This window comes from Pinus tabuliformis, chromosome 1_2 (genome assembly GCF_031772625.1).
Source record: "Pinus tabuliformis cultivar Carrire ecotype Pingquan chromosome 1_2, CPIR1, whole genome shotgun sequence".
Taxonomy (NCBI): Eukaryota; Viridiplantae; Streptophyta; class Pinopsida; order Pinales; family Pinaceae; genus Pinus; species Pinus tabuliformis.
In genome coordinates this window covers 1,154,732,020-1,154,804,108 of record NC_142298.1, presented here as the reverse complement: position 1 = coordinate 1,154,804,108, position 72,089 = coordinate 1,154,732,020, and the positions used below count along the sequence as shown (strand labels likewise).

General features: G+C 38.8%; 1 protein-coding gene across 5 annotated transcripts; it reads left to right on the top strand.

Annotated features, from left to right (window-relative positions):
* The first annotated feature begins 17,601 nt into the window (after positions 1-17,601).
* On the top strand, positions 17,602-52,558 carry LOC149210323 (protein STRUBBELIG-RECEPTOR FAMILY 8-like). Of its 5 annotated transcripts, none has more exons than XM_089396685.1 (19): positions 17,602-17,996; positions 18,124-18,205; positions 18,523-18,855; positions 19,075-19,204; positions 19,377-19,448; positions 19,603-19,668; positions 19,837-19,908; positions 19,998-20,069; positions 20,193-20,264; positions 20,382-20,447; positions 20,645-20,710; positions 20,860-21,227; positions 21,485-21,759; positions 48,190-48,461; positions 48,596-48,734; positions 48,851-48,990; positions 50,468-50,624; positions 50,751-50,918; positions 52,155-52,558. In XM_089396685.1, the coding sequence occupies exons 3-18, from the start codon at positions 18,756-18,758 to the stop codon at positions 50,901-50,903; spliced, it is 2,220 nt and encodes a 739-aa protein (XP_089252811.1). In that variant the 5' UTR covers positions 17,602-17,996; positions 18,124-18,205; positions 18,523-18,755; the 3' UTR covers positions 50,904-50,918; positions 52,155-52,558. The 5 variants fall into 5 exon arrangements, with proteins under 5 accessions (XP_089252811.1, XP_089252812.1, XP_089252810.1 ...); XM_089396686.1 differs by having other exon boundaries at positions 52,114-52,558; XM_089396684.1 differs by lacking the exon at positions 52,155-52,558 and having other exon boundaries at positions 18,144-18,205; positions 50,751-51,354.
* Positions 52,559-72,089: the final 19,531 nt, after the last annotated feature.

Here is a 72,089-nt window from a genome sequence, read left to right as displayed (position 1 = left end):
TTGCATGCATTTAAATTCACTAGATCTAAGATCCCCTTGGATCTACTATCACTACTTAGACAAGAACCCTTGGAATTCTTACCAAGTTTACAACCTTTACAAACACCATCGTGCTCTACCCAGAGCACCAAAAGACATGTAACTGTCTTCCTCAATGTTGGCAAGCCCTATAATGTAGGTGAGAAAATCTTCGATGCCATAACTCACATAAACTAATATTGTCATGTACCAATGCTTGGGCTAGTCATCCCATCAGTTTGTATAGTACTCTCTCTTGAACACCAATCACTTTTGCCGAGTCTATTTTCGAGTCCTTAGGCCATACAAGAACTTTACCATCTACAAATGCAACTCTATAACCTCTGTCCTCCAATGATGAGATAGATAACAAGTTCTTATTCAATCTTGGTACAAACAAAACATCTCTCATGTGTATTGAATCTCTCGACTCTAGTTGAAATGATGTTGTCCCAACTCCTTTCACTGCATACTTTGCACTATCTCCAAGGTAACCTACAATGTTGAATCCTTCTATGTCAAATCGGTGAGAGAATATCAAAAACCTATCATGTTCCTAGAAGCACCACTTTCCACCAACCAAATATCACTATTATTGGTAGCAGTACCTGAAAGAGAAGAGACAATGAAATATTCCTTTGACTTCTTTAGTGGTGGATGCTCATCATCATCATCATCAATATCGACTACTAACGCATGTTAATTTCCCTTCCTTTTCTTCTTAATACATTGGGAGGCATAGTGACCCAATTTATGGCAGTCAAAGTACCCGATATTTGACATATCATTCTTCTTAAGATCTTGAACTAGAGCTTGTCTTCAACCTGTATATTTCTTTTCAAACTTTCCAAAACTTATTCTTCCTTTTCCTTTCCTTGCATGAGCTGCAAGGTTTTGAGTTTCTTCATCCTAAGGTCTCTGCAAGTTTTTCTTAGACAACAACCTGGCCTCCTCTTAGACACAATCAGTCCATAACATATCAAACTTGGAAAACTTATCTTGTGCAAAAATTCCCTAAACAAATGGATGCCATAAGGAAAGAAATTCATTAAGAGTCATTGTAACAAGCTCTGCATCATAAATGTTATCTCCAATGGATTTAAGTTCATTTCTCAACTGAGAGACTCTCATAAGATAAGAGACAACAAAATATGATCTAGTCATTATGACACTACGAAGTTGATGCCTCAAGCTTAGTTTCTTGCTAGTGTTGTTACTCTCATACAATCCCACCAAAGCATCATATACTTCTTTGGTAATCTTCAACTCAACAACATGTGGAATCAAGTGGTCCTTTGTGGAATCTATCAAAATTCACTTCACCTTAGCTTCATTCTTCTAATACTTGGCTTTCTCGGATCCCTCTAGCTCTGGAATTACTTCCTTCACATGATCTTGAAGCTCATTTTCTTCCAATACGAGGAGTATTGTGGTCTTCCAAGATCTAAAATTGGTGGCACCATCCAACCTGTGTTCTACTCTAAGACTTGGCACCATTTTGACAAGAGATCTAAAATCTAATCAAGCTATTGAATATTGTCTCATAGGCTAGCTTCAGTGGTTGATCTTTAGACAAAGCTATGATACCATGTTGGAATTCTATGACAAGTGCATTAGAATACAATTTTTTGCCAAATAATTACTTCTTAATAGATTTCAAACAATATTTTATGCCACTATTATCATTGAATAATTATACTTAGAAAATATCAACAGTAAATGTAGCGGAAATAGTAAAGATCATAAAAAGACAGCGATGCACAATAGATAAAATTTTCAACCTGCGAAACTCAATCTTGGGAGAAAACCCAACATTTTTCTAAGATAAATTTGTCTTTTTCAATAAGGTTACAAATCATAAATTTGTCTAGAAATATGTGCCAATGATCCAAGTCAAATACGAGTCAAACAACTCCAAGTCAATGCTAGTCAAATCAGTCAAAATAATCAAAAGTCAACGCTTGTCAAACTGATGCATGCAATAAAATTCGGCCTTACTATCAACCATCACGTGCGGCCCTACAACTGTTCAAATTGAGGTCAAATCTGCATGTGCAAATTGCGGTCGAACCCTTAGTTAATGCTACATGGAATGCGGTTAAATCTGTGGTCAAACAACTCAGTTAATGTAAGTCAAATTTTGGTCAACGCAAGCAACTTCTTTCACACATGCGCCTGGTCAAGATGCCAGTCAAACTTTACCTGTTCTTCTCACATGCGAGGTTGTCCAAGAGAGATAAAATGATGATGAAGATATGAAATATGATCCTCCAAAACAAATTTCTCCTCCACTAGAAAAATCAATGAGCTTGCTATGTTGATTTATTTTCCTCTCACATGTCTGTCAATTTATATAGAGCTCTAATGTGAGTGGACACACATAGAGGTGGCTCTTCACCCCCTTACTTATGGAGCTTACATTACAACTCAACATTAGACTATAATTTTTACCCCATTAAAGGGTAAAACCCCCATTAGATAAAAAAATTCAAACCCACTCTATAAAATAGAACACTCCACCCTGGAGCTAACAATGTGAGTACCGTGGGCCATTTATTCTTAGCCAAATCATCATGGCCATGGGTAAATGTATCAATCTCCCCTTGTCAAATCAACATGACCTCATGGGAGATGTCTGTTGTTGGGCCATTCACCCCTGGCTAAATAAGCATGACTTCTTTTAGTGGATGTATCATTATCCAACTAGTGAAATTGGCATGACCCTGTGGGAGAATGCTTATTTAATCATAAGCAAAAATATCAACAACCACCTCAAATTGTTTAATCATAAAAAATAAAAATAAAATTGCTTTATGTGATATATACATTTTTTTAGCAATATATAATATATACATAGTTGACATTATAATATTTTACATAATATGTGCATTGAAACATTTTATCTATAGACTACATTGTCCACATTAAAAAAATATATATATTATTAATATATTTTTAAATACATGTCAATATTACTTAACCCTACATATTAAAATAATTTATTTATGATCCACATAGATTTTTATTTATTTAATTATTTAATTTTTTTAAATAATTTTAAATGTTACATATAATCTTAATATATATTTTTTACTTTACTTTTTTTCTATATTAATATGACATGAAATTATATTACTTCAATGGATATAAATATTTTATTTACGAGAGTGAGTGAAATAGTTTTACCACGTGGGTTGAAATATTGTAATGATTTTTTTTCCGAAGGTGGTAAAACCTATCAACTCAGGTGTCAAACCAACAGTGAGGACAGCCATCTCTAGCTGCTATCCGCGAATGCTGGGTTGACTCATCACTGTTAAATAGGAAAACCACGCCACCTGGCATAACCCTGCTGGTGGTCCGTAATCGGGAGCAGGCTCTCACTCCTGCCAGATGCCTCTGGGTCTTGGGCCGTTAACCTGTTTCCTTACGTCCGAGGAAGACGAGCTCTTAGCCAAGCAGAAGCAGTTTTACGGCATACTCCAGGCCGATGAAATATTGTAATGATTAAAATTATTTTCATATAGCTATTAAGTTTTATTACTATTATTTTTAAATTGATATTTTGTTTAATGTTTTAGGTTGAAGTTGTTTTGAGATATAATAATCTTATTATTCAGATATATTTACTATCAAGTTATTAATAAATAAGCATTTTCCATTTAAAAAATGAAAATTTGGAGAGGTTTTGTATACAAACATATTAGATATTTAAAATATATATTTTTACTTTATTTTATCTCTATGTAAAGATGATATGAAATTATATTACTTCAATGGACATAGAAATATTTTATTTACGAGAGTGAGTGAAATATTTTTACCACATGGGTTGAAATATTGAAATATTGTAATGATTAAAAGTAATTTCATATGGCCATTAAGTTTTTTTGGATTACAAGTGAGCATCAGTTTGTATGTTAAGTATATATTCTATACAAATTATTTATTTAATATTATTGTTATTACTATTATTTTTAAATTGATATTTTGTTTAATATTTTAGGTTGAAGTTGCTTTGAGATATAATAATATTATTGTTCTTATATGTTGATTATCAAATTATTAATAAATAAGCATTTTCAATTTTAAAAATGAAAATTTGGAGAGGTTTTGTATACAAACATATTAGATATTTAAATTCATGTAAATATTATAGCATGCGTATTTTGATGAGATGCAAACATGTATTAAATAATTTGATGCGTTTCTTGTAAACATTTGTATTCTCTTCCTTGATGTCTTTGTATGTGCTTGATGTCTTTGGGTTTTCCCATTTGTGCATGTGCTTTACATCTACCCTTTGTTGCTTGGCCTAGGAGTTTCGATGAAGGTAGGAAATGAGCTTGGTGGTAACATGTAAGTAAAAGCACAAATGATCATTGTAGTTGGCATTGCATGTGCAAGTATAATGAGTTTCATTGTCATCTACTATAGAATAGCTATGCATCACACATGGAGTATATATTCACCAATGGGGGAGTCCCTCTAATGGAAGAAAGTGGGGGCCTATTTGCGACTAGACACATGCAACACGAAGTCGAGCAAGTAGGGATCCTATTCTTACCTCTATTCCACAAGATGCTTCCAACTCAAGGAATGCATTCAACTCATTCTTAAATGTTGCTTTAATTGCTAAATATGTTGGCTCTTTGCTTGCTTTGACGATTGCTCCCCTACTATTAATGCTACAAATGCTTTTGTAGGTGAGGATGTTGCTTACGCTAGACTTATATATGCTTTTGGATATCTGATTGACACATTCATTGGTTATAAGTAAGCTTGGGAGCGTAGTTGCAACTAGCATATAGAATGGAAGTTATAAATGCATATTCATAATTAGGTATGAATAGATTTTTAGCCTAGATTCAAATAAATTTGGAAATAAATATTTTTCTATAATGCATATATATTACCCACAATATATAATATAATGACTAAGCTAACACATATTATTCATGATTATTCCACTTGGCAACCCAAGATAGAAGAATTAGATAAGTTTCTAGGAATCAAAGATGCATTTGGTAGCTCCTTGAGTTGTAGAGGTAAGCAACACAGATTAAGAGTTGAGGTATATAGAGCTAGAAGTATAAGTAGTTGTATTAATGGACTGTTGTAACTCTAAGTATTGAAAATAACTGATATTTGCAAGACTAATTAAATAATTGTTATTTGTAAGTCAATAAATGGAAGAGCTTGACTAGCAAGGTATAATTATAAGAGAGGGCTTTGAATGTGTAACACCATACTTGCATCTGTGAGACTTGTTACTATTCATAAGTTTGACCATAATTCCATTGAAACCTTTACCTTGATGGAAAAGGCAAGCTTGCTCATGCTTTTATAATAAACAAATGAAGGTGGTGCTTCACAAAAGTGATGATATAGATAGATAGTGACATAGTTGGTTGCTTTGACATGAAGAAATTTCATCCAAACTAATGAATATGAACTTCGATAAGGGATGGCATGAAAAAAATGTAATAAACCAATGCTAATCGATTAGTAACATTAACTTAGCTAAAAAGTTTATAATGACAATGCATGAGAGAAATTATATTAAAAACTTAGAACATTGTGAAAATCTATTCTATTAAAAATATTATAATCTTAAAAAGAAGCCAAATAAAAAATTAAAATTAATGATAGAAAGATATAAAATATATATCTTTGAAAATAAACTTAGAACAAAAACTCAATAACGGACACCAAAAAGTTGTTATATAATATTAAAACAATAATTTTTTTAAACCTGCCATAATTTTTTTTTAAATAAACAAAAATATCTAATTATTTTATTTTTAATCTTATTTTAATTTTAATTGTGATTTTACCCATTTATTGATAAAATAATTAAAATAAGCCCTATTAAACACATAGGGACCTATATCCTATTCACTAAAAATTAACCAATCATTTTTTACATATAGCTCAACAAAAGGCACATTCTAAGCTTAAAGCGTATTTATACATTATTAGTCCCTGCCCAAAGGGCTGGCAGGGACTCTCGTTTATTAATATGATGTGGAATCTAAAGCGCAAAACAAAAACATCAATTCTATTCAAATCTTACTCTAATAAAAACAAAAATAAAAAAATATTTAGATTATAAAACAAAAAACTTGAAAATATGATGGCTCCAACTTATTAGGTACGTCCCTTATTTCGTTTCACGTGGCGAAAAACATGACGCTCGCACTTATCAGTCACCGATAATTGTTTTCATTGCTAAAAAGTTGTTATGAATAATACGGACTTCTCAAATTATATATATATATATATATATATATATATATATTTTTTTTTTAATTTCTCAACATGACTAATTTAGTTTTAATAATATTAAAATTAACATATACATATATTTATTTAATTTCTCAACCTAACTAAACTAATTTAGTTTTAATAATAAAAAAATAACTTATCACAGAAGTAATCTATTCTTAATATATAGACTTTTTAATCTATTCACACCTAATGTCTTTATGCACAAATAATAAAGAGTTTGGACTTAGCTAGGGTCCACTTTTAAAGATTTGGTTACCCTTCATTGTTAAGAAACTTCTATTCACTTTCACAATTTTCAACTCCTTCCTATCTTACACATGTGCCAACCACCACCACCTTCATACAAACTTGGAGAAAAATGGTTTTGATTATTTATTGAGACACACTTGCAGAGAAAGAGTATATATATATGGGCCACATGATTTGATATGATGCTCTTTTTCCTTTGATGTATATATTTATTTTTGGGTTCCTATAGGGCCACATCAGATCATATGGTATGACAAAAATAATGATGGTGGGTACTTGTTTTAAGGTCTAACTTTCTAGGTTTTTTTCTAAGTTATTAGAAGATAGTTTAGACTAGGATGGGAATGATAGGCACACCTTTGGAAGAATTTGACAAAACATATTAAAATATTACCAACAATAGTCAAATAGATGAAGAAGATGATAAGGCAAAAGTTTGAAATTCAAATATAAAATGATTTTATATGAATAAAAGAATATAATAATTTAAAGCATTAATGACAAGTTTGTTTCTCATATTCCGTGGTCTTTAGAAATTAATATGAAATTACATTTTTCTTTCCTGGAATTTGAGATGAACGTGAATATGGAAAATTAATTATGAGATGAAAATTGAAAATTAATGTAATAATAAATTTTAAAATTAATTACATAATAAATGTTGAAAGTAAATTATTAGAAATAATTTTAAAATATTAATATTTAATATTAAGTCTTAATGAGAAGTTGGAGTGGGAAACATGTCATAAATAAGAAATGGAAAACATATATTTTATTTAAAAAAAATAATAAAAACAACATATATTTAAAATTAAAAAACTACACTTTAAAGACTTATATTCATTAATTATTATATATATATAACTTAGTGTAAAAACATCAAATAACAAGTTATTTAAAAGTAAAAATATTGTAGTGAAAAATAGTTTTTTTTTTTTAAATTAAGTGAAAAGAAGTTGAAATGTTTTTCTTTATTATAATTTATCAGTGTGATTTAAAAAACATATCTTTTTTATTTTATAATTTTAAATAAAATGCAATATGTTTAAATAAAAATAAATATTGAAAGCATTGAATTTGATTGGGAGAAATAAAAATGAGCTAAGAAAAGACAAAAAAAAAATATAGAATTAATAATGGAAAATATTTTAGAAATATATAAAAGAAGTATAAAAATGTTTGAAACACAAAAAAGAAATGAGAATATTATAAACAATATTTATAAATAAGAGAATATTAATATTCATAAGTAAGAAAATATTAAAATGCAAAATATGTATTTGCAAAACTAAGAACCAATGCAGATAGGTTGAGATGTTAAATAAAAACACATAAATAAATCATATAATTGTGGGAAGGAAAGGTTATAAGTATGTGGAAATGGTTAGGTAAAAGCTAAATTATATTTTTTCCTACATTGTGTTGCATACTTACAAATTACGTAGAAGTTGGATTTGCGTTTTAAAAATAGTAATCAACATTTTAGGAAGATACAAAAGGTTGGTTGAGAAAATGATACAAACTAGAAGCACAGGTTTGTGAATAAAGTCAATAAGACAATTAAACCTTAATGCTAAGCAAAGATGACTAAATTCAATGGAGTTGTCTATGGGAGGAATTGCCCGAACGGTCAAAAGTGGCTGAAATCTGGGCAAAAAAAATTCAAAAAATATTGTAGAGGTAGTGTTTGAATCATGTTTTTGATGGTAGAAATGGATTCATCACCATCAAAAACATCTAGGGTACCAATTTTGAAGTTTAACAACTCTAACTTAGATTTACAAAAATCCTTGTGGATCTTCTCAAAATATGACCGGAATTTCCATAACTTTTAGCACAAAAAGCAGTCTTGTTAGACTACTACAAGTTCAATTGTGTGCAAGAAGTCTATGATAAAAGTACTTTAATATATTGGTATCACTAACTCTAATTAGCTTAATTTATTGCTCCTAAACCTTAATGCTAAGCAAAGATGACTAAATTCAATTGTGTACAAGAAGTCTATGATAAAAGTTCTTTAATATATTGGTATCACTAACTCTAATTATCATAATTTATTGCTTTAGACTTAAAAAAACATAGTGCATACTTTGTTGTTGTTAAATTAAACGATTACTATACACCAAGCTATGGCACATTTATTACAACAATATACATCATTGATAAATGAATTGATTGAATGTCCAACTATGCATACCCTACCCAAACACAATAATTATGAATGCCTTATAATCCTACATTTATTACAACAATATACATCATTGATAAATGAATTGATTGAATGTCCAACTATGCATACCCTACCCAAACACAATAATCATGAATGCCTTATAACCCTTGCATAAGATTTTCAATTTGCTGTAGTGAAGGCAAATTCAATTTATTTATTTTATATTGTAAATAGTCCAAAGATTTAAAAAAGAAAATTGTTTAATTGCTCTAAGTTTTGATGTTTTTTCTTAGAAGTACAATACAATTTTTCAAAAAATTGTAATTTTCTATTGTTTAAATTCGTTTTTTTAATGTATAGATAGGTTTAATGCTTTGAAAATTTTCAAGACACTCTAATTGTACAAACTATAAAATTCAAATTTGCAATTCCAACAAATTCCTATAAAATTTTAAGTAAAATTAATTAAAACATAACGAGCTATTACAAAATTAAAATATGAAAAATCCATTCAAAAAAATATTTTTTTAAGCAAAATTAATTAAAAAATAATAAACTATTACAAAATTGAAATATGAAAAATCTTCCCAAAAAAATTGAGAAAATGATTAAAAAACCATAAAATTTAAAGAAAATCAATAAGATATTAGCTAAATCCAATAATGTATAACAAAATGATAATTAAAAACTGTTAATTATATTATTATTATTAATTCTCATAATTTTTGTCTTAAGATAAAGAAAAAGAGACTTACACATTAAGATAAAGAAAAAGAGACTTACACATGCACCAAATTATGGTGCATTTACTACACCAATGTGTACAATAATAATAAATATATTATAAGTATTATAGAAAGTTCTTAATTAAAATGTTAATTGAATTTAGTTTTGATATGGAAATTTTAAATATCTCATTCATTAATTTTTCATAATTTAAAAAAATATTAATTTTTATATTTTAAAAATAATTTATTTAATATTTTTTAAACAAAACGGTTATAAATATTTTATTAAAAAAAAGTTAGGATTTGGCTCAAAACCATGATATTTCTTTAGGATTACTAATGATTCTTGTTGAATTGAACGCAGAGGTTCAATCCAGTTTCTCAAACAATTACTCCATAATACAAAATTTTGATTCTTGTTCTAACTTAAAATTTTCCAGACCACTTCCATAATCAAAATGCATTCACATTCCAATTTCATATTCATAACTACATTGTCACATTAAGGATGGCTCCCATGCCCTTTTTTGGTCCCCTATTCACAAGTTAATGCAGATTCTAAAACATCCATGATTTAGGGTTAGCTTCCAAGGTTTTTATTCAATTAAGCCTCTACCTCTCGTTCTTCTTTTCTAGAGTATCTTCCTTGACCCTTCTTGTTGGTTTTTACTTCATGACTGGATGAATCATCTCCCCAACTCAGGTTCTTTTTGGCATTCCTTGTTAAAATTTTGTACCATGTATTTGTCTTTTGACTGTTGCGGGAGTACCTGTTGAACCTTGCCTTATTGATTCTTTAGGGTTTCCTTTTTTAACTAAAACTGGAGGCTCCTACATGATGTCTACCCTCGTTGATGAAGGACCTCCTCCAACATTGACAAAATTGACTCATGTTGTTGGAGACCCTGGGATAGACTACGTACTCGGTTTATCATGGGTGTTTACCAGAGTTTGCTTTGCTTCATTAACTTCCCCTTCCTTATGTTCCATATTTTTTGCTTCTTCAACTGGTGTTCCATGATCTTCATTGTTTGGTCCTTCCTCTTCATCATTTAGTTCCCCTTCTTCGTGCTCCTCGAGAAATGATTCCCCATTTTGAGGTCCTTTGTTCCAATCCAGATTTGGGATTTCTTGTTCACCTTTTGGATGACCCAACAAAGCATTAAACAAGTTTGTGGAGGTAGAAGCTCCATTTTTGTTTTGTAATGTCTGCTTCTTGTGTCCATTGGATTTGTCTTTATTGCCTCCTCTTTTTAAAATTTGGCACTTCTCTCCTTGTTTTGCTTTTGAATTTGGCTCCTTTCCGAAAGGGGATTTCTTAAAATCCCTTGCGAAATGGTTGTACTCATGAAAGAAGTGGCATTTTCTCATAATCTAAACTTTAATAGTGAGTCTGTTGTCACTCATTGCTTCATCAGTCTTCAATTGCTTAAAAAGCCAAATAGCAGTTATGTTTGATGCCAAATTTTGAGCCACAAAAGATATCAGATCTAGATGGAACCCTCTTCATTGCAGAGTGCTCGAAAAGATCTTTCCGGGGGTAGATAGAAGTCCAAAAAGGGGTTCCGAGATCATAAGTTAAGGCCTGTTGAAGAATCCCTTTCTGAAAGCTCAAAAAACCCAAAAAATGGCTAAGTATGAGGGAAAAATCGCATATCTGCATTAGCAGGTATGGGCGCATCGCATATCGGCATCGACGGGTCCAGGCAGGTAAAGAGCATCGACAAAAGTAGATTAGCGATCTGCCGATATCACATATCGACAATCGATAGGGTTTTAAGGCTTAAGACAACACAGACGGGCAGATTGCAATATAGTGTTGTACCGCCGGGAGGGGACAATTTTGATTTACAAAGGAAATGGTTGCACAAACCAAGGGTCTGGCCTCCCCTTCTCTCTCCTCCACGTGGCATCACATATTAGCGATCGGCGGGGTCAAGGGTCTGAAACTATAAAAAATCACCGATATTGTGATATGGACCAAAATCACCGAGGAGGGCCGATTTTTAAATACAAAGGAAAACATGGAAAAGCAGGGCTCAACGGGCCTCTTTCTCTCTCCTCCAGGGGGCCACATGGCAGCCTCTAATTTGTCCACCGCGCTGACATGGCAGTTGACGTTAGCACTGATGTGGCAGGTGGACACGTGTCACTTGTTTGAGCGTTTTTAGGGGTCCTATGGGGCTGTTTCCAGGTGGCACGTGGCACCGCTCATAGGGTGACATGTGGTAGTGATGACGTCAGCATGTTATCGACAATCGACGGCTTTGGGTCTCGAGCTTGTTGGAAATTGCGATGCGATCGAAAAAAAAGCTCATGACGCGATATATTATAAGCTGCGATTTACAAAGATTCTGGGTCCACGAAGTTGGCCGATGAGGGACTTATGCGATATAAAGAAAAAGGCCCTCGCACAACAAGTTAAGGCCTTAAGCACTATAAAGATAAGCCCCCGGTCTCCGTCTATGGTCATATGAATAAATAACAAAGGGGCTATAATAAAAGGGCATAAAGGATAAACGCCTAAGAGTTAATTAAAAATGCCCGCCTATTCCGTCTATTTTGGTGTTAAAAGGCTTGCAATCGATCCACTGTTCGCTACAGTGTAGCACCGAAAGGACTGCGCAGAGATTTTAATGGGCGAATGGGTCAAAAGCTAGGGATTTTAATGAAGGTATGGGGGCATTCGTGGAAGGACTCAACCTGTAACATGCCTCCTTAAGTTGGCGCCAAAAGCAGTCAAATGAGAGTTGACAGAAGCCAACCGATGCAGCAGTAAATCCCCTTAAAAACATAGATAAGCATGACAACAGCAAGGACGTGGCTCCATCCAAGGCCTCCACTGATGCAACAAGGGGACACCTCCTCCTTCCTCTCTTGACTTTCTTTCTTTGAGCATTTATTTCTGTATTTTTCCAAGTAAGGGATTTGATCCTTGTTGTAATCTTAGGTACGTGGTAGCAGAGCCTGATAGACCTGAGACAACTAGTTTAGCGTAACAGCTAAGGCTTATGCTCAGAAGTTTTAATTGTAATTCAAAGCTCTCCCCCTCTTCTTATAAATAGGGGGATGAAACATAATACAAGGGTTCCGAGATTTCTCGCCCGAGAAGGTTGAACTCTATGATACCATTTTGGCTCATAACTCTGTAAGTGAATGGCTATTATCTGAGATTGTATTAGTTTACACGGGGAGATCTTTAGACTATCACAAAAACGGTGGTGATTCCTCCTTCTTAGCATTACAATATGTTTTTACTTCTATTAATTCCATTATGTTCATATTCTTCTCTGCATGTGTGCTACAATAGCTGCTAGAAATTATTTCATGCTTCCTTACATATCCATGTGTGTTGATTTATTAATGCATAATGTCTGTATGAAGGGCCGAAGTATATCTTTAAATTGCTCTATAAGAATCATAGCACCTATCATCTCTTCAGTACATTATTTCTGCTTGTAACTCAAACAACTATAGAATTTCCCATTGCTTGTGGCTCTATGTTTTCAACATAGAATTCTGGATGTTTTGGGCTCTATATGATGAGTTATGCTCTCTCCTAATCCTCTCTCATTTACTCAACAAAGCCTATTAAGCTGTAATCCCCTTTGAAGTAATCAACCTCCGCTGTTCTATGTGATACTACTGGGAACTGTGAGTGTGAGGCAATACCTGAAACACATAACTCATACCTTTGGAGGAACGAACCAACCCCCCTCATACCTTTATTTATTTACGTGACAATTGGAGTGTTGCAACCCCCTCACATATAACCTTACAAGCACTCCTCTATTTAAGATGTCCTAGGCACTGGTCTACAATCAACCCATAGGCTGTCTCTAGGGGGCATTCCTTGCTTCTTGCTGCACTTGTGCTGCAAGTGCAAGATTTAGCAACAGAGTCCAACTTCCCAATGTGAGGTTGATCTCTGAAGGAAAACCCTTATGAAGGTTTACTTCCACACATATATTGCACACGCAAATTGAGAGCCCTTAGGCTCAACCCTATCCATATATCGACCAACTCCGTTTTAATGGCCTTGAGGCAATCATCGCTCCAACATGAAAGAGGAAATCGGGGAAGTTTGACCCACACATGTATCATTGTCTTCATCCAAGTTAAAATCCAAATACCACTGATTCATGTACATACCTATAGATATGAAAAAATAGGGACCATTTCTGAAAATTACATCCCTGCCCTCCTTGACCTAAAAAAGAAATGCAAAAAAGACATTTTCGCATGTGAAGAGCTTGATATCCTTCTTCATCTTTGATCTTTAGGTTTGATCAATCCAAGCTTCCATTGATATAGTGGATGGTTACATCCTCGTAAAATTACCAATGAGTGCTCGTTCAAAAAAACACCAAAGTAGTTCTGCAGACCCTCGTTAGCAAAGCCATTGAGGGAATCGACTCAGGTTTCTTGACAATCTTCGGATTCGCCGCTTTGCTTCAAGGCTTATTTGCAATGGCTGTGACCAGTGCTTGAAATGTTATGATCTCATCGATGAGAGGAGGGGGAGGAGGCCCCTCCTTGGATGCCATGGTCGTGTAGGTTAGGGATGACAATTTTCTTAATAATTTATTTAAATTTTATAAAATAAAAATATTTCCCTTCTTAAAAAATGTATAATATTCTCATAAATTTATATTTTTCATTATTATCAAATATTAAATTTGTCTTTGACCAAAACAGTTTAACATTGAGAAATATTTTTTTGCTATTTTTATTATTATTTTAAATTTATTTTTTTGTAAGGTGATTCCTTGAGGTCTTATTATAGATTGTTTAGTAATTCCCATTTCTATTAGTTACTAATTTTTGTTTTTAGTTATATTCCCCTTTTATTTTATTTTTTCTCCATATTTTCAATTTAAGATGATTTATTATTATATTAAAAACATATTTCAATAAATTTATTATAAAAAATATATACATTAATAAAAAATAAAACACAAATATATATATAAGCGTATCTATATTAATATAAACAATATTAATTAATATAAGCAATATTAGTTAATAACGTTTTTTAATTTTTGGTGGTGAGATTTAACAATAAAGTGTTTAATCAATTGTTTTATTTCTGTTAAGAAATCTTTATGTCTATTATTTTTTAGTTTAATTAAATTATATTTGAGTTAAGTGGTAAGTACTAGCTACTATGTAGCCTTTATTCATTCTGAAAAATGAAATTAGTTCTTTCTTATTCATAATTAATTTTTACAAATTAAATTTTTAATAAATATATTATTATAATAACTTTAAATTTTATATTTACAAAAATTAATTTCACTCTCATTTCTACCATGTTTAAAATCACATATTTTATTTAAAAAAAAGAGGGTTTACTATCAAAATTTATCTCAACATATTTACCTTCCAAAGCAATTCCCCTCAATTAAATTCTTAATAAAAATAATATTATAATAATATGGTTAACTGACAGATTCTACAAAAGAATATCAGGTTGGGAATTTAAATGCTTGTCGCTTGCTGGCAGAATGATCTTAGCTCAGTCAGTCCTTGTGCAAATCTGTGTTTATTGGGCACATCTATTTTTCATCCCATCGGCCATTGTTAATAAGTTGAATAGCTTAATGGCTACCTTCATCTGGGGCGGAAACAAGGACAAAAGAAAATTCCACCTTATCAAACTAGAAAATATCACCCTCCCTAAAAAGAACGGCGGCTGGGGCATCATGAATCTGCGCCTTTTTGGCAAGGCTCTACTATGCAAATCTTTGTGGCGGGTGATTTTTGGAAACTGCTTATGGAGTCAAGCTATCAAAATGAAATACCTTGGCAACAATGATATATTCTATTGGTACAGGAACAACTTCAAATGGCCCTCACAAGGTTCCGGAATCTGGCGAAGTTTTCAAAGGATTCTTCCTTTTTTTCTGCGGAAACTTCATTTGGGCATTTCAAACCGGTTGCAACATCCTGATTGGTGTTGATACCATCATGGGAGTTGATTCAGTACCAATCTCCCCTCAGCTTCTTTCGATCCTCCACAGTAAAGGAATTTTCTTCTGGGCTCAAGTTATCGAGGGATGGAAGAGCGCCATTCCGCAATGGAAGACTTGTAGAAATCTGGGCCTTGATGGAGCTATGGCTTCACAATGGAATAGAGTTATCTGTCATATGAGAAGTGCAGGTTTCCACAGATCCGAGGACAGAGACGACATAGAATGGTAGGCTAAGAAAGGCAGTCCCCTTGTATTGGTTAGAGACATTTATCTTTCTTTGATAGAACTGCAAAGAGGAACCTCCCGGATAATTTTTCCTCCCTCTCTCTGGAAGGTAAATTGCCTGCTTAAAATCATTTTGTTTTCTTGGCTAGTATTTCATAATAAGAACCTCACTTGGACAAACTTACAGAAAAGGAGCTAGCAGGGTCCAGCGATATGCATGATCTATTTTGACAACTCTGATGATAACTTGCATACTTTTTTATACTGCCCTCAATCGCTGTCTTTGTGGGGGCAATTAGCCACATATATTGGCTTTCCTGCGATTTCACATCCTTCCATTATAGAAGCATATAGTTGGTGGGCAGCACAAAAAACTATCTGGCACCCCATCCCATTAATCATTTTTTGGTTCATCTGGAAGTGGAGGAACAACAAAATCTTCCAAAACTGCAAAGAACCTTTCAGTTGTATTTTGGATAAGGTTATTCCATACTACTCCTCCATTTTACAGAACTTGCCCTTACAGAAAAATCACCGGAGGGCAGCCACTGAAGATCAACAACTCACATTTCCAAGGGCACATTTCGACGGGGCGGCAAAGAATGGCTATTGCGCTTGTGGAGTTTTCATTGCTATTTCAAATGACCTCCAATACTCCTTATATTGGAACGGTGGCAAAGGAACAAGTAACAAGGCAGAGGCAATGGCCCTTCATGGTCTACTTTTATTCTGCACTTTCATGGATATAGAGCCTATTAATGTATACGGGGACTCAAAAATTATCATAGAACATGTGAAAGGCAAACATGCAATACAGACCGACAGCCTCACTGGATGGTTAGCAAGGATAGCAGCTCTATGGAAGCCGGCGACTTTCCCTATCACTCATATAAGGCGCAAACATAATGAACAAGCAGATGTTTTGTCAAAGAAAGGATTGCATTCGCCTCTCGGTAAGTGGCACCTGTTTATCACTTCTGTCCCCTGTACATATGACATACAACCTTTCACTATGCCAGGAATATGAAGTCAACAAGTACAGGTATGCAATAACAGCCAAATTTATGAAAATATCTCAATCTGCTGGCTTTTTCTACATATACTGGAAAGTTAAAGAATTTTGCTTTGATGATTCGATAACAAGATCCCCAAAAATTTTGTAATGTATAAGGAAAGATATCTTCTGATGCTCGCTGGAAATTTTGCCTTCTCCCGGGACAGATGCCCGCACTTTTGTATACAAATCTGTTTATATTGAACATAATATAATCAATACTGCTTTTTCTTCTGAAAAAAAAACATTAGATTTATACCAATAAAATTTCAAATTTTAATAAAAAAATTATTTTGTTTAAAAATAGGATGTCAATTTTGTGGGAAAATAAAATAAAATTTATTAAAATCTACCTCAGCATATTTACCTTCCTGTGTGCTTTGTGCATAGTAATTTTAATTTTTTATTTATTTAAATTTGTCGAAAGATAGTAAAAAATGGAAATGAAATGTCAAAATCATGACCCCGACGGAAAAGGAAAATAAAGTCGGGATGACGAGAAACTAACGGAAATAATTTTAATACGTGACGACAAAAGTTATAATAAAAGCCGTTGATGATATAGTAAAAAGCACACTGAATGGAATTTGTAGGAGGGTGTCCGAACGCCCCGTGATTCGATGTGGAAACCGATGCAGTTTTACGAGATTGAAACTCGATTTCAATGAGACAAAAGGATTCATTGATCCGGAGCTCGCGCACACAGTATCATTCCACGGAACCGCTGTCATTCTTATCCATTTCGCGGAGGAAATTAGGGGAAACGGAACTGTAGAGGCATTTTCTGATTTGAACGGTCACGGTCCCTCGCCATTAGTGGCCATTATTTTTAATTTACGGGCAGCAGCACTGCTTTAGCCTTTTTTTCAAGCTCCAGACTGCCTGTTTTCAAGCTCCAGACTGCCTTTTTTCAAGCTCCAGACTGTCGAATTTAGGCCATATTGTTAGGGACGTCGGAAAACCAAAATACAAACAGTGATTCAACCTCTGAGTGTTTTCGTATTATATTTTTTTCGTCCTCTCGCAAAAATTGTGCTTGCCGGCGTTGAATGTGCGGTCGAAAATATAGGAACGCTTTGGACATGTCAGAAACTGTAAAATACGCTTTCCGACCGGCTATGGGCTGGTCAATACCCTGATCGTCTTCCTGTGAAGTTACCAGCATTTACAGGCCTTAATTTTTTGCTTTAAAGTGAAATTAAAGTCCTCCTTTAACCTTTAATGATATTTGCACCAGTGGTCTCGTAAACGGACAATACTGGGGTTTGGCAGCTTGAAAGCTCGAGGTGTGTTTTTAACCATTGCTTTTGTTTATTACTTTTTATTTATGTATGTAAAGAAGAAAGTTCTTTGCTCCTAAGCGTTTAATGTTAGATAGAACAAAAATAAATCGCGTTTTTTCTGACCTTCAAGGCGTTGTATGCCGTTAACAGCGGGAATCTCACGCTGTTTGGTAGCTTAACAGCACTTACAGAGCGTCGTTTTCACTGTTGAGGTAACATTTTCGGCACCGGCAATCATTATTCTTTCACCTTTAAATTTACTACATTTATTAGTACTTCCGTTAAATCCTTGCATTTGGCTGCTCAGCGAAGCTTTCCGACCTTGGTTTTCACTTTAAAGTACAATTTTTAGGACTGGCAGTTTTCCCATTTTTCAGATTTAAGTCTCTTTGAGTGCAGAAAGTCTTTTCCTCTGTAAGCCTAAAATCTTCTGGGTGCATTCATTCGTTTCAATTTTAATAGCTAACTTCTTTCCATTTAAATCACGCCTTCTTCTGCATTGATCTCTAGTAACTTTCTTGTTTTGCAGTTACTCTCTGAAACCCTTACTTGGAAAATTTTATGGGATCTGAACTACTTTCTTGTAGAAGAAGTGGAACTATTGTGGGTCAAGCTTGAGTAAACCTCTTCACTTTATTTTAAGGAAACCACGAGAGTTAATTGTAAAATTTGCGAAATATATGTAAGGACTATTGATGAAGTCCTCAGTAGAAAGAAACTGTGAAATATAGAATAGCGGCAGGGGTTTTGGAACAGTCTGCGATGGACAGGCTACTTGCGAAATACTCTTCATTGATTTTGGCTGGACTGCTTCTTGTTTTGAATCTCTCTTTAACACATGGCTTTACAGACAGCCAAGATGGTAAGCTTTTAGTGATGTTTGTGGTAGCTTTGTTTCTGATATGTATATCTCTCTCAATTATTTGATTCTTGAGAGGAAATGTTCTATGATGACTAATTATTTCATTAGGTTTGTTCAGTTTATACTAGAATAACCTTCAAAACTTTTTGTGTAGCAGACGGTCGAATATTAGAAATTGGAACATGTTTTTTAATGGTTGTAGGTTTGTTTGTTTTGCAGTATTTGCGATAAATGTTCTATATACAAACCTGGGATTACCTCCCCTTGCAGGATGGGTTCAAAGTGCAGGTGATCCTTGCGGTGAGAATTGGTTGGGTGTTCAATGTGTGGGGCCTAACATCACTGGAATGTATGTTCGATGCCAGATCTTATAAAAGCAATATTACTCTGTTTTATTCAACTAGTAATTAGTCATATGTGTCTGGTCTTTTTAACGTCGCATTCTTAAGTAAGGAGTCAGATTTTAATGGTTCTTTATGCTTTTTATGGACTTTGTACTGATATTGACACTGGATAATCAGTGTTCTTCCTGGTTTAAATATTGGAGGACAGTTGGGTTATTCATTGGTAAACTTCACAGCTTTAATAACTCTGTAAGTAGCAAGATGAAACCTTCAAATTAGTCCAATGATTTACTGTGCAATCTTTTCCTTGAAACTAACAGGGAAGGAATGCCTGTTAAAAAAAGCAGCAGATGAGTTTGTACTAGATTGCAAAGTTGACAGCCGCTATTGTGACATAATGCAGGGATCTTACCAATAATCATATTGGAGATGTTGTTCCTTTTCAACTTCCACCTCACTTACAACGCCTGTAAGATTGTAGGCAATTATTAGATGTTTTGGCAATGCTTCGGGAACATGCTTTGTAGAATTTGGGCAATAGGGAGTTCTTTTATTAGATTTTATAGTATATGATGATGCAATATACAATAAAAGGTGGCTAGTGCACAATAAGGCCAATGATTTTTGCAATTGGCAGGTTGCTTTCTGGTAATCAATTGACTGGAAGCCTTCCATATTCTTTATCAACTTTAACATTACTCTCTGATTTGTAAGTAATGGCAAATTGTATTTTGATTTTTTTCATCAAAAGTTGTAGAAATGCAATACAACTAATGCAAATACTTACAATCCTTGCAGGATTGTCAATAATAATCAATTAACGGGTGCAATTCCAGACATTTTTCTGGGTCTTACAGGTTTAGTTAATCTGTAAGTATTTTCATTTGATCTTTTGAGTGTTTCTTAACTTCCGTTTGAAAACTGTATCAGTTCATATTTTGTTATAATTAGTATGAGCTTTAGAATATTTTCAATCGATCTTTGCTTTTGCAGAGATTTCTCTTCTAACAATTTTAGTGGTCCACTCCCTGCCTCCATGAGCGATTTGACAAGTCTTTCTTCTCTGTAAGTTACATACATTATGCTTGGCAGATACAGAGCTTAAAAGACTAATAAGCTTTCTTTTACTTTGATTAGGGGCTGTTCTTGAAACATTCTGAAATATTTTAGGTTTGCTTGCAGGCATTTGCAGAATAATATGTTAAGTGGAACTGTTAATAATCTAGCAGATCTGCATTTGACAGACTTGTAATTCTCTTTTCAACTACTATATCTGTTCATTTCCAGAAATGCAATGCTCAAATTTTTTTAGCTGTGGTAAAATTTTTGGAAGGTGTAGATTAATTTACAGAAACTGATAAAAAGATAGCACTCAAGAAGCATTTCTTTAGGTTTGGTGGCAATGCCAATTTTGTTCATAAAATGTTGTTACTGCATTTCAACAGAAATATAGAGAACAACCTTTTTACTGGATGGATGCCTCCCAAATTGTTGACAATTACAAACTTCAAGTAAGGATATGCAACATTTCAGATAACTCATGCAAATTTCAAAGATGTTTGATCACCTTGCTTGTTATGCATCTTGGATTTTGTCATTTCTGGACTGTGGATAACCTGGGCACAAGGGTTCTTAACTTTCATCATCCCTATATTGGCAGGTATGGTGGCAACCGGTTTGACACATCTCCTGCCCCTCCACCACCTTCTTCTATTTCTCCATCATCCCCAAGAAGCCCTGGGCATAATTCATCATCAGGAAAGAGTTCCCACGATGAAAGAAAAAGCAAATATTTAACTAGTGGGAGGATTGCTGGTATTGCAGTAGCAGGGCTGTTAACTGTCATTGCAGCTGTGCTTATTATTATGTTCTTTGTAACAAGGAAACATGATAGGAATTCAGGTGTGGAAAAGAAATATAAAGGCAGGGATAAATATAAAAATGAGGAGAAGATATTTTATAAAGATGTGGAGAAGGAAATAAAGACAAAGTCTTCTTTGGCTGAATCACCTACTCCAGTTACTAAACGTAAGTAGTCTTCTTTATATTGTAATTTTATACTGATTAAATGTACATTAAAAGCCAGCATCTGTTTCGATGTGTTATTGGGTGAAATTCCTTTGGGATGTAAATTAGAACGAAGAAAGATGACAGGTTTGACTTAGTTATTTAATCTTCTATCTGGACATCTTTATCATTAAAAGGAACTAGGAAGAAATCAACCTAGCACTTTTTCTGATCAACTAGGTTTTTCTTGGTGTTGAGTTGTTTTTATATTGTAACAGCAGTTCAGAATGAGAACCAAGAAGAGGAAGCCAATACTGGATTGGAAGAAGTGAGTATAAAGCTTCCTCCCATCGAAAAATACAAAGCACCGGTTAATGTGCCTCTAGAAAAACCAGCATGGAGACCTCCTGTGAAAGCCCCCAAAGAACCAATAGCTTCAACTGCCTATACTGTAGCAGCTTTGCAGCAGTTTACAAATAGCTTTGGACATGACAATCTAATTGGAGAAGGTAACCTCGGCCGGGTTTATAGGGCAGAGCTTCCTGATGGAAAGGTAGGCCTCCTTTTGTTACATTTGCACTCCTTTTTGAAGTATTGTACTGTTTCATCCCAGAAATTTTGAACATATTGTGATGGCGTTGTTAAAAAATGCATCTATTAATGACTAAGTTGCATGGAAACAGATATGGATTGACCAGATCTTTTAAAATGTCAGGATCTGGAAACAAGGAAATAAGACACACATTAATGTATGGATGTATATTGTTAAAAAATCTATGAACTGAAATATAAAAAATTCAGGTCACCAAATAAATTTTGCTTCAAATTTATCTCATGAACTCGGAAATGCAAACTGCTAAGAAGAACTCAGATTTGTGTGTTTTAAAATTTGGGGAAGAGGCTCTATTATAGGCACAAGTTAGGGTTTTTGGGCACCAGACTTTGCCTTTTTTATTTCATGTTTCTTTTTTAATGCTTTTTTGGGAGGATCTGCTAGCTTGATTTTACCAGCAGGCCAGAAATGAATCCTGAGCAGATCCTCCGGCATTTTCAAATCTGTAATGAGTCCTGTCGGATCTGAATCCATGGAATTGCATATCTTTGATCGTCCACAGGCAGATCAGGTAAGTAACATAGATTGTTGAATTGTTATCGCCCAAATTAACAGGTCTCGTTAAAGTTCTTACGAGGTGCTAAGGTGGTAACATAGAGGACAAGTGCCCATTGCCATCTGGGCATATGTCCTCAATCTTTAGGCCAATTCTTATAAAACAAAGGGAGGATTCCCTACACTAAATACCCTCCAACACAGTTGTGTAGACCATTGCCTAATATTATAATACCTTTTTGGTGATGGAATATAGAAGCTAATTTTAAAATATTGCTGATCTGAAGATAACATTTGACTGCAGAAACTGTAGACCAACAAGAAATAACACTATAATTATGGAAAATAAGCTTTGAAATAGCACAATAATTGAGTGTTAAGAGCCGTTACCAAGTTGAAATGAAATAATTTGTTGTAGGTCTTGGTATATGGCCAAAAATGAATACTTGATTTGCTGTTCTACAACTTCAGACCTGCAAAATTGCACGCAGAAACCAGCAAGCTAAATCCCCTTTTGGGGCCACCACAAATGTATAAATGATCTATTAAGTTTGGGATTAAGAGGTGGAAGTGTTAGGACAATCCAACACTTAAAAATGAACGAGTAAATTGAAAGATATGACAATCTGGAAAATATTACTCAATGAAATGGGTCAAATCCCCAAGGGGTCAAAACCTAGATTTTTATTTATGCAGAAAATCAAGCTAGAAATTGATTTTTCACTTTAAATAATAATAATGAATTAATGCCCAGAAGTGAAGAATATAACAAAAGTTTACAAGTATATACCTTTTTGTTGAAGTTTCTAAGTTTCCTTAGTTTAGAAACCCTTCATGCACTTTTTCTGATTTATTCCTACCTACTTGATATTATCTTTAACACGTTATTTACAAAATAAATACTGAAAATAAACACCAGTGCATGCTCAACATATTACAGATCAGCAACTAAAAGAAACAAGAACAAACACACCACATGCCACCATTATTTTTGGACCTATGTCCCTGGAAAAACCCAATGTGGGAAAACCGGTGCAGCTATCTGAGGGTTTTCTTATTAAGCAATATCATAGTACAATTTGGGTGCCAAAACTGGCCTACCCAACAAAGAATTTCCTTAGCAGCTATACCTCACAGTTTGAGAGAAATCTCCTGGCTGAAACCCCGGAATACCCTTCCGGCAGCTCCTCACCACAAAATTGCTCCTGCGACCCCAACGTCTGCCCAATTTGGACTACGTGAGGCCCTCTCTGTCTCACGCTGGCCCTGCGTCAGCCCCAGGAGGCCTTGTGTCAACTCTGGGAGCCTCTGCGTCAGCTGCGCTGGCCCCTCTGGTGCTTTGCGCAACACTTGGCTGCCTCTACGTGGCCTTGCGTGAGCCCTTGCTGGCTCTGTGTCACCTTCCTTGGCTGCTGCGCTGCTCTCCCGGCACAATCTCTGCCTTCTCTGCTTTTTTGTACTCAATGCCCCTCAGCTGCTCTCCCGATCACTGATTCTATCTCTCTTAGCAAACCCCGCTCTAGAGAATAGAATGACTACTCATCTAGTGTACTTCTCCAAGTGACCCTCAAGCCTCCTATTATACTTTTCCTGTTGACATTTCAACGGCCGATATTTAAGTCCCTAATCAACGGCTAAGATTACATCTGGCTTGATCCATGTCTTTTGGACCACTCTAACATAGATTCATATTAATACACATTAATAATTTATTTTCCCTAAGTTTAGACTTAGGGATTCCATTAAAAATATTAATTATTTTAATATCTCCTTATCTGTTTAGAATCTGCCCAAACCCCTTCTGGGTATTGGAGATCTCATGTTCCCCAACCTCTCCACCAAATTTCGCGGCTATAGCACATCTGGTGCTACCCCAAATCAACACTCCCTCTTAGCGAGGACTGTGCTCTAGCAATACTCCTCACTGAGTATTACTTTGACCATCCAACATTGGTACCTGTGTTGATGCTAAGCCTTCCTGCCCACCATCCTTTGCACTGCTGCCTCCTGTACTACTGCCCATGGCTCTGCCACTGCCACTGCTGCATCTATACGACAACTCCCACTGCATCCGTGCTGCTGCTGGTCCTTTCTCCCAACACTGCATCTGCACAGCACCTCCTCTCATCATGTTGCATCGTGCTGTCCACTACTGCACTGCAACTCAATTACTGAGAAGTAAGTAACTGATCTCCCAATTGACCTCTCTGTTGGGCTAGAAACCACTGATGCTGAAGCTCCCTCTGCTGCTGACATGTGCTCCCTCTCTTTGACCTCTGCGCTGCTGCAACAACTACCTGCATCTCGCAACGTTGCACACCTCGCTGTGCCTTCTTGCACTGGTGCAACACTCCTGTGCCTCTTGCACTGCTGCAGCCTGCTAGCTTTGCACTGTCTCGGGACTTCTACATTGTAGCTCTCTCTGCTGCTCCATCTGAATCTGTTTCTACCCACTCAACCAGTCCTGATACTCCTTGTCGGGGCTCTCGTAGCAAGGTCTAATCCAAGAGGCTGGGTTTCTCAAGGATCTTGCCCCTCATCTCTTGTAGTCCGCCTGACTATAGCTTGATGTCTCCCCACTTTCGCTTAAGTGGTGCACTCATGGCACAATCATTGTCTGTCAAAACTTCTTTCTCTGCCCGCGCTGACGCTGCCTTAGTCTCGGAAGACTCTCCCTTACTCTTCTTCCTTGGGCACTAGGTCACATTGCCCATCTCCCCACAGTGGAAGCACTTGATCTTGGAGAGATCTTTCTTCTTCCGCTTCTCCTGCTTTCCCTCAAATGCTAGGGTCACATCCTCCTCTTCCTCCTTGACCTTGATCCCTTTGCTGTTGCTACTTGTCTTTGATTGTCGTCTGATTTTTTCCTGGTGAAGAGCTACCCACATCTCGTTCCAAGGTAGGAGAGTCCCTCTGCCCAGGATGCTTTGGACAAACACTTCCCACTCTTTTGAGACAACATTCAATGCTGTCCTTACCATAAGCTCCTAATCCGGTGTCGCTCCTATAGCAGTCAACTGATCTCGGATCTCATTTAGTCCTCTGAGGAAGGAGTCAATCGTTTGACCCTTCTTCATCTGATACGACCTCATCTGGTTCTCGAGCAACATTCTTCTCTACACAGAAGTATGCTGGTACAGGTTCTTGAGAGCCTCCCACATCTCAATTGCCGTTTCCTTCTCAGCTATATGTGGTACCACATGATCCTTGACCCCGTCAAAGATAATGCACTTGGCCTTCGCCATCGCCTCTTCGTACTTGTCATTATCATTTGGGTCGACTAGGATAGCTATCGTCTTCAAGGCAAAGTTCTTGACACGATTCCTGTCAAGCACTAATAAGATTCTGGCCTTCCAGATTGCGAAGTTCGATGCTCTGTCTAGTCTATCTTGGTCTCTTACCCGATGTAGTGCCATGACGCTCCTCTACTTCCCTCTTGGAAGTTCTCTGTTCGACTCCTCCGAGTCTCTACTTCTCGTCTAGAAGTTATCTTCTGGATTCCCTCTGAGTCGTGATTTCCCTTCTGGAAATCCTTCTGCCGCTTGTCGAGATGTCCCCTACTCTGATCGGCTTGTGCAACTGCACTGTTGATCCAGGTTCCTCGGCTAGAAACCCTCGGTAACAACTCCTCTGGCCTTGCTCTGTCAAGTACTGTTCTGACTACAGTACCTCACCAGCTCCACTCTGCAATATTCCTGCAGCCTTCTAGACCCCAACAACTGCCTCTCTGTGAACTGCATCAGCCCTTCTTTGCCTCACGCTGTCTCTGCGTCACTCTGAATTTGTCTGCGTCAGCCCTGGGATGCCCTGCGTCAGCCCTCTGGCCCTTTGCGCCAACAAGGCTGGCCTCTCTGAGGCTTTGCGCAGTTCCCGGCTTCTTTTGCGAGGCTCTGGTTGGCTCTGCGTCACGCTTCCTTAGCGTCTGCGTTGCTAGAAACAACTTCTGTCACCTCGGGATAACTGTTTTCTGCTGCTATTGCTCCGCTCCGCTGATGTCTTTTAGTCCTCCTGTGATCTGCAATCACGCTCTGATACCATGTTGAAGTTTCTAAGTCTCCTGAGTTTAGAAACCCTTCATGCACTTTTTTTTGAATTCCTACCTACTTGTTATTTTTCTTTAACAAGTTATTTACAAAGTAAATACTGAAAATAAACATCAGTGCATGCTCAACATATTATAGATCAACAACTAAAAGAAACAAAAACAAACACACCACATGACACCATTATTTTTGGACCAATGTCCCCGGAAAAACCCAATGCGGTAAAACCGGTGTAGCTATCTGAGGGTTTTCTTATTAAGCAATATCAGAGTACAATCTGGGTGTCGAAATTGGCCTACCCAACAAAGAATTTCCTTAGCAGCTATACCTCAAAGTTTGAGAGAAATCTCTTGGTTGAAACCCCGGAATGCCCTTCTGGCAGCTCCTTAGCACAAAACTGCTCCTGCAACCTCAGCGTCTGCCCAATTTGGACTACGTTAGCCCCTCTTTGTCTCACGCTGGCCCTGCGTCAGCCTTTCTAGGCCTGCGTCAACCCTAGGAGGCCCTGCGTCAGCTTTGGGAGTCTCTGCGTCAGCTGCGCTGGCCCCTTTGATGCTCTGCGCAACACTTCGCTGCCTCTGCGTGGCCCTGTGTGAGCCCTTGCTAGCTCTGCGTCACCCTCCTTGGCTGCTGCGCCGCTCTCTTGACACAATCTTTGCCTTCTCTGTTTCTCTATATTCAATGCCCCTCAACTGCTCTCCCGATGACTGATTCTATCTCTTTTAACAAACCCCGCTCTAGAGAATAGAATGACTGATCATTTGGTGTACTTCTCCAAGTGACCCTCAAGCCTCCTCTTATACTTTTCCTGTTGACATCTCAATGGCCGAGATTAAGTCCCTAATCAACGGCTACGATTAGATCTGGTTTGATCCATGTCTTTTGGACCACTAACATAGATCCATATTAATACACATTAATATTTTATTTTCCCTAAGTCTAGACTTAAGGACTCCATTAAAAATATTAATTATTTTAATATCTCCTGATCTGTTTAGAATCTGTCCAAACCCCTTCTGGGTATTGGAGATCTCATGTGCCCCAACCTCTCCACCAAATTTCGTGGCTAGAGCACATTCGATGCTACCCCAAATCAGCACTTTTAGGCTCAAAGCTTTGAAGAAGGGCTTCACTTACCAGTTACCACCCAAATCTACTTCTGCCAATAATATTGTAGACCTGTAAAACCCTTGGAAAACTACTAGAATTTGCTGCAGATCAACCTTTTCTACACAAAACAAACAAGCTATACTTTTATTGGGCTAACGGCTGTGAAATAGATAATATTCAAGTATAGCCCAAGTGAAAAACAAGTTGAAAAATGGAAATTAAGGCCAAGCTAATGAAATGCTTTTTGGTATTTTTTTATATTTTCTAATTTTTGTGTTTTATCTTTTATAAAAGATTGAGATTTGAAAAAGTTTTGGTTTTTTAAAAATAGGTGGAGTTGAGGTGAGGCTTACCTCTTTTGGTGCTAGATTGTGTTCACAACCCCTTCTAAATCAACCTTGTGTTTTTGGAATAAGATGTGAGCTCAAAGTCGTAAAGATGAGTTGCCCTTACTCTAGTGTAAGATGATGTATTGGTGCCCAAATTCAAGTAGGAGAAATCCTCAAGAAGTGCTAATCCAACAATCAAATTTTGATAATTCTAACCCAACAAAGAGAAAGTGAGGTCTGGTGTCCTGATCTCCCTCTTCCATGTGACTACGTAGCCCTTGAATGGATCAATTCACTAGCTCTGCGTAATTTGGAAAATCCTGCAATTATTTATGAAGTGCAATATTTTACATGGCTAAGAAGAAGAAGAATAGAAGAATCAATCCACAAGACACGTTTGCACTGAAAAAAGCTTCTTATTATGGCATGATGATCTCACAATCAATAACACATACATTAGATGAGGGATTAGCCTTATATAATTTTCTTTTTAACGACTAGTTTGAAACCCTTCCCAAGAAATAATGATTTGACTTGTCATCCACAACTTGGAGACTAAGTCATGACAATGATTAGCTTTACATTGTTTGAAGCCTTCATAAGAGAGGTGATAAATTCTCCGAAGGGGGCAATCCCCTCAAAAGTAGCTCAAATAAAACCTCAAATAATGCTTATTAACCTTCAAAAGATGCCTCAAATGAAGGGCTCCTGTCCATACCTCAAGTCAAGACACTTCCATGAAGCATGGGGGTGACTTTACAAGCTAAAAAATTGGTCATAACACCACTAATAAATAAAGTGATGTCAAATATAGAAGTCTTGACTTGTTTTTATGCATTACTTGAACCCATCATCATTCTTCATGAATCATTCATACTTTTCTGTTCTCTATTAAAAAATCCATAATTAGTCATATATTTTCAAAAGCCTTGTGCATAACTTTTTACCCTGAACAAAAGCTTTGCAATATACACACTTTCTGCTTTGCATCTCTGCACATAGCTAGTCACACGTTACTCTAATACTTAGCCATTTTTTGCTAGTATGTAGAAGACATCTCTTCCATTTCTCCTTACACCTTTCCTTTTGCACAACTATTTCTCGGAACACTTATCCTTCTGCACTTTCCATTCTCTTGCATTGCCCATTTCTTGGCACTCCTGTCTTGCGGCAAATACAAAGATTTACATTTTTGAAATTTAACCACTTTTATCATTTGGCAAAAGCACAAATAATATAGAAAATATATATAAATTTAAAATGAAATCAATTAGGGTTCTCTTGGGTGGTTGGGCAAAATGCTTTTATCTCCCCCACCTAGGTTCAATTCCTTGTGAGTGACATGATGATGAGAAATATTGTTGTAATGGCTACGTGCCTATGGATATTGTTATATTGACCCTCACCCCCTATGGATTAGAACAATAAAATACTAATAGGTCAATATTAGGTACTCAACCTAAGATTTAGGATTTTGAATTTCAATTAAAATACCCTAAAACTAGTTAGGTCAGTGTTCACATTGGAAAAAGTGGAAATACGAGATTTTAAAAGTCAATATGATTTAAAACTTGGGGAATTATAAACAAAAGGTGCCATGCGCCTTCGAAGAGATGGAGTGAAGTAGTATGTGCATATGATGTTGGAATACTGAGATGGGGGTGAATCAATATTTCTTAGCAATTAGTTACTTATTAATTAATCTTTAGCATCAATTCAAAGCACAAACAAGCAATAGACATTAGACACCAAAATTTTTAGGTGGAAACTCCTCCAGGACAAAAACCACTGAACGCTTTTCTAATAATTTTGTGAGTACATCAAATGCTTCAACTCCAACTAAAAAAGGAAGTCCCAACTCCCTAGTACTCTAGAAAAGCGTTCAATTCTCTAGCTCTAACTTGAAGGACGCTCCAACTCCCTGATTTTATTAGCTGCTGCTAAAAGGATGCTCCAATAGCCTAGAAAGTTCTAACTTGCCCTAACACCACCCTACCACCTTGAAGTGTTTTCATGCTCCAACCCCTTGCCTAGCACCACCCTACCACCTTGAAGTGTTTTCATGCTCCAACCCCCTGCCTAGCACCACCACCCTAAAATTGATAATGAATTTGACAACTATTGTGGGCTCCCGTACCAGGGACAATGACCCAGTTACAATGAATATACTTCTGCGGATTATTGCGCGCTCCCGTACCAAGGACAATGACCTACTTACAATGAGCATACTTCTGCATATTATTGCGTGCTCCTGTACCAGGGACAATGATCAACTTACAATGATTTACAACAAAAGTCTTTATGCCTATTTTGCTTTAGATGTGCATTAATACTTAGATCATGAAACCCTTGTACCAACAATAAAACCTTGACATGAACGAAAAGCCAAGTAACTCTTTTAATGAAGTGTTGAACAAATGTATCTTTATAGCAATGATATAGTGAATTGTGCAATGATGAAGGCTTGTGCGCTGATGATGATAACCTTACTACAGTGGTATATACATTCTTCTACAAATGCTCAACTTCTATCATCTAAGGAGAATGCCACTGTATATAATACCTCTGTCCTTTCACTCAAAAACATTAAGACTGTCAAGTATAACACTACTGCTGTAAGGTAATGATGAGACCTTGTCATTGCTATCACAGTCCAGATACCAAGAGATATTCAACACTATTTGCCACTGTAAATATACTGTACCCTTTTAGAAGCAAGGTTGCTTGGGAGTGGGAGCAGGGAGCGACATTTTCAAAAGCTCCCATTCTGCGAGTGAATCGGGAGTGAATTTTCATATAATATATATTTTTATATATTTTGATGCATATATGTCAACAAAAGCGTGCAGAATGATGAATTAGATATAAAAAGCATAAGAACATGGATTGAACCATATAACATCAATCATCTAGAACTTATAATCTTCATCAACCACGTCCACAAGTTAGTAACATACAACACAACGAGTCTCATGATTCATCAATCTTAAAGTTTCAAGTTTTCAAAATTCGATATATAATATGTATCATCATTGATCACAAAAGTTGTAACTTGTACTTGTAACCATTACCATTACCAAGTAACCAAATGATAACAAAGAATATCTAACATGAAATGAAATTTTATCAACTTTCAACTTTCACGAAGCATCATATTCATAATTCGCTACCAATGAGTTACGAAATCCAACTTCAAAATTCAAACTTAAATTGTCATATATTGTTTAGAAAAAATAACATAATAAATATCAAAGAGTCAATAGTTATAAAAAGTACTAGAAACTAGAAAAGACAAGTAAATCTATTATCTACTGCTTGACTCTCTTGCCACGAGAAATTTCTAATTTCTTGTCTCATGCTTTATTGGGAGTCTCCTCTTGCATAGTTGAATGACCTTGGTGCTTTTGATTAAATACAATTCCATACCCTAGTACCTTAGGTGCTCTTGATTATTGGGAGTCTCCACCACATAGAGGGCTTGGTGCTCTTGATTAAATACAAGTTCCATACCTTAGTACATGACAAAATCCAATGGAAACATTGCAATTCCCCCAATCCTGAAAGCCTGAAAAAATGGTAAGTTTGTTGGATTTTGAGTGAGATCTCAAATTCTACTTTCTACATATGAACCAATGAGGTTGGGACCACTCTCAAACATCCTGAGTCATTTCATGGTAATGTTAAAAATTTAAGTAAAATGATGAAAATGAAAGATAAAGGAGAATGCCACTTTTACTTCAAGAATTTAACATTATCATGAACTGCGTATCAACACTAGGACCAAATTTTTGTTTGCAATCTTCAATAGCCCCCTCTATCACTCCTAAATTGGTAGGAAGCGGATTTGTTTTAGGGAGAGCGCTCCTAGGGTCGCTCTCGATGCGCTCCCCCCCAAAGCGCGCTTCAGGAGCAGGTTCAGGGGGGTGCTTCCCCGCTATCTTGTTTAGAAGTCCTTATTGGAAGCATAGATGATGATATACTATTGCTACAAATTTCTGCAAGGTGTGCCACTTCAAAAGTACTTAATGAGCCATCCTTCCAGGTCAAGAAACATCAACAATTACCATTTAGTAATTTACATTCAACTTTATCATTTCTTGTATTAGGTTGGTTTACCTCCTTGATAGGACCGCAGGCATGCCTATAAGTATGTATATGCTTCTACTTTTGAGACAAAGCCAAAACGTCCATAGATATCCAATTGCAATTGCTGAGCTTGTATATGGGCCAGGAATCTTCAATTCTGATGCTTCTGTTGCTTGGTTTTTGGGGACTGAGAGTTGTCATTGAGTGGTGCCCTAATCCGCAGGTCTATAATATGAATTGTTTACTTTCCCTTGCGTTAATATAGGGCTGTAATACTTTAGAAAGATGATGTGTTGATTCCCAAAAGATATGCCATACTAGACTCAAAATTCTCTTCTTCAGAACTGTGGCTAGGTCTGCAATAATCAAATCCAAAACATATGTTTATGCCTCAAATCCTCACTACTTCTAGACCAATAGACTTGTAATTGATGCCCTAATGAGGGTCGAAACCACATAAGAACTTGTCACTGAACCTACGGTCTTCACCTGCAATTAGTTACCGAACGAATCCCTCAACAAAGCCAAACAAAAACAAACCCTAGCCTCTTCACTTGATTTGCCTTTTCTCCACAAGGTTGAGTATAATTGCAGAGTAGTTTAGTCAAAAGATATTCATTGAGTGCATGTCTTAGGAGAGAGGACTCATGCCTTTCTATAGTTTATGGAGGGGTGTTAAAATTGGCAACTAGGGCCAAACTCCATGTGGATCACCTTATTTGTGACTACTGATATTTTTCCTAGATTCCTCTCATCGAGAGGTGTAGGATTGATCTAAAGATCCTCTGATTCCGATAAGTATTTATGGAGATATGAATTTATTTTGATTATAGAAAAATTGTCAAAGTCGGCCAACAACTTATGTAGGCTCAGAAGCCCAACAATCATGTCTATTCAACCTCAACGTTTTGCATATAAATACAAGGAGCATTCTCCTCATTTGGACACTTCATGATCACACACTTGGGATCTCTCTCTCTCTACTTGTCTTTGGGTTTTAGTAGGAGGAGAGATCCTAAGGGATAACGCTGCCCTGATTCAGAGGGCAGAAAGCCAAAATTGTTAGAAAAGCTGGAACTGTTGGAAAAGTCGGAACTGCCGAAAAAGCCGAAACTATCGGAAGCGCCGGAACTGTTGGAAGAGTTGGAAAAGTGGGAACTGTCGGAAAAGCCGTAAAAGCCGGAATTGCCGGAATTGCTGGAAGAGCTGGAACTGTCGGAAGAGCCAGAAAAGCCGAAACTGCTGGAAAAGCCGGAAATTCCTGAAGGGCCGGAATTGCCAGAAGAGCTGAAAAAGCCGGAATTGTCGGAAAAGCCAGAACTGTCGGAAACGCCGGAACTGTCGGAAAAGCTGGAATTGCCGGAAAAGCAGGAACTGCCAAAACTGCTAGAACTGTTGGAATCGTCAGAACTGCCGGGAACTGCCGGAGCAGTCGGAGTATCTGTCTTCGAAGGAGAGCAGCATGAAAGGGACAACTAACTAACATTGGGACAACTGTATGTTACTTAGCAAAAAATACACCAAGCATGCAATGTTACAGCTAGCATGCAACAACAAGCATGCTAAGGACAACAAGTAAGCAAGGGACAACAAGCAAGCAAGGTGCAACCAACACATAGGTCAGGATGGCAACATGGTGCAACAATGGCACATAATGCAGTACAGTGATGGGTATAGTCATGATTAATGAAGCGTGATGAGATGTAGCATAGTGATGATGGGTGCAGCGCGGTGAGGTGCAACATGATGACGAAATGCAGCACAACGATAGGTGAAGGAGTCACCTTGGAGAATCAGTTGAAGCAGCATGTCTTCAACTGATCTCATGTATCATCTTCTTAGAGATGATCTATGCTCTTATCTAAATAAGTCAAAGTGTTGACTTCTATTGTAAACGTACTATCTCTCTCTCTTTGATGAACTATTGAAGAACATATAAGAAGAATTGATCAAGGGTTTCCCCACGTTGGGGTTTGTCCCTGGCTAGCGCCACATCTTGTGTCCTCTTGTCTTGGCTTGTCTTCTGCGATTTATATTTATGTTCTATATGCAGTTTACTTTAATGCTGATGTGATTGCTAATTTGGAAAAGATATTGAGCTAATTGTGAAAATTGAAATAAATTGCTCTAGCATAGAACATACCTAAAATTAACATGGTATCAGAGCTGAGGTGAAAACAATGCCCAAGCAAGAGTGAAAGAGCAATCACCGAAGACACTTGGGAAAGGACAAAAGGATCAGTGGATTCCTCATCCCTCTTCAAATTCACTAAGGGTGAAGTCGAAGCAGAGAATATTTTATCAGAATGGCACAGTGGAAGTTTCTGATGGCCTACCTAAAGAAGGGTGGAAGGAAAGGTGGATGCCTTAGTTGTAATAAGTTCGGGCCATTATGCGAAGGAGTGTCCGAATGGCAGAGACAGATCTCTTAATGAAGATAACAATCATTCCAGGGACATCTTCAATGATCAAAGGAATGACAAGTAATGCAGGTCATCAAGGAAATGGTTGACTCTTCAAAGAAAGCAAGAAACCCCAGGTATGAAGAATCAAATGTTATTTCTGATAAGATAAAGAGGTGTTATCTTGTATTGGCCCTCTCCTTCAGATTCCTTGGGAATCTGGCTTATTGATTGTAGTGCTTCAAGGCACTTCATCGGATAGATGGGTGCACTCTCTAATTTGGTAGAGATGAAAACAATCGTGGGATTATACTTGGAGCCGATGCCACCTATCCCGGAAAGGGTGTAGGGAATGCTATCCCTCAATTGAATGAGGGTAACTCGATTCATTTACAAAATCTCTTTTATGTACCTAATCGCAAGAAGAACCTGGTGTCCATTTCAGCAATGGAAGTCAAAGGTTTCAGGGTGGCACTCATCGATGGAAAGGTTAATGAAAATAGAATTTTCAAAGATGTTTTTGTGTTTAGGGTTGTATCAAGTTGCAGGAAGTCCACTGGGGACCATGTCCATTGACACATACACCGAAGGTCTGTGAGTCAGATGGTGACATGGATGGATGAATTCAAAAAGAGCATGAAAGTACATGTCTGAGATGTACCGAAGGAAAATCTTACAAGGTGACCATTCCCCTCATGTAGCAGGTCCACAAGTTTGGAACAACCAGAGGGGTTTGAGATTCATGATCGGGAATCTCATGTATACAGGGGGAAGAAAGCCCTCTATGGCTTGAAGCAAAACACCCCAGGTGTAGTATGAGAGGATTGATAGCTGTTTGATGAAGCTGAGATTCACTAGGAGTGAAACTGATCCAAACCATTACCTGAAGATTATGGATGATAGACCTCTCACTAGCAGGTCCACAAGTTTGGAACAACCAGAGGGGTTTGAGATTCATGATCGGGAATCTCATGTATACAGGGGGAAGAAAGCCCTCTATGGCTTGAAGCAAAACACCCCAGGTGTAGTATGAGAGGATTGATAGCTGTTTGATGAAGCTGAGATTCACTAGGAGTGAAACTGATCCATTACCCGAAGATTGTGGATGATAGACCTCTCATACCGACACCTTATGAGGACGACCTATTTCTGACAGGTGCAGACCCTCTTATTTGCAAAAGTAAGAGGGAGTTGGATTCTGAATGTGGAATGATAAATTGCAAGCCTGTGACTACCTCGAGGATCTTAACTTTCAAAAGTTATATGGGAGTGATGTCGGACCGGATTTGGGAAATGCCTCTGAGTTTCATAAACTCATTCGCGTTGATGTTCTTGGTGAACTTCTGTTCGGACATATGTTTTGCAGTTAGCATGGTGAGCTCATATTTGGTTGAGCCTCACTGGATTGGTGCCAAGAATCTTTTGAGATATCTTCAGGACACAATTTCTCATGGATTGAGATACACTGCTAGAAATATGAAACTGCATGATTATTCGAATACTGAGTGGGCAGGTAGTGTGGAGGATCACTAGAGCACTTCTTAGTGTTGGTTCTCTTTGGATTCTGCTTCGATATCATGGATGAGAAGGAAGCAGAAGTTGGTTGCTATAAGCACCATCGAGACGAATACATAGCTACGAGTATGATCTCGTGTGAAGCTGCATGGTTGCAAAAGCTCTTAAGTGAGCTGTTTGTACACATGATGAATACCACTGTGATTCTCTGTGACAACCAGAGGTGGGATTCAATTATTGAGGAATCCTGTATTCGATGATTGCTCCAACAGATAGACATCAGATACTGCCTTATCTGGGATATGGTAAGTTGATGAGCGAGGAGGCTCCATCGCATTGAGACTGATGTACAGGTCGCAGACATTTTGTCAAACCCCGGGGAAAGGTCAAATCTGTGACTTTCCTAAACGGCTTGGAGTCGTTGAGAGACCTTCTTATAAGGGTCCTGCATGTTACATGCATTGAGCTCTGGGAGCTCTGGGGGGCTTGGGGTACTTACTGGAGCAACATATGACCACAAAGTGACTCACCCTCCCCTGGTGGTGTGCTATGGATAGGACGATTACTTCTCCTGTGGGCCGGGATGATTAGTTCTCCCATGGCGACTGTGGACATGATGATTCGTTCTCTGTGGCGACTGTGGAACAAGATGATTCATTCTCCTGTGGGCTAGGATGATTCGTTCTTCGTGGCGACTGTGGAACAGGATGATTTGTTCTCTTGTGGGCCAGGATGATTCGTTTTCCTGTGGGCCAGGATGATTCGTTCTTCGTGGCGACTGTGGAACAGGATGATTCGTTCTCCTGTGGGCCAGGATGATTCGTTCTCCATGGCAACTGTGGAACAGGATGATTCATTCTTTTGTGGGCCAGGATGATTCGTTCTCCGTGGGCCAAGATGATTCGTTCTCCTGTGGACAGGATGATTTGTTCTCCTGTGGACAGGATGATTCGTTCTTCTGTCGAGGCATCCTACCCATGCAGTTTGGGGCTCATGGGAAGTACCTCTCATCTGATCAATGAGTAGGGAAATGAGGATAGGGACCATAGTAGTACTATTGATGGACGCATCGCTGTATCTACCGTACTCCCTATGCTAGGATGACCTCCATTGATCTGGGATCAATGAGAGTTTTACACACTCTGAGACTGACTTTGGGTCAGTGGAGGATGGTATGATACATCCTCGGTCATTTCTTCTTCTTCATAGTTCGAGCAAGAGCCGAGCAGAGCAAAGCAGAGCAGAGCAAAGCAGAACAGAGCAGAGCAGGGGTCAAGCTGTATAGGGCAGTGCATTTGATGGATGAATAGTAGCGACGATCAGACGAATTGTTGATGGAGTTCTCCCTAGTTGAGAGGGAGTGTTAAAATTGGCAACTAGGGCCAAACTCCATGTGGATCACCTTATTTGTGACTACTGATATTTTTCCTAGATTCCTCTCATCGAGAGGTGTAGGATTGATCTAAAGATCATCCGATTCCGATAAGTATTTATGGAGATATGAATTTATTTTGATTATGGAAAAATTGTCAAAGTCGGCCAACAACTTATGTAGGCTCAGAAGCCCAACAGTCATGTCTATTCAACCTCAACGTTTTGCATATAAATACAAGGAGCATTCTCCTCATTTGGACACTTCATCATCACACACTTGGGATCTCTTCCTCTCTCTACTTGTCTTTGGGTTTTAGTAGGAGGAGAGATCCTAAGGGATAACGCTGCCCTGATCCAGAGGGCAGAAAGCTGGAACTGTCGGAAAAGCCAGAAAGCCAAAAACGCCGGAATTGTCGGAAAAGCCGAAATTGCCAGAAAATCCGAAAGTGCCGGAACTGTCGGAAAAGCCGGCACTGTCGGAAGAGTTGGAACTGTTGGAAGAGCTGGAAGAGTCGGAACTGTCGGAAAAGCCGGAGTTGTCGGAAAAGCCGGAAAAGCCAGAATTGCCGGAAAAGTCGGAACTGTCGGAAAAGCCGGAAACGCTGGAAATCCAGAATTGTCGGAAAAGCCGGAAAAGCCGAAAAAGCCAGAATTGCCGAATGAGCCGGAAGAGTTGGAACTGTAGGAATTGTCGGAAAATTTGGAATTGCCAGAAAAGCCGGAAAAGCCGGAACTATCGGAAAAGCCGAAAATGTTGGAAAAGTCGGAAAAGGCGGAATCGCCGGAACAGTTGGAGCATCTGTCTCCAAAGGAGAGCAGCATGCAAGGGACAACTAACTAACATTGGGACAACTGTATGGTACTTAGCAGCAAATACACCACACATGTAATGTTACAGCTAGCATGCAAGGGACAACTAGCATGCAACTACAAGCATGCTAAGGACAATAAGCAAGCAAGGGACAACAAGCAAGCAAGGTGCAACCAACACATAGGTTAGGATGGCAACATGGTGCAACAATGGCACATAATGCAATACAGTGATGGGTACAGTCATGATTAATGAAGTGTGATGAGATGCGGCATAGTGATGACGGGTGCAGCATGGTGCAGCGCGGTGAGGTGTAGTATGATGACGAAATGCAGCACAACGATAGGTGAAGGAGTCACCTTGGAGAATCAGTTGAAGCAACATGTCTTCAACTGATCTCATGTATCATCTTCTTAGAGATGATCTATGCTCTTATCTAGATAAGTCAAAGTGTTGACTTCTGTTGTAAACGTACTATCTCTCTCTCTCTCTCTCTGCTGAACTATTGAAGAACATATAAGAAGAATTGATCAAGGGTTTCCCCACATTGGGGTTTGTCCCTGGCTAGCGCCACATCTTGTGTCCTCTTGTCTTGGCTTGTCTTCTACGATTTATATTTATGTTCTATCAGCAGTTTACTTTAATGCTGATGTGATTGCTAATCTGGAAAAGATATTGAGCTAACTGTGAAAATTGAAATAAATTGCTCTAGCATTAAACATACCTAAAATTAACAAGGGGCCTCTTATGAGGCAGCCAGATTCCTTTTTGGAGGGTGATTTCAAATTTTGAATACAAACTTTGGCATTTAATTTAAGTTTGACTTGGTGCAAAAATTTGAAACCAAAACCCCTTTTGAATTTTGATTTTTTAAAATAAATTAGAAAACCTTCCAAAAATAAGCTTTTGCCATGAATATGATTATTTTAATCTTTGGAGAAGAGCCGCATTGTTTGAACATGTGTCTTGGCCAAAGAGATGTTGCCACATCATTATCCTTTAGGGTTTATGCCCACAAGTTGGGGGCTTTAATTTCAAACAAGCATAACTCCTAAACTGTGAAGGCCCTTGTGGTGTGCCACATACCAGTAGAATCAACTCAACGAGGAGAATCCATCAAGAATGATCCTGATTCGAAACATCATGAATTTCCATGTCATCTTGGTCAAAAAAACGGGGCATCATCTAGTGTTCCCTGGGTTGACATCAATGACAACTACTTTTCAACATATGAAAGTGGATTTTACTTAGGTGAAATGTTGATATGTGTTGTGATACACAAATCACCTAGGAAAAAGTAATGGTATTCTTGCAATAAACAATTAGCTAGATAAACCTATGGAAATTTCATGAATATGAATGAGACGAGTTAAATGCATCACCATGCTAGAGGACAAACATGCAACACTAAGTGAAAGTGACTAGGATGTGACCTTGTGACCACTGTGATGAATATTTTTGAAGATAAAGATACACCTGTGAAACAATCTCCACCAACATTCCAATCTTACGAAGGCTGGATGATTTTATTAATTTGCATAAGACCATTTACCATTCATGTCAATGGAAGGGTTAAAACGCCGAAATAGAATGGTTGACAATGTTATATGGATTTAAAGTGTTAGTGACAGCGTGAGCAATAGATATATCAAAGGAGAAATTGATATAATTTAGCAGAACCAATTGGAACAAAGCATTGAAATTCAATTGACATGGGAAGTTGCAACCATATAAGAAGACCATAAACATGAAGGATATATTTGTTTTCACTAATTTTTAGTGCTTAGGCAACTCTGCAATAATGATTGTCTACAATAATGTTGCATGAAATGGGGACAAAGTGGGTGGGTTTTTAGAAAGTGAAGCGTCAGAAGCACCATTTTGCAAAAAATCTTTGGAAGCAAAGTGCCTTGAGAAGCATATATATATATATATATATTAAAAATCCAAAATGCCAAATTATTTTTGAATATATGAAAACATGCAAATTTGTTCTTAAATCAGGATAGGAATGCATCCATAGTACATTAATGATTAATTATTCGAGCATCAACCATCTAGATTCTAGAAGTCATAGGCAAACATCAAAATTTTAAGCATATTGCAAAAACTAGAAGGTAGAAAATACAGAATTTTTAAGCATATAATGTGTGTGTGTGTATTTATTTATTATATTGCATTTATATTAAAAAAAGCATCCAAATGCCAAATTAGTTATAGAATATATGAAAACATGCATATTTGTTCTTAAATCAAGATAGAAATGACATCCATGGTACATTAATAATTAATTATTTGAGCATAAACCATCTAGATTCTAGCAATCACAAACAAACATCAAAATTTTAAGCATATCACAAACAGTGGAAGGTAGAAAGTATCAAAATTTTAAGCATATAATAGAAAGTATACCATTAAAAACTAAAACATTGAAATAGCTTCCATCTACACACTGAAGTAGGAAGACTGAAAAGTTGAAATTTACAACACTGAAGTCTAATCTATTAGTTATAGACTATGATAAATAAAGCAGTGTTTGTGAATCTATCTACGAACCTCTCCTCCTTACCACTGCCACGATTGTTGCATGGGTCTCCACAAGGTGCTAGTGAAGTAGATGGTGGATGTGGAACTGAAGATAAAGCCCCTGCTATTGTTGTTGAAGTCTTGGACATGAGGACCATGGCATTGGATGGGGGTGGCATCTCAACATGATCATCATCATTTGGGATAGGAACATCCTCCAATTTCTCTAATGCCAAATTATTATAGAATATATGAAAACATGCATATTTGTTCTTAAATCAAGATAGAAATGACATCCATGGTACATTAATAATTAGTTATTTGAGCATAAACCATCTAGATTCTAGCAATCACAATCAAACATCAAATTTTTAAGCATCACAAACAGTGGAAGGTAGAAAGCATAAAAAATTTAAGCATATAATAGAAAGTATACCATTAAAAATTAAAACATTGAAATAGCTTATCTAGTAATTGTCAACTTGACCAAACAATAATATTTACAAAATAGGCAGCTTCCATCTACACACTGAAGTAGGAAGACTGAAAAGTTGAAATTTACTACACTAAAGTCTAATCTATGATAAATAAAGCAGTGAATTGTGAATCTATCTACCAACCTCTCCTCCTTACACCGCCATGATTGTTGCATGGGTCTCCATGAGGTGCTAATGAAGTAGATGGTGGATGTGGAACTAAAGATGAAGCCCCTGCTGTTGTTGTTGAAGTCTTGGACATGAGGACGATGGCATTGGATGGGGGTGGCATTTGGGATAGGAACATCCTCCAATTTCTCTAAGTACAACGCTCCATCCTCCAAATTATTCTCCTCTAGATTTTTGTCCAACACCATCAAATCTTTATTTGTCATTGCCTCATAGTAATAGGACAACAAACGAGTTGTAATGAATATAAAGCAAGCTTTTTGCTCGATTTATAGTCAATCTGTTTCTTTTGACATTGCGGATGAAGCTATAGGTGCTTCAACACCTCTCTAAGGAAAAGTGTTCACCACTTGTGAGAGCATTCATATTGCCAAACATTGTAGATGTGGAGTAGCACCACCATGCATGTTCTACCACTTGAGAGGACAAATTCCCTCGATCTCTAAAGGCACTAGTGGAAAGGATGTAGTTGCTCAACTGTCTTTGTATGGTGTCACACTCCTCCCCATTAGGGACTAGTTTATCTAATAGTTTCATTTAACTAGCCTGAACCTTTGTATCTTGGTGTGGTTTTCTCTTGGTCCCCCATTAGGTGCTGTTGATGAAAGTGATGATATATGATAGTATTTAGGTGTAAGAACATATGCCAATAAGGCATGCATTGGAACATTTATCATTTCCCATCATTTTTTCGCCTTTGCATGAATATAATTATACAAGTTGACATCTCTAGGCTCAATAATATCGTTAATCTGCCCCAACATGCTATCCAATTACTCATATACCTCCTTAGTTATTTGCCTATCTGAATTTGCACTTGATCACATGATAACTTGGTGAATTGCAAAACATATTTAATGTGTGACCAAAAGTGACTATCAAGAACAATGTCCTTTACTACATCAACACCAGCTCTATCAGTGCTCATGTCATCCTTGGAATCACTTGACACCATAACACTCAAAGGTTGTCTCACCTTTAATAGGCACCTAAAGGTGAGGTAATAGTTTGCAAATCTATTTTTTGGAATTTTAAGTAGTTGCAACTTAGAGTAAGTGCGATAAAAGTAGTTGACTCTTGTATGCCCCATGACAAATTTAATGAGTTGCTTCCCTCTCTTGTATAGCTGATTAATCCATCTACATTCTTTATGCTTCACAATATCATGCATTAAAACATTCAATGTGTGCACCAAGCACCTGCACCAAAAGATGTGTGGATGAGTCCGCTCAATGATTTTTCTTGTTCCCTTACAATTTGTTGCATTATCAGTGATTATTTGACCATATTATTATGACCAACATCAATAATTGTTTTCGATAGGAGATTTGCAATGTTTTGAGAAGATGTAGTGATGGAGGAGTCATGACTTGCAAGAAACACTACACCGCTAGCAGAAACACCAAGAACATTCATCAAATGTTGGTTTCAAACATTTGTCCAACCCCTTGATGTTAATGGATACTCCGCATCCCCCCCACTCATTTGTAAGCCATGTCTAAGCTCTATGAATATTTGCTTTTTCTCTATCCAATAACAAAGTTCAAGCTTTCTCATAGTTGGGGCTCTTGTATCCTTTTGGGGCTCCATTAAAGGCCTTAACCAAATCATGCTTGTAGGGGGAGTGAAGCACGTTGAATGGTATACTGCAAGCACAAATAAACCACACCATTTTTGCATCCACATTATCCCTCCCACCAATGTTAAGGAAATTTGTTATTGTTCTTCTAGATTCATAGGTTCCAAAAGTATCAAGAAGAGGTGAAGTTGTGTGAAGTTTTTGTTTCACTGTCTTTTTTGTGTAGCCTCCTTTCTTTTGTTGTATTTTTGCCTTTGTTCCATTGATACCTTCGGGAAAACTAAGATCCCTATGGTACCTTTATTGTCATCACTCTCCATTACCCCACAAAGAGGCCTTCTTACATGGGTATATAATATCAATCGTTTTAAGGTTTTCTACCATGACAATCATAAGGGCATATAAATTTGAAGGTTCCACCTCCCCCCCTCAAGTTTTGTCAGAAATATCCACAAGGGTGTCAATGAACCTTTTCCCTTAGCATTTCATTTCCCTCTTTATCTCCTTCCCCTTCAAAGGCTTCCTTCTCATCATACATTGTGCTACTATGAGTGTGACCACTATCTTCCTCTTCCATTTATGATTTCTTCCCTTTGATGCTTGTTACCCACCTTCCGTGGGTAGTATCCATAGGAGAAAATTTTCTCCTATACGGTCCTCAACCAACAGCCAACAACCAACAACCCTTTGCAGCCATCAGATAGCTCGATGTGTCACTATCTCCACCACTCGAGTTAGACATGTGGTTATGTTTGAAGGTGGGCCTCTCGACCCCGAAGGTATGGCTTTTCATTGGTATAGTTGAGTAATTTTTTTTACTTATCATGGACACTTTTGGGCATGGATTAGTGGGGGGATTTGAAGGAAAGAGTGGGCTAGGTTTGTACTCTTGTCTCCTCTGCCCGATTTGGTGGTTAACCTTGTATCCTAGTCCTGTGGGATCTCCTCTACTGGCTACTAGCTTTAGGGTTGACACTACATGGGAAATCCCGATTTTGGTTGTGTGGTCTCGCTTCTCGACACCATATACATCACTCCCCTTTGCTCATTTTAACCCCATTTATCACTTTTCTCATCCGGGTCCACATTTGTCCCCTGGATCCACAAGGAGTTAGCCTCCCCATCCCCTTGTCCACGACTTTGTGTCGGGCCTAAAACGATGCCTCGGAGGTTGATGCAACTAAAAGAAAAAAAAGGCAAAATTTGGCCACTTTCAACAGGAATTGTATCATTAAATGCAAAAGATGGTCGGGACATACAAATTTAACACGTGGGCAAAAGGCAAGCATGAGCTCTACCCTTATCATTATGGCCACCACCTTGGTTCCTAGCCCCCCTCATATTGGCTACTTACATCATTAAGGAACCCATGATTTTCCCAACCTCTGGTGGGTAGTGAACCACCCTACTTTAAGGGGGTAATCATTGCTATATCTCACACATCATGCTCTCATCCCCTGGAGCCTCGAGCAGTGACAAAAGAAAATCAATAAAAGACAAAAGACATATGAAGAAGGGTGGAAAAACAAACGCTGGGGCAACTCATGTACCACGATTGCTCCCTCCTACATTCATACCCCAAGTGTGGGCTTCCCTTATTATGCTACCCTTGTCCTATGGCATGTGGCTTGGAGCCTTCCCTTGATGTCCCATTCCGTTCCACCATTATACCACATGCTATTTGCCAATTGATGGATGTACCATGGACATGTCACCCACTTTAGAGGTAGATACTAGAAACCACCTAATAGGGTCCTTGGTTACAAAATAAAATCAATAAAAGACAAAAGACATATGAAGAAGGGTGGAAAAACAAAGGCCGGGGCAACTCATGCACCACGATTGCTTCCTCCTACATTCATACCCCAAGTGTGGGCTCCCCTTATTATGGCTACGCTTATACTATGGCACGTGGCTTGGAGCCTTCCCCTGATGCCCCATTTCATTCCACCATTATACCACATGCTACTTGCCAATTGATGGATGTTCCATGGACATGTCATCCACTTTAGAGGTAGAAACCACCTAATAGGGTCCTTGGTTAAGCTTGGAGACACTTGTACATGCTAAAGCCCACTATGGAAGGGCATGCCACCATGAAGTGTCCATTTGATCCCATGATTCGTAAGCTCTTTTACTCAATTACTCTAATGATTTGTTGTACTGGAAGGCAAGGGGACGCATTAGATCTTATATAGGATTTCAGATGAGTCTCCATTTGGGGTGTGGTCTCTCTATATAGGGTCCAACCCCTCTAGAGGGCCATATTGGCACTTGTAGGGTGAGTGTTGAGAGCCATGTGCCTCCACCATAGCAAATAGAAGATTGCCACTTCATGGATCCCTCAACACTTTTCATTGATTGTTTGTGTTCCACCATTTGGATGAGGATGATGCACCTGGACCACCTTGCCCAACCGACTTCACACTTACACCACACACTCGACAAATATTCTGGGGCCCAGATGAGGATGTGTCTCACCATGGGAGACAGAGGGAGGGCTTATGTCATCATTCTAATCCTTATAGATGGTATACAAACATTATCGATCCACCTGCAGATCCTTGAGGATGTTATTGTGCCCCCACACCCACTTGGGGACACCACATTGGATTTGCTTGAGTATCAAGGGGCCACCCCCTTGATCCCTATGTTTGGAGCCTATTCTCTCACATTGGCACACTTTGGACTCCACTAGGCCTCCTCAATGGCCCAACGACTCATTATATCTACTATTTGCCCTCTTGAGAGGCTTCATCTTTGTATTATTGAGCTATCTTGGTGGGCTTGTCACCAAGTCATGTTACTATTGTACATTATTTTATTATTTGGGGCTTGATTAGGCCATTTAGGCTATTCAAACTCCCTTATGGATTGTATAAATAGATGAGAGGCTCATTCATTCCTCTCATCATCACTTGGATTGGATTAGTATCTCTTGAGAGATTTTTGCACTTGCTTTCTTGGACGAAATTTTTGGAGATTCTTGATGCACTATGATGTTTGGATTTTCGCTATTGTCTTTGGAGCTTCTTTCTAATGCGAAGTTGATGAATGGATATACTCTCTCTCTCTCTCTCTCTTTCTCTCTCTTGTAAGTGAAATTTAATGCTATTCTTGTTATCTTACTTGTCTAATGCATGGTATTGTTATCATTATTCTTGTATGGGCTAAAATAATGCGAAATTCTTCTTGAAAACTTGAATAAGTGATTTAATGCATGCGTTGCTCTTTGAGGGAGTGGGTGAATGTTCCTAGAGGCACCTAATAGGTTGAAAGACCTCGAAACTTCATCTCCTTTGCAAATTTGAAGTATAAATCCCTAATAACCTAGTTGCTGCACTTGGAAAGGCTAGCGAAGGTCAATTAGGGCTCCTTAGCATAAGAAAATCTTCGATCTAGGTGTATCTTGACTCCATTAAGCCCAAGAAGCAAGGCACTGATCCTCGCATCCCTTTGGTGGTCAAAATAACCTCTCTTTTCTTCATCTTTTCCAATTCTAGGCCTAACCCTAGAAGGTTTATGAGGGAATCAAGCAAAATCTTTTGTAGCCATTCAAAACCCTTGAAAATTGGTCCACAACTATGCTGGGGTTCTCTCAAGGGGTCCTTCATGTTTGAGCTCAATCCAATGATGGAATCCAGGGGTCCTTCATGTTTGAGCTTAATCCAATGATGGAATCCAGGGATATTGCAAGCCCTAGCTCAAGGATCATTCCTCTCCCTAGTTTGCTTTGGGTTAGTGTCCTCATTTGGATCATTGCATTTGAATTTCAAAAGAAAATTATTCCTTTGATCCTTTTCTCCTCCCTAGCTAGGTCAAGCCCCTCTATTATTGATCAACTCCACACCCTTGACCTAGTTGGCCCACTTGGGTATTTTGTGGCTCCATAACTTTGTGACTCACATTCCACAAGGATTACATAGAAGCCATTCCTCCTTTAGGATTCTTAGGTCTAGGGTACCTCTTGTTAAGGGATATTCTCCAACCCTAGGTCTAGGTATCCTCATAGCCCTTCTTAGAGAGGTAATCACCTTGCTTTCAAAGCAAGCAAGCCAATTATTTGAGCCTCTTGTGAATAGGCTTTGGAATCACCCCATATCCTATCATTGATCCATCTATTCTTGTGATTCCTCTCATACCGGGACTCCTCCCATTGGTGAAAGTCTGTAAAGAGTAGTGAGCTTCAGCTGAGGTGATAGTGGGCTACCGCTCCATTGTTGCCACTTGACCTAGTAGTTGCTCTATAAGATCTCCTCCTAGGACCCTTGCTAGTTTGAACGGTAACAATGCCTACTCCCCATCAACACCATGAAAACAAAAAATGGAATGATAAGCCAAAAGAACACCATTTTTCTCAAAGCTTAGATGGACAACCTGCAATAAAATGAGGAAGAAGAAGGAATGGGAAAGAATAGGAGAGGAGGAAAAAAAACACAAACAAGAAATACAAGAAAATGAGGGAGTTGGGGTTTGCACTTACCTTGAACTTGACGCAGAGGGCATCCTTTGTTATCTCCTCCAAGCTCCTTGTCCTTCATTCCTCCAAGCTACTTCTCCTCCACTCCTCCAAGCACTCCTTTGCTCTCTCCTCCAACCTCTCAGAAATATGCCCTCAAAAATCTGCTATCTCCTTTGGTCTCTTCTCCAAGCTCAAGTAAATGAGATGAATGAATGAGGAAAAGAGAGGGGGAAGTGGCCTTTTAACCTCATCTTCACTCGGCCTAGACCCTTATTGAACCCTATGTCCTACCTCTACCCATAGTTAAAAAATAAAATAAAAAAGTGCTGCCTGCAGAACTGTGCGTGTTTGTCAAGAACCGCTTGTGAATTGTGGCAAAACCGTGGTTCTTCCTGCGGAACCGTGCATGGAACTATCACGGTTCCCCCAGCGACAGGAAGCATATTTTTCCATCCAAATCGTGGTTCTGGCCTCCGAGACGGGGGAAAGGGGGGTTCCTGCAACACTGGTCTAAAATGATAGCTAGTTTTCAAAAGATTTGCTATCATGAGTCTCTACTTGGCTTTCCAATGATTATGAAAGTTTTGAAGAGAGAAGTTTGATGCATACTCAATTATATATGGATTAGCTTTTCTGTAAACAGAAAAATCAGATTCCAAGATTGAGGACTTTTATACCTTGACTGGAAATGAGTGGCCTGATTGCACAAGAGTCATGAAGGTTACTACAGATATACCTTTGTGACAGCCTTCATGATATATAACATCTTTATCAGCATTTACAATTCCCTTTGTCCTCAGATTTATACACAGTATGCTTACCTGATGGTTTATTCCATGGCATTTTTTGTTAAAACATGATATTTCTTCCTATAGTTTCTGGTGGTACACTTGTTAAGCTGTTGGGTACAAACAGACTGCTTGCGAATTATGCATTGGGAATGTTTTGTTGACATTATGTTTTTGGATTGCAGTTGTTGGCTGTCAAGAAGTTGGACACCTCAGCTTCCATGTCACAAAAGGATGATGATTTTTTGGAAGTGGTCTCAAATATTTCAAAGCTTCGTCACAGCAATATTGTAGAGCTTGTTGGTTATTGTGTTGAGCACAGCCAACACTTACTTGTTTATGAATACATGAGTAATGGAACTCTTCATGACATACTCCATTCAGGGGATGAGCTGAACAAGAAATTCTCATGGAATGTTCGTGTCAGGATTGCTTTAGGAGCAGCAAGGGCTCTCGAGTAAGTTGTATAATCCAAATTTTTTTACACCATTTTCAGAGGGATGATTTTAGAATTTTGTCATCTTTTTTATGCTTTGAGGGAAGAGCAACGGGTGTGCAGACTTCTGACAATTTTTTGATGACCCAATTTAGGTACCTCCATGAAATCTGTCAACCTTCTATAGTTCATCGAAACTTCAACTCTGCAAATATTCTCCTGGATGATGAACTCAGTCCCCATCTATCTGACTGTGGTCTGGAAGCCTTTACATCTTTTGGTTCTGGAAGTCAGGTAAAACATTGTTTTTATTGGATTTGAAGGTTGTTATCCCTCTATTTCATGGATTTTATTATTCATGAATATATGTTGACAACATATACAACTGGGATGTATTATTTTATTTTCAGGCTGCAGCCCAGATGCTAGGATCATTTGGTTATAGTGCTCCCGAGTTTGCAATGACGGGCATCTATACTGTGAAGAGTAATGTATATAGTTTTGGTGTTGTGATGCTGGAACTTCTAACAGGACGTAAACCCCTGGACAGGTAAAGCATCAGTTGACTTTTTTAATTTCCAGTGAATACCTTTTCTGTAAATGTTCTCATGTGTATGCCCAACAGCATCAACTGTGTTTTTGTCCTTTTTCTGAAGTGCTTTCATTTAAGCTCAAGCAGTACAGCTAGCTCAATGAGGTTGGGAACCACAACCAAGTTAATTTCTAAATTCCAGATTTGATCTTAGTTCCTAGTAGTTTTTACAAAGCCAGAAAAATTATTTTTGCAATTACTGAGTACAACACACTGAAATCCTTAACTCGGAAAATTAAACAGCAGAAGCAAACACAGGGAATCAATCGCACAAGATTCTCTCCAACGGATCTTCACTTTTTATTCTCAGAACCGTGAGGGTTCTCGTACTGGGAAATTGGCCTACAGAGAAATTACATAAAATTTACAGCAAAATGAAACCTGGCAAATCTGCCCCTGAAAAACCCCGATCTGCACCTCCGCTGGCTGTATGGCCCACACAGCTTCTTCACACTTGTGGCTCTGCTGCTGCAAAACCCATGTCACACATGCAGCCCACAGTTCTCCTTATGCGGCACATGTGAGCTGCCCTTGTCCTTGCCCTTGCGGCCATGTAAGCTGGTGCTCATAAATTGTTACGGCCACGGCCTCCAGTCAATCTCCTCTGGGATTTCTCTCTTATTGCTGCAACACCCTTTTTCTCTTCAGAAGATCACTCTCTCAAATTTATGACAATTGTGTCTTTCTCCTCTCCTCAGGCTTGCTTTTATGAGTTCTCATTGAGTTAAATCCTTAACCCTAATCTCCAAAGTGATGGATGGCTAGAATAAAGTCTTAACCCACTTGAGATCAATGGTTGAGATTTTAAAAATTTACTAATGTATATAAAATAACATTTCCTTAGTTTTCCTAGCTTAATAGCCTACATTGACTAATTAACTTAATTAATGTGTTTTTCTAAGTTAGGCTAAATCATAAAGACAACATAATAAACTGAGCAAGTTTCCTAAGGAGTCTTTGGACGATTCAAACATCAACAAAGAAGGCTGTTTTCATAGGTGAAACTGCCTCTGAACTCCTCTGTTACAGTCATCCAGGGCTTGCACCTGGCCCCAACTACCTATTTGTGCTTCTGGGGGAGTTGAAATTTGGTGGGGGAACATACACTTTGTATGATTTATTTAATAATTTTTATTTTTACATGTGCATCTATCAAAACAACAAAACATTGCATCTTTTGTTGGAAAGTTGAATCCTAAATGGGGGGACTGATTTACAATAGCTAAGGAACCTGATGCATAATTTATGGAAAATCTAAAAAGTATGTGATGTGTGCATTCATTCTTGACTGTATCTTTTGTCAAAAAATCTCAGACGTTTTTGGAGGAACATTCATGACCTGGATAGAAATATTTCCAAGTTTGACAGCTCAGGAGTACATTAGAAATTTTGATTGTTTGCTGATTACATACTGTTGAATGCTTAATGAAAACAGTTCAAGGCCACGGTCAGAGCAGTCATTGGTGAGATGGGCTACTCCACAACTGCACGATATTGATGCATTGGCCAAGATGGTTGACCCTACTTTGAATGGCATGTATTCTGCAAAATCCCTTTCACGATTTGCTGATGTCATATCTTTGTGTGTCCAGGTAACAATTTTCTCTGTGACATGTATTCTTACACATTCTTAGCCTACTGCATATGGCTTTAATTTACAGAATTCAATTTATCTTTTGTTATAGTAGATAATTTCTGTTTTTCTTATTTACTTCCAGCCGGAGCCTGAATTTAGGCCACCAATATCAGAGGTTGTACAGGCCCTTGTTCGTTTAATGCAGAAGGTGACCTTAAGTAAACGAAGATCTGAAAAGGGATCAGAATCATCTCACAAGGGCCTTGAACTGCATGATTCATCTGCACAAGATTAGGTGAAAATAAAAGAGGTAACAGGGAAATCATCATATTGGTTAGCATATTATTTTGCAATGCAGGTTGTGACAAAAGAAACTATATTCTTTAGAGTCTAGTTTAGAAAATCCTAATCAATCAACAAAAGGCTTTTATAATAAGTAAAAGAACGTACAGGAAATGATTGATCCCTTCAGATCATGTCTTTGTAGATTGTAATATAGTTGTCATGTTGCTTCTGAAAGCTTGTCTTTGTATCATTAGGAGATTACAAATGACAAGTTCTAGATCACCATTATATTTCAAAAATTACGAACTCTCACTGGTATAATGCAAGCCTGATTCACATTGAACTAGACTAATTTTTTGGCTGTCAATATTTTTCTTGGATAATGAAAGGATGGAGGCCCAAAATTCTCCACAATCCAGCATTTGACTGGTGATCATGTCCAGGTGGACTTTGTCTTTCTATTGTCTCTTGTGAACTGAACTCTATGATTGTTCATCCTCTGATTTCATTAACATAAAGAGGTGGTTTCTACTTTGCTTGAGTAGTGGATTAAAATATCCAAACAGCATACGGATTCGAGAGCCTTGTGCCATCTCACCATATGCTGCATAAAACTATGATGTCTGCAAGTTTTGAAAACCAGGGTAAGCCTGGCATTTCAAAATATCACAATATTAATTTATTAACACTTTTCTTGAACAGCAATGGTGCTAATACCATTATGCAAAATTACTCCGAACGTTAATTAAGACTTTGAAGACCATAGTAAATCTTACTGTTTAAACATAGGGTAAAAACCTGCATTTTATTCTATGAAATTTGCTCTGCATGTTGATGATCGTCCTTGCTGAAGGAAAACACTGCATATGGACTCTTAAATTATATTTTTTCAAACCGAGTTTGGACACAGTTCTCTCAATCCAGTGTATTGATGTTTCTTTCCTTCATTAAAATGGAAGAAGATTGTGACATTATAGCCCAATGAGCCAACAACTTGCAGGATGCATACAAAAAAGGTTTTGTAAGAAGTGTTTGAATTGATATATTATTAAGTGGTCATGGATCCTCATTCTCAGATGCGAAAGTGCTTACCAATCTGTAGATTTCCTAGAATGTCTAGCACTTAATACTCGCCTACAGTGAACTTTCGATCTGGACCTTTGTTTTCTATTTGTTTCCTTGGATAATGGACTTTCAATGACTATGTGTTTAAATGACAGGCACAGTTTTGAACTCTCATTGTTGAGTGGTGTTTTATCAGATAAGCACTGGTCCTTTGTGAGCACAATGGTAATCCATCAAAATCTGGAAACTCAGTGAGACAAGCATGGAGGTATCATGATCACAGCCAGTTGTATGACAGCGGAAATATGACGAAGTCATATGAATATTTAGAGTTCAAGATTTGCTTTATACTATAATATAGCAGCTGCTATTCTTAATATCTGCCAACAGATATCCTTCCAAAATATAACATGGACTAGCATACGATGCGTGCCGGCTAGTAGATATCATTCAAAGAGGGATTGTCATGTTGTATATGAGACGTTCTTTCTTCCACAGAACAAAAAGAACAAATACTAGGGTAAAACAATGCACATTTTTGTTCAGTAAAAGAAGCATTTCGATGTTAATGCCAATAATATTCTAAATATTAAAGCTCTATACCTGCAAGCAAGCTGTGCATCCAGTATAAATATACAATCAAGGAAAAACCAATATGCTAACAGCACAGCATACTCTTTAGTACACTAACAGACTTTTATGGATGTTATGCGATGAATTCACAACATAGATTAAGCACTATAGCGATTTCCCATAATGGTGCCATTAGAATTTGTAGCCTAAAAACGGATAGTGGATTTGACCTGACATACTCTGGAAGAACAGCCTCTAAATTATCATACAATGTGAGTGTTAATGGAGCTAAAATTTAGCAGTGAGGAGCAGTGAATAAAAGGTGGAAATGAAGCTGTAAAATTCTGTACAATGAGTGATCAAATCCGATTCTTGAAGCCACAAGACTCAAATTAAAAGAGTTGTGGAAAGTACACAATGTTGAATCTTGCGTCACACTGTTCTCCTTGTCTCGCACCATCCATTTTGAATCCCCTTACAAAGTAATATTAAAGTATGAAATCATGTTAGGGCTTTTTTTTTGGTATACTTGTTGAGCATAAGGATACCATTTGTTTGGATGTTTGAACATAGAGACCATACTTGTCATCGTCACTTATATGTATAAAATATGTGTTGGACATGGAATTGCATGTTCTCAATAAAAATAAATAAAACCATCTAGTTTTAATAATATGGTTCTCTAGAGTTTCCATGGGATAGGAAGACATTTGTGAAAGATCATATTATGATTGATTATATACCAGTTATAGTTTTTCCTGTGAAAAGAAACCTGTATTTCTATTCATATTGAAAAGGAAATACATTTTGTATATACAAATATGAAGTATGCATTCATCAAGAATCTGCTCAGATCCTTGTGTGGAAAAATCTATGCATAAAAAATACTATCAGTAGTATGCTTACATTCTTCAAACAAAATAAAATAAAAGAAGTATAAAAATATTAGTGCAATTAGGAAGTAATGTGGACATCACTAGTTTTCCTTTTTTTCCTTTCTTCTGGACTTGCTGCCAAACCCCGGGTTTGAAATCCACTGGAACCAGGGCCAAAACACCCATTGATGATTCTGGAGGGTTTTCTTTGTTCGACTCTGAACATTTTGATAAATGGGACCTCTTTGTACCCCCCTGTTCATCCTCCATCTGATTCATTTTTTAACTGTAATTATTTATCTGGATCAGTACTGAATTTGCCCCTCACTGGTTGTGGGTAGTAGCATTATAATCCTCAATGCCCCCTTTTCCTTTGTCTGAACTCTCCATGATTTCTTCTTCTTCCACCTCAGAAGTATGTGTTTATATAAATTGCTATCTTGTTGCTTGTGCCAATTTCTCTTTTGGGAACTTTTTTGGTCTAGGGGCATGTGTTCTTCAAATGTGTTGTTTGGACATAATTCTTACATTTGAACAATGTGTTCTCAAGTCTAGAGACAGACCAATCTCCACGCATATTCTAGCAAAGGTGAAAATGCCTTTCTCAGTTCTATCACAGTCCCTCTTTTTGAATTTTCCCAAAGTGTTACCTATATCCTCTAGAACCTTATGGTGCCAAAAGGGAAGAGGAAGATTTGGGAAGCTCACCCACTTCGGCGTTTTTGAGACCACCATGTTTGTTGCATCAAATTCTGAGAACCATGGGGTTGTAAAGAGCCCAACATTTCCCCAAAACCATGACCTTTCTTTTGAAACAAAATGATAATCCTTTTTTTATCAAAATGGACAATGAAAAATCTTTTGGAGCATAAATAAAAGTTGCAATTTGCTATCCAAGGGAAAATATCCACTATTGTAATGCTTATGTTTTTGGCAAAAAACTATTAGAATGACAAATAATCGTCTTAAAGTTGCAAGGTAGAGAAGAGGGTATACACCTTTAAAATATCAACTTCCACTGTTGGGGAGAGTTCCATTTGTTCAAACATGTATGAGCTTGGTGTGTTTTGTATTTGTTCTGCAAAAGAGGAAGGTTTGTTTTTCACATCATCTTTAAGAGAGGTGGTTGTTCCTTTTTGTATTTTGTTCCTTGTTCAGTCCCTAGGATAATCAGACTTATTTATGTGAGAGAGGGTGAAAAAGGACCCCACTTAGAGCTATGGTAAAAATGAGAAAAAATCACTCCTTTACCAGAAACCCCAGGACTACCATGGAAAGAACCAAACTGACCATCGATGCCATGCTTGGTAACACTTGAGAAAGCAACCCTAGTTTGCTTGCTCACCATTTTCACCTCCCCCTTTATACACTAGTTATAGTGTGTATAACATGACCCATAATTATAACAAGAAAGAGAAGCCAACGCTTTTAATAGGTGTTAGATAATCTGCCCTATGAGCTTGGTTGATATTAACAGTGAAGGTTATAATCAAAGGAAGTATGAGTGCTATGGTTTGTGAGCATTTCTTTACCTCCTGGTTGGTGGTACTTGAGGTAATGCCGTCATCAATATTAGACATGCCTCTTCACTACTTAATTATTAGTTAAATTAATCATTAATATTTATCCCTTAATATACAAACATATTTTGAATAAACTCTATTTTCTCTTAAACATATTTTGAATAAACTCTATTTTCTCTTAAGATACGTATAATTTGAATCAACATTGTGTTTTAATTGCAAACAAGAGGTGACACAAAGGTTTCTTGTTAGTGTAGTCGTCATAGAGTGATTTTTTTTGGGGGTAGTGTAGCCAAGTCATCATTTGCACAAACTATCATTAGCGGTATGTAAGGGGTCTAGGCGGGGCAACCTTGAGGAGAAAAGTAGCAGGGACATTTCTCTCTAATGCCTTTTTCTTTTCTATGGTAGGTCCTTCAATGATGTGTAGAAAAAGGTTCCTTTTTGCTTTGCAAGAAAATAACCAATCATGAGCACCACTAGGTTCATGTGGTGAGGATCTCAAGGATAACTATGCAAGTGATTTTTGATTGCTTTGGGAAAAACATTATATGATCCATTTGTCACTAGGTTCTTTCGGTGGCAACTCTACCACTCAACATTGATTTCCTATAGTCAAATGTCAAGTTCATTGTTGGATATGTGACACACCCTAATAAATATGTTCATATGTTAGTGTGTTCACCTCCTTACTACTATTGATTGTATTATTGCCTAAACTAACATTTCAGTGAAAAACTCAACTATATATATGACTTTGGGGTAATGTATGGTGCTGTCGGTATCACCTCAACACAACTTGCCCTTCACTTTTGGTCAGTTCTCAAAGACCAAGGGAGATGGCCCTTTTGTAGGCCTTAATTATGATTGTGGTTAATGAGAACAAATATATACGTCAATGAACAATATAATTAAATTCTAGAATATATATATATATATATATATATATATATATATATATATATATATATATGTGGCTAATGATTCTAACTAGTTAGTGATCTAATGCTTTAAGATAAGTGTCTAAGCTAAAGAGCATAAACTACCAGTTTCTACTTTGATGCCTTTATGAGTTGGAAACAAGTGGGTTATTAACAAATTTAATTTAGTGTGCAATAAAATGATATCAGATTTTTAATATGTTGATTAACATGCCAAGACATAATTAACTTAGTGGACATAATTATCAACCCCTTTAGAAAATGTACTTGTAATAGAAACTATTTTATGCTAAACGAGACTAGAAAACATGTAATTTCAGTGCCTTTTACAACCCAATATAAAGAAGATGTATAATTCCTTTACTGCTCAACATCCAATTGACATGTGCCCCCTTCAAAAAAAATATTTTCTAAATAGAAAAGCAATGTCCACTCTAATTAAAAAACAAAAATGAATATGCATGCTTAATGAAAGCATTATAAAACATCAATAATCCCAACTTCACTATGGTCAATTGATTTGTTATGATATTATGTTAATTTTCTTGAAACTCTGTGCACTACTTGGATGAATTACTAAAAACAAGACAACTAGAAATTGAAACCAAGTTTAACTTTCACCAAGATACAAAGTTTCTTAACATTCAACATGCAATAGAAAATAATTGAGATAAAAACACATGCACACGAAATTGGCATGCTTGTTTTACCTAGGAAACCCAAACAAGAAACCCTGCTTTCGTTGTTGTGGTCTTTTATCGATTCTTCTTTGAGCAAATGGATCTATTACAATTCACATTGCAACCACAACCAACAATTTTTCACTGAGAAAGCGCTAGGCTTCTCCTCACTAATCTCAACTCTACAATTGATCTCGATTAGCGTTGATCACTGCTCTCGGCCACTGAGAAGAAGCTCTCAGTCTTGCTCTTGATCTTGAACCTGCATGTAATTGTTCTTTGCTCGAGATAGTCTTGACTTGCTCAATGAATCTTGATCCCCTTGCTCCATAGTCCTTGCTCCTAAACTTATGCACACTCTTGCTCTTCAATAATGCACATTCCACACAAAGAATAATTATTAGTGTGTGCCTTCACCCTTCTCTGCCTAGTAGAATTCGATGCATGCTAGGAGGCCAAGTTCGATTAGTAGTTCACACTAGTGTCACGAGTTTCCTTTAGTTGTGTTTGCAGGTTAATTGAGAACTCAACTCGTTCTTTCTCCAATCAAGATTGAAGTCTTAACTCGTTCTCTCTCCAATCAACACTGAAGTCTTAACTTGCTTTAACTGAACTTTTCACTGCCATATCATCCTGTAGTCTAACTGAAGAAGACTCCAATGAACATAAGCTCCTACACTATGCATGCAAACTTGATGATCATTCCAATAAACTGGAAATCAAGTCATCGTAACTGATGTCCATCACATGAATTCACTCTCATGTGAGAGAAATACTAATTCGTGGTCTTCACTCGCTAAGGCTCGAGCCATAAGACCTTCCATCACTACATTTTCAACACTCCCTCTTAGTGAGGAAGGGATTTTGTACAACTCCCAACTTATCTTTGAAAAACATGAACTTGCCTTTAACTAAGGTCTTCATCAAGATATCCACAACTCGCTCATCTGTTTTTTTTCCCGGGGAGAAAAATCATAATTTCATTAATTGGTGAAATTACACGCTGTAGATGCCCTTAAGCATATGCAAGACTGTGACCAAAGTCAGCTGTTGTAGTTTAGTGATAATTACAAGAAGACCCCAAGGGGTGTACTGTGCTAATGTGCATATACAAAAAACCAAAATATCACCCAGAGGTGATCACTGTTCATGAACAAAGCTTTTATTTACATCATTTATATAAACCTGTATTTATAAACAAAAATTGCTATGAAAATTAGGGGCTGCCCCCCCTCTGTAGATCCCTGTCTATGCATGGAACAACTCACTCATCTGTTGGAATGTGCAGTAGTTTCATTATCCCTTTCTGCACACAGTCCTTGAGATGATGACACATGATCTCGGTATGCTTGGAGCGATCATGAAACGCTGGATTCTCAAGGAGCTTAATGCAACTTTGACTGTCACAGTGGATCACAATGGGCTCCATCCTCTTCTTGAAAAGCCGCACAAACAACTTCCTCATCCAGATAGCATCACACGTTGCCAAACTGGCAACCATGTACTCGAACTTTGCTAAATTGAGTGCAACTGACCTCTGCTTCATGCTGAATCAGGGAAGAACTGCTGACCCAATGTTGAACACGCACCCTGAAGTACTCTTTCGATCTGTAGAGCTCCATGCTCAATCTGCATATGTGAAGCCCTTAAGCCTCACGCCATCAACTTTTTTGTACCATAATCCATACTCTGTCATTCCTATGAGATACGTCAACAACCCAATGAGCTCTAGTAGGATCCATCATGCACTGGCTCAACTAGTTCACTGCAAAACATATGTTAGGTCGTGTGTTTACTAAGTACATCAACGACCTAATGAGCTTCTTGTACAATGTAGCATCTACTTGCTCTGCTATGCTAGCATCTACCTTCCTCTAGTTTGTGACTAAAGGTGTGGTCATGGGCTTGCATTCTTGCATATGAAACCCCTAAGGATCTCTGTAGTGTACTTACCTTGCTCCAAGAAGATTTCCCCATCACCCTGCCATACCTCCAGCCCAAGGAGCCTTTAGAGGTCTAGGGCATAGCAATTAAGTGTTTTCTCTTCTTTTAGTAAATTAGTGTTCTTCTTCATCAAACAACTACAAATGCATAAACCATAAAGAGACAAGAGAAACAGAACATAGGTTATCAACCAGGGCCAAAACCTTTCCAACTTGAGACAAAAACCCGAACAAATCCTTCTTGTTATAGAGATTTCAATTGACGAGTACCAAGACCAAGAACCTTGACCTATTTTTCACTCCAAGACCAAGACACAAAGTTCCCTTGATGAAGTCCTTCCTTGAATCAACAGTAGTCAACGTTCTACTTTCTCCTCCTTCTCGGCTTCTCTTCAATTTCAGCTGCTTCAGACCTTTAATAGTTTCAACCTCCTTGAATTAGGCCTTCTTTGTATGGTGATTCCTTCTAGCTTCCCTCAACTTCCTCTTGTCTTGAATTTATTCCAACTATTAGGACTGTTATACTTCTCGGTTCTTTCTGCAGCAAGTATCCTCTACTTCCTTCGTATGTGTGTCCTAAAACAGACCCAAACAGAGCCAAGAGATTCCCAAGGCAACTTCGCTCTTCTTTTTATCTTCACACTGGCTAGGAGGCTTTCTTTTCTGACCTTCATACTTCTGGCTAGCTTCCGACCTGCACTGAAAATCTTGTCTCTGAAATGAGGTTGAGTGGCTTATTTATAGTTTATTGCCACCATAATAGGCCGACATGACTACAAGCTGGGACGACGTGTAATTTAGTGAAGATAAGATTATCCCTCTTGAAGCTGATTTGAGGAGGAGACTTTGCTTGGTCTTGGAGGGCCTTCCTTCACATGGACTCAAATTGACTTTTATGGCTAGATGACAAATCCTAAAGGCTCACAATGGGAGCCATCACTAAAATAAAATTCCTTGTTCATGAAACCCATGAGACAAGCATTACAATAATTATTTTCTTTTTCTTTTTCTTTTCATCAATTATGTAAAAACATAATTACACATGTCATTATGTCAACACTCCCTCTTAACTAGGTAAGTATTCATAATGGTACTTGGTCATTCTCAATCTGAAGAATTTTTCATAAGAAGAGTCGGATTGGTAACCCATCTGTGTAGCATCATATCAACCAACACTGTCACATAGCAAGGCCTTGACTAACAACTCTTATCTCTCCACGAGATTTGAGCACAACGCTGACGAGACCAATGATGTATAGACACCCTCGTCATTGTCTCTCTCGGACCATACCCCAGCCGGGTTCTCAGGGTGTGTTCGACCAGGACTATTCTTATCTTGGATTCCTAGTCCTCAAAGTATATCGATCCTCTATGACTACTCTTATCTTGGATGCCCTATCTCATCCTCAAAGTGTATTAGATGCCAAATGTTTACCCAATCCTCCATTCTATGTTCCCAAGTGAAGACAAGAATGATGTGTCTATCTCTCCCTCTTAATTAGGGAGGACATATCTATTCCAATAAAGGAATATACTCATTCCTACGGAAGGAATGCACCTAAGCTGCCTCTTGGGTTAGTTCCAAGTAAGAAACTTGTTTCTAGGCTCCCTCTTAATTAGGGACCTACAACAACTTCTCAGGTGGAGATGATGGGACAACAAGCGGCTTGAAGATATCCTCACGATGTCATGAACCTCTTTTCGTTATCTAGGAGTTTTCATGTTTGGGACTTCTACACAGGGCACCAACCATCCATCGCTTTCATCCATGAGTCAACCATGTCATCATCAGAAAGTGATCCATCATTCCATATCTGGCCTTCCTTCATGCCATGCTTCTTTCTTCATGCCATGTTTACTTAAGGATCTTTCATCCTACTACATGTGCATTGGTGGTGGAAGACATCCATAGATCTTCCCTCAGCAACGTTACATAAACCCATCCAGAGATTTGTTCAAAAATAAAGGAATGAACATTAAAATCAACATTACCTTTGTGATGATCTTTCATCATGACATCTTCTAGTTTGCATCAACGTCTTGCATACATATCGACATATCTCCCAAAGATATATATTGTCAAGGGCCTCTTTCTTTTTTAGATTCCATCAGAGTTTTCATAACTTCCATGGAGATATCCTAGTCAAATATTCTTAGTCTTTTGGATGTTGATTGCCTTTACCATGGTTGCATATTCCACGATCTCTTCCTTCCTTTCTTCACACATTTTATTCCCAACAACTTCCAATTAGAGCTCCTCAATTGTATTCAACCACCTTGTTGGAAAATTATATATTACGGAGCAATGGAACACATAAAATATTGCAGAAATATAAACACAGAAAACGCACAAAACAAGAGAGACGCAGATATACGTGGTTCACCCAGTTTGGGCTACGTCCACCCCGAACAGCCAGTCCTTCCTTTCTATTATCCAGCAAAATGAAGAGACACAACCTACAGCAAATCCGCTGTAATATCCTCTGTTTTCTCTCACAGTCTCACCTCTCTGTTTCTCGCTCACCGAATACACATCTATTTCACAGCCTCAAATACAATACCCTCATACAAAGAGAGGGGTTGCCTTCTAGGGCAAAAAACCCTAAACTAAACATAAGTTCTACCATCAGATCATCCGCCTAATGAACGACCCAGATTGACTAGAAATTACTATACTTTTACAAGGCAATTTTACATTTGTTTTTAGCTTCAGGGGCGCTGCCCCCGAGCCCCTGTCGGGGGACCGCTGGCCCCCGAACCCCCCAGCCGGGGGGGATCGGCCCCCCCGGACCCTCACGGGGGGGACAAGTCCCCCCCGCACCCCCCCGCGTGGAGGGGTGTACAAAACTTCCTGGGGTATACATCCGGCTGAAACAAAGACCTCTGAACAAAAACACAGAAAACACACAAAACAAGAGAGACACAGATATACGTGGTTCACCCAGTTTGGGCTACGTCCACCCCGAACAGCCAGTCCTTCCTTTCTATTATCCAGCAAAATGAAGAGACACAACCTACAGCAAATCCGCTGTAATATCCTCTGTTTTCTCTCACAGTCTCACCTCTCTGTTTCTCGCTCACCGAATACACATCTATTTCACAGCCTCAAATACAATACCCTCATACAAAGAGAGGGGTTGCCTTCTAGGGCAAAAAACCCTAAACTAAACATAAGTTCTACCGTCAGATCATCCGCCTAATGAACGGCCCAGATTGACTAGAAATTATTATACTTTTACAAGGCAATTTTACATTTGTTTTTAGCTTTGGGGGCGCTGCCCCCGAGCTCCTGTCGGGGGACCGCTGGCCCCCGGACCCTCGCGGGGGGGACAAGTCCCCCCCGCACCCCCCCGCGTGGAGGGGTGTACAAAACTTCCTGGGGTATACATCCGGCTGAAACAAAGACCTCTGAACAAAAACACAGAAAACACACAAAACAAGAGAGACACAGATATACGTGGTTCACCCAGTTTGGGCTACGTCCACCCCGAACAGCCAGTCCTTCCTTTCTATTATCCAGCAAAATGAAGAGACACAACCTACAGCAAATCCGCTGTAATATCCTCTGTTTTCTCTCACAGTCTCACCTCTCTGTTTCTCGCTCACTGAATACACATCTATTTCACAGCCTCAAATACAATACCCTCATACAAAGAGAGGGGTTGCCTTCTAGGGCAAAAAACCCTAAACTAAACATAAGTTCTACCGTCAGATCATCCGCCTAATGAACGGCTCAGATTGACTAGAAATTATTATACTTTTACAAGACAATTTTACATTTGTTTTTAGCTTTGGGGGCGCTGCCCCCGAGCCCCTGTCGGGGGACCGCTGGCCCCCGGACCCTCGCGGGGGGGACAAGTCCCCCCTGCACCCCCCCGCGTGGAGGGGTGTACAAAACTTCCTGGGGTATACATCCGGCTGAAACAAAGACCTCTGAACAAAAACACAGAAAACGCACAAAACAAGAGAGACACAGATATACGTGGTTCACCCAGTTTGGGCTACGTCCACCCCGAACAGCCAGTCCTTCCTTTCTATTATCCAACAAAATGAAGAGACACAACCTACAGCAAATCCGCTGTAATATCCTCTGTTTTCTCTCACAGTCTCACCTCTCTGTTTCTCGCTCACCGAATACACATCTATTTCACAGCCTCAAATACAATACCTTCATACAAAGAGAGGGTTTGCCTTCTAGGGCAAAAAACCCTAAACTAAACATAAGTTCTACCGTCAGATCATCCGCCTAATGAACGGCCCAGATTGACTAGAAATTACTATACTTTTACAAGGCAATTTTACATTTGTTTTTAGCTTCGGGGGCGCTGCCCCCGAGCCCCTGTCGGGGGACCACTGGCCCCCAGACCCCCCAGCCGGGGGGGATCGGCCCCCCCGGACCCTCGCGGGGGGGACAAGTCCCCCCCCGCACCCCCTCGCGTGGAGGGGTGTACAAAACTTCCTGGGGTATACATCCGGCTGAAACAAAGACCTCTGAACAATCATGCTCCACACACAACACACCTTATACTTCATATGAGGACATATTATGTTGATTTCATCTAGTGAATGTGTGACCCATGCATTCCTTCATCCCTTTGAGCGAGGATATCCTTTCTTTTGATCATGCTCTTAAGATATATCATTGGTTCATGATATATGCAACCATATGACATGACTTCCACAATATCAAATGTAAGCACACATACCCCTTTTTTCCTTTGGGTCATCCAGACTTCCTGCAACAACTTCCTTGATTGAAAGAGCTCAAATCCCTTGATGTGCTTCACTTTTGTCATCATACCATCATCCCATGAATTCCACAAGTTTGGAATTCTTGATGAAACACTTGCTTCCCCTCATGATCGATGAACCTTTCAATGAAGATTCCATCAGAGAATCTTGAGGATATAAAGTATCCCCATCAACAAATGTTTCCTTTTGACATATGTATGATGAACCTTGAATCAGATGACCTTGCCACTTATGTTTCCAATGAGATTCCCAAGAGATATATCCTTGACTTCCATAGATTCTAACCATATTTCATGCTTCTCTATGATGATGTCCCAAGATCTTGCTTTCAATGCTTCTATGATGCCTCGATGCATACCATTATGTTACTTAGTGAATCATGATAGCCATATCTTACAACATAAGGCTTAGGAAGACTATCTCTATAATGGAGATCTCTTACTTCCTCTTTCTTGGACTTCTTCTATTCAACGTCCTCCACTTCTTCAGTGATATGAGCTTCTTCTTTATCTCTCTTGCTATTTCCCTTTTTTAACTTGGGACAATCTTTCTTGTAATGTCCATATTCTTTACATCCACAGAATTGAATTTTAGTTATGTTCTTCTTTCCTTTCTGAGGACCAAAATATCCAAATTTCCCTTTCCTTTCAACAAATGTTTGAATCTTCTCATTTGATTCTTAAAAACTTTTTGCCCTCAGCCTGTCTTCTTCTATCTTGCATAGAGACCACAAGTTGTTGAATGGGATAACTTTCTTGTCCTCATAGGTATTTTATACGAGGTTACCTTGTTCATCAATTAGTGCATTTAGAACAATGGAGATAATCTTTTTTATCTGATAGCAATCTTGAAGTTGAGATCTTATTTGAGATGCTTTTGAGAGACATGAGAATATCCCTTCATCCTTTGATACCTTCAATTTGTGTAGATCAAATCTAAGTGATATGATCTCCCTTATGGCACTGTCAGAGAATAGTTCTACCAGTTTATCATATATCTCTTTCGATGTCTCCATCTCTGCTATATAGAGAGTGAGGGGATATTTCGCAGAATCCATGAGAATCTCTTGAGCCCTTAGATCCCTTTCCATGTATTCAGATAGTGCTTGTCCTTCAGATGGTTTGGAGACCTTTCCATTGACATGTTCATTTTCTTCGAGGACTATATCTATCCTCCTTTTCCATGCAAGGAAGTTCAATGACCCAACCAACTTATAGATCTCCTTGCAAAATGAAGTCATTTTTGCTAGATTAGATTATAGAAGAAACGATACTTGTCAAGTGAAGATAAAGTCTTCAACTTGATCCCTTTGATGATGATTGATGAATATGTCTTAATGCTTTCTTGGATGATAATCTTCAATGGTAAGGACCTTGATTCAAATATTTCTTCAACTTGGCCTTCTATTCTTGATGATGGTCCCAAGACTTCTTTGTAGGATCCTTCTTCGATCTAGGGTTATAATGCTTCCTTTGAATATCTTGTCTTAAATATGATCTTTGCTTTGATGCCTTCCTCGAGATTTGATCCTTGAGTGTCCCTTGATAAGATGCCCTTCCTTGACTTAGTCACCTTAGCTCTGATACCTTGTTAGAAATCTAGGGCATAGAAATTACGTGATTTCTCTTCTTTTAGTAACTACTTGTGAGTTCTTTTTTACTTCTTTACATTAGAATTTCTTTTATTTAGGTTATTAGTGTTCTTCTTCATCAAACAACTACCAATGCAGAGACTAGAGACATAGATATAGGCTATCATCTAGGGCCAAAACCTCTCCCACTTGAGAGGAAAACTCGAAGAAATTCTTCTTCTTATAGATATTCCAATTGATGAATACCAATATGAAGACCTTTGACCTATTTTCCACTCCAAGACAAAGACACAAAGTTCCCTTGATGAAGTCTTTCTTCCTTGAATCAATGGTAGTCAAACTTTGGCTTTCTCCTTCTTCTTGGCTTCTCATTAACTTCAGCTCCTTCAGATCTTTACTAGTTTTAGCCTCCTTGAATTAGGCCTTCTTTGCATGGTGATTCCTTATAGCTTCTCTCGACTTCCTCTTGTCTTCACTTTCTTCCAACTCGATTGCCCTATTAGGACTGTTATCCTTCTCGGTTCTTTCTGCAGCAAGTATCCTCTACTTCCTTCGTATGTGTGTCCTAAAATAGATCCAAGATATGCCCAAGACAACTTCATTCTTCTTTCTATATTCACACTGGCTAGTGTTGAAGTTTCTAAGTTTGCTTAGTTAGAAATCCTCCATGCACTTTATTTGATTTATTCCTACCTACTTGTTATTTTCCTTAACAAGTTATTTACAATGTAAATACTGAAAATAAACACTAGTGCATGCTCAACATATTACAGATCATCAACTAAAAGAAACAGAAACAAACACACCATATGACAACATTATTTTTGGACTAATGTCCCCGGAAAAACCCAATGTGGAAAAACCGGTGCAGCTATATGAGGGTTTTCTTATTAAGCAATATCAGAGTACAATCTGGGTGCCGAAACTTGCCTACCCAACAGAGAATTTCCTTGGCAGTAATACCTCTCAGTTACTGACAAATCTCATGGCTGAAACCCCGGATAATCCTTTCGGCAGCTACTCAGCACCAATCTTCCCTAGAAACCCCAGCGTCAGCTTCTCTCTCGACTGTGTCAGCCCCTCTTTGCCTCACGCTGGCCTGCGTCACCCCGGATGGGTCTGCGTTAGCCCTCTGGTCCTTTGCGTCAGCGACGCTAGCTTCTCTGAGGCTCTGCGCAACTCCCGACTGCCTTTGTGTGGCCCTGCATGAGCCCTGGCTGGCTCTGCGTCACTCTCTTTGGCTACTGTGCTTCTCTTCTGGCACTATCTATGCCTCTCTGTCTCTCTGTACTCAAATTACCCTCAGCTGCATCTCCCTATCACTAATTCCATCTCTCTTAGAAAACCCCGCTCTAGAGAATAGAATGACTGATCACTCTGGTGTCTTTTCCAAGTGACCCTCAGGCCTCCTTTTATACTTTTCCTGTGGACATATCAACGGCCGAGATTAAGTCCCTAATAAATGACTAATATTAGATCTGGTTTGATCCATGTATTTTGGACCATTCTAACACAGTTTCATATTAATCCACATTAATATTTTATGGACTCCATTAAAAATATTAATTATTTTAATATCTCCTGAACTATTTAGAATCTGCCCAAACCCTTTTTGGGTTTTGGAGATCTCATTCGCCCCAACCTCTCCACCAAATTTCGTGGCTAGAGCACATCCGATGCTACCCCAAATCAACATTCCCTCTTAGCGAGGACTGTGCTCTAGCAATACTCCTCATTGAGTATTACTCTGATCATCCGGCATCGGTCCCTGTGCTGATGCTAGACCTGCTGCCTACCATCCTCTGCACTGCTGTATCCTGTATTGTTGCCCATGGTTCTGCCACTGCCACTGCTGCCTCTATACGACATCGCCCTGTGCATCTGTGCTGCTGCTGGTCCTTTCTCCCAACACTGCATCTGCACTACACCTCCTCTCATCATGTTGCATCGTGCTGCTGACTGCTGCACTGCAACTCAGTTACTGAGAAGTAAGTAATAGATCTCCCAATCTGACCTTCCTGTTGGGCTAGAGACACCCACTGATGTTGAAGTTCTCTCTGCCACTGACAAGAGCTCCCTCTTTGATCTCTGTGTTGCTGCAACAACAACCTGCATCTCGCACCATTGCACACCTTTATCTGCCATCCTGCACTGGTGCAACACTCCTATGCCTCTCGCACTGCTACAACATGCTAGCCTCGCGCTGTCTCGGGACTCCTGCACTGTAGCTCTCTCTGCCACTCCATCCGCATCCGTCTCCACCCGACTCAGTCAGTCCTGCTACTCCTCTTCGGGGCTCCCGTAGCAAGGTCTAATCCAAGAGGCTAGGCACCTCAAGGATCCTGCCTCTCATCGCCTGTAGTTTGCCTGACTACAGCGCGATGTCTCCCCACTTCCGCTCAAGTGGCGCATGTGCACTCATGGCACAATCATCGTCTGTCAAAACTTCCTTCTCTGCCCATGCTGGCGCTACCTTAGTCTCGTAAGACTCTCCCTTACTTCTCTTCCTTGGACACTGGGTCACATAATGACCTAGCTCCCTACAGTGGAAGCACTTGATCTTGGAGAGATATTTCTTCTTCCGCTTCTCCTGCTTTCCCTTAGATGCTAGGGCCACATCTCCCTCCCCTTGCTTGACTTATATCCCCTTACTGCTGCTACCCGTCTTTGACTGCCATCTGATCTCTTCCTGGCGAAGAGCTGCCCACATCTCGTCCCAAGGTGGTAGAGTCCCTCTGCCTAGTATACTCTGGATAAACACCTCCCAGTCTTCTGAGACAACATTCAGGGCTGTCCTCACCATCAGCGCCTGATCCGGTGTCGTCTCTATAGCAGTCAACTGATCTTGGATCTCATTGAGTCCTTCAATGAAGGTGTCAATCGGTTCTCCCTTCTTCATCTGATACGACCTCAACTGATTCTCAAGAATAATTTTTATCTGCACAAAAGTATGCTGGTACAACTTCTTGAGAGCCTCCCACATCTCAAATGCCGTTTCCTTCTCGGCTATGTGTGGTACCACATGATCCTTGACCCCGTTAAGGATAATGATCTTGGAACTCACCATCGCCTCCTTGTACTTGTCATTATCATTGGGGTCGATTGGGATAGCTATTACCTTCAAAGCGAAGTTCTTGACATGATTCTTGTCAAGTACGGATAAGATTTTGGCCTTCTAGATTACGAATTTCGATGCTTTGTCCAGTCTATCCTGGTCTCTTACTCCGTGTGGTGCCATGATGCTCCTCTAATTCCTCCTGGAAGTTCTCTGTTTGACTCCTCTGAGTCTCTACTTCCCGTCTGGAAGTTCTCTTTTGGACTCCCTCTGAGTCTTGATTTCCCTCTTTGAAATCCTTCTGCCGCTGTTGAGATGCCCCCTACTCTGATCGTCTTGTGCAATCGCACCACTGATCCGGGTTCCTCGGTTGGAAACCCTCGGTAGCAACTCCTATGGCCTTGCTCTCTTAGGTACTGTTCTGACTACAGTACCTCACGAGCTCCACTCTGCAATATTCTCATAACCTTCTAAACCCCAACAACCTGAAGGTGAGAGATCCTAGGCTCTGCGCAATCCCGCCGCCAGCAACCCGACCTCCTCAGCCAACTGCTTCAGCCCTCCCAGCTACTACGTGGCTCTGCGTGAGGCTTCTTTTGCCTTCCTTAGCCTCTGTGCCGCCTCTTCCCAGCTCAACCTTAATGACGTAGGCATTGCGTCACCCTTCCTTGTTGCTGATCTGCTAGAAACAACTTCTATCACCACGGGACAACTGTTTTCTGCTACTATTGCTCCTCTCAGCTGACGTCCTTTAGTCCTCCTGTGATCTGCAATCACGCTCTGATACCATGTTGAAGTTTATAAGTTTTCTTAGTTAGAAACCCTCCATGCATTTTATCTGATTTATTCCTACCTACTTGTTATTTTCCTTAACAAGCTATTTACAATGTAAATATAAAAATAAAAGCTAGTGCGTGCTCAACATATTACAGATCAGCAACTAAAAGAAACAGAAACAAACACACCATATGAAACCATTATTTTTGGACTAATGTCCCCAGAAAAACCCAATGTGGGAAAATCGATGCAACTATCTGAGGGTTTTTTTATTAAGCAATATCAAAGTACAATCTGGGTGTCAAAACTGGCCTACCCAATAGAGAATTTCCTTGGCAGTAATACCTCTCAGGTTCTGACAAATCTCCTAGCTGAAACCCCGGATAATCCTTCCGGCAGCTACTTAGCACCAATCTACCCCAGGAACCCCAGCGTCAGCCTCTCTCTGGACTGCGTCAGCCCTTCTCTGCCTCACACTAGCCCTGCATCACCCCGGATGGGTCTGCGTCAGCACTCTAGCCCTCTGCATCAGCAACACTGGCCTCTCTGAGGTTTTGCGTAGCTCCCGGCTGCCTCTGTGTGGCCCTGCGTGAACCCTGGCTGGCTCTGCGTTACTCTCCTTGGCTACTGCATTGCTCTCCCAGTGTTATCTCTGCCTCTCTGTCTCTCTGTACTCAAATGCCCCTCAGTGGTATCTCTCGATCACTAATTCTATCTCTCTTAGCAAACCCCGCTCTAGAGAATAGAATGACTGATCACTCTGGTGTCTTCTCCAAGTGACCCTCAAGCCTCCTCTTATACTTTTCCTGTTGACATATCAACGACCGAAATTAATTCCTTAATCAATGGATAAGATTATATCTGGCTTGATCCATGTCTTTTGGACCATTCTAACACAGTTTCATATTAATCCACATTAATATTTTATTTTCCCTAAGTTTAGACTTAGGGACTCCATTAAAAATATTAATTATTTTAATATTTCATGATCTGTTTAGAATCTGCCCAAACTCTTTCTGGGTACTGGAGATCTCATATGCCCCAAACTCTCCACCAAATTTCATGGCTAGAGCACATCCAATGCTACCCCAAATCAACACTCCCTCTTAGCAAGGACTTTACTCTAGCAATACTCTTCATTGAGTATTACTCTGATCATCCAGCATCGGTCCCTGTGCTGATGCTCGGCCTGCTGCCCACCATCCTCTTCACTGCTGTATCCTATACTACTGCCCATGGTTCTACCACTGCCATTGCTGCATCTGTACGACAACTCTCTTTGCATCCGTGCTGTTGCTGGTCCTTTCTCCCAACATTGCATCCGCACTGCACCTCCTCTCATCATGTTGCATCATGCTGCCGACTGCTGCACTGCAACTCAGTTACTGAGAAGTAAGTAACTGATCTCCCAATCTGACCTCCCTGTTGGGTTAGAGACACCCACTGATACTGAAGCTCTCTCTGCCGCTGACAAGTGCTCCCTATCTGACCTTTGCGTTGCTGCAACAACTCCTTGCATCTCGCACCATTGCACACCTCTATGTGCCATCCTGCATTGGTGCAACTCTCCTGTGCCTCTCGCACTGCTGTAGCCTGCTAGCCTCTTGCTGTCTCGGGACTCTTGCACTGTAGCTCTCTCTGCCACTCCATCCGCATCCGTCTCCACCCGACTCAGTCAGTCCTGCTACTCCTCTTCGGGGCTCCCATAGCAAGGTCTAATCCAAGAGGCTGGGTACCTCAAGGATCCTGCCCCTCATCATATGTAGTCCGCCTGACTACAACTCGATGTCTCCCCACTTCTGCTCAAGTGGCGCATGTGCACTCATGGCACAGTCATCGTCTGTCAAAACTTGCACTCATGGCACAGTCATCGTCTGTCAAAACTTCCTTCTCTGCCCGTGATGGCACTGCCTTAGTCTTGGAAGACTCTCCCTTACTCCTCTTCCTTGGACATTGGGTCGCATAATGACCCATATCCCCACAGTGGAAGCACTTGATCTTGGAGAGATCTTTCTTCTTTCGCTTCTCATGCTTTCCCTCAGATGCTAGGGCCACATCTTCCTCCTCCTGCTTGAATTTGATCCCCTTGCTACTGCTACCCGTCTTTGACTGTCGTCTGATCTGTTCCTGGTGAAGAGCTGCCCACATCCGTCCCAAGGTGGGAGAGTCCCTCTGCCCAGTATACTCTGGACAAACACCTCCCACTGTTCTAAGACAACATTCAGGGTTGTCCTCACCATCAGCTTTTGATCAGGTGTCGTCTCTATAGCAGTCAACTGATCTCGGATCTCATTTAGTACTCCGAGGAAGGTGTTAATTGGTTCTCCCTTCTTCATCTGATACGACCTCAATTGATTCTCAAACAACATTCTTCTCTGCACAGAAGTATGCTGGTACAGCTTCTTGAGAGCCTTGCACATCTCAAATGTCGTTTCCTTCTCGGCTATGTGTGGTACTACACGATCCTTGACCCCGTCAAGGATAATGCTCTTGGCCCTCGCCATCGCCTCCTTGTACTTGTCATTATCATTGGGGTCGACTGGGATAGCTATTACCTTCAAGGCAAAGTTCTTGACACGATTCCTGTCAAGTACGGATAAGATTCTGGCCTTCCAGACTGCGAAGTTCGATGCTCCGTCCAATCTATCATGGTCTCTTACTCCATGCAGTGCCATGATGCTCCTCTACTTCCCTCTTGGAAATTCTCTGCTCGACTCCTCTGAGTCTCTATTAACCGTCTGGAAGTTCTCTTCTGGACTCCCTCTGAGTCCTGATTTCCCTCTTGGAAACCCTTCTGCCGCTATCGAGATGCCCCCTACTCTGATTGTCTTGTGCAACCGTACCACTGATCCGGTTTCCTCAGCTGGAAACCTTCGGTAGCAACTCCTCTGGCCTTGCTCTGTCAGGTACTATTATGACTACAATACCTCACCATCTCCACTCTGCAATATTCCCGTAGCCTTCTAAACCCCAACAACCTGAAGGTGAGAGCTCCTAGGCTCTGTGCAATCCCGACACCAACAACCCAACCTCCTTAGCCAACTACGTCAGCCCTCCCAGCTACTGCGTGGCTTTGCGTGAGGCTTCTTTTGCTTTCCTTAGCCTCTGCACTGCGTCTTCCCAGCTCACCCTTGATGACGCAGGCACTGCGTCACCCTTCCTTGTTGGTTCTCTGCTAGAAACAACTTCTGTCACCTCGGGACATCTATTTTCTGCTGCTATTGCTCCTCTCGGTTGATGTCCTTTAGTCCTCCTATGATCTGCAATCACGCTCTGATACCATTTTGAAGTTTCTAAGTTTGCTTAGTTAGAAACTCTCCATGCACTTTATCTAATTTGTTCCTACCTACTTGTTATTTTCCTTAACAAGCTATTTACAATGTAAATACTGAAAACAAACACTAGTGCGTGCTCAACATAT

What these genes read in the sequence shown, in the direction of transcription:
- LOC149210323 (XM_089396685.1), top strand. Translation starts at nt 18,756, where the DNA reads ATGGACAGGCTACTTGCGAAATACTCTTCATTGATTTTGGCTGGACTG. An exon ending in CTTACAGGTTTAGTTAATCT is followed by an intron (nt 20,070 to 20,192) that starts GTAAGTATTTTC and finishes TTGCTTTTGCAG; the next exon opens with AGATTTCTCTTCTAACAATT. An exon ending in TTGACAAGTCTTTCTTCTCT is followed by an intron (nt 20,265 to 20,381) that starts GTAAGTTACATA and finishes GTTTGCTTGCAG; the next exon opens with GCATTTGCAGAATAATATGT.